Genomic DNA, 72,089 nt, shown 5'->3' on the forward strand with positions numbered 1-72,089 from the left:
TATCCTCCTCTTCTCAGTGTACTATTGACCAACTAAGTGAAGTAGTCAGACTCCTCAACATAGACAGAGCACAGATGGATGTTGATCCAGTCTCCAACAGTGAACTCATGAGCTTTTCACAAGCTATCATGAAGGCAATGCACATCAACAATGCTCAGCGCATGTTCTATGATTCTGCCTTGCTCAAGCTGTACCATCAATCGTTTGGTCAAATCACCGCTTCGCTCACCTGACTCAGCAAATCCCATGAATGCCTCCTTAGCATGATCAGCAGCTCCCTTCGGGTTCCTAGGCATGTTCAGGACGATAGTGTACCAGTCATTGATGGCTTGGGTGAAAGCACTAAGAGGCTTCAGCGCTACTCCCACTATCTCTCATCTGCGGCTCGAAATGAAACCTTCCTCTACAAACCCGATGATGGCAAAACGGGGGAGACAAGTCAAGGCAGAACTCAGACTCAGCCTACAGGTACAATTCAAAGAGGAACTCAGCCTGCAAGTAATGCTTCAGGGAGTAAAGAGAAAGGCAAAGGAATTTCTCAAGCTAATCACTCGGCTCAGAAAAAGAAGAAGTAGAACTAGCTTAGTCAATGTCTAAGACTTAGCTCTATATCCTGTCTTTGAATGTATGTTTTTGAAAAGTCAATATATTATAAGTATTAATTTTCTTCCTGACCTGACTAATAAAATTTGAACAAACAAATCAAAAAGATTAAACACACTCAGTATGCATTAACACCAAAACAACTTATGCAATAAACTGAGAGACAACATACTTCCAAAACTGACTTAAATCCAAATAAGCTCAAAACTAAAACTGAGTCAGTATACACGAATGTCTTAAGTCTAATTCAATTAGATCTTGGAAGGTTTAGAATTAAGTTAAGACAATATGTGCAACCCTTACGGGGGAGTCATTTCAAAAATATCAATCATGGGGTAACTTATAACTGAGTTCCATAATTATGTATTTTGCCAACATCAAAATGGGGGAGTTTGTTGAAACACCTTTTCCACAAGATTTTGATTTGACAAAATCATCCATGATTAAGAGGCAATTAAATTTAGATGCTTTGATTTAATTGTACTAATATGTTTGTTCAATATTGAGTGCAAAAATATATAAAGTAAAGACAGGACAAAAGTCAGCACAAGCAAAGCTGAGTAGAACGGAACTCAGCATGACAGAATGTAAGCGGAGTGGAGTAGAACTCAGAAGCAAAACGAAGCTAACTAAAGTTAAAGATTTCTTCAGAAGCGGTTAAACAGAACGAAGCTGACTAAGAAGCAACTCAGCTCAGAAGATTGAACATCCGAAGATAACAAATAGAATTGAGTAACAGTCAGGACAGCATGAAGGATCCGTTCACTAAAGGACAAAGTCTGCAAATCTTCTGCACCAATAATTGGAACCTCGAAGACACATAAAAGACTAATTCCAAGAGTCATGGGTCATTGGATTATTGGAAAAAGACAACTGGCACAAATAGACAAGCCAGACGCAAGAAGACAAACCTGACACCTGAAGAAAACAGAGAAAGGGAATGGGGGAGCAGTCTGAAGCTGCCCAGAAATTGTTCCTCAAAAGAGCCGTTTTGGTGTTAACGGTAACAACAATTCAAAGGATCCAAATCTGCAATTTCCTTCTATAAACGGACAATGAAGAACCTTGGATCATAACTGAGGCATCAAGAGAAAAATACAAAGAGAGAAAATCTTGAAAGCACTCAAATACAAAAAGATCTTACACCCACCTTTCTATTCTCTGTGTAAATGCTAGATTGATTGTTGTATAATCATCTAAAGTGTTCTTTAGCATAAAAAGAACAAGTTTGTGATCAATAGGAATATTGAGAGTGTTAAGCTGAGTGTTTGGTTGTAAGCATTCAGCGGTAGAGAAATCTAGGTGCTGGGTTGTAGCACTTAGTAGGAGTTGAGTAGACGAATAGAGGAAGGTACTCTTGCATATTCAACTGCCTTGTAATTGGTTTGTGCTCTACCGATTAAAAGAGCTCAGTATTGGATTCAAAAAGCCCGGAGGACTCTAGGGACTGGACGTAGGCAGAGAGGCCGAACCAGGATAAGTGATACTGAGTAATCTCTGAACTCTCTCTTATATTGTATGTGTTGTTTGCTATATTTACTCAGCATATAAATTGTCTAAGCTAACCTTGAGTAAATAAGTGGTGCTGAGTTAGAAGCTGACCTCCAAGAGTGTCAATTCTTAACTCACAAGAAAACAACTTTAGTCAACATCTGACTAAAGCTGTCTTGAAACATATCTCACCAAGCTGACCAAAAGCTGAGTTAATAAACTCTCAAAATAACTTCCAGTCAGCTTAATTAAAACGCGAAAAAGTCATATTAGTTCCTAACCCCCCCCCCCCTTGGAACTAATTATCAGGGACCAACATTCCACACATAATAGAAAAAGGTATGAAGATAAAGGATCTCCCTGTCGTAACCCTCTTTGTGGAGAAAAAGGTCCCACAATCTTATCATTCACTTTGATTGAATATCTTACAGATGTAACACATAACATTATCCATTTTATCCATAATTCAGAGAAGCCCAGTTTTTTCATCATAGCAGCCAGATATTCCCAACTAACTCTGTCATAAGCCTTGCTAATATCAATTTTGAGAGCTACTTCTCCTTTTTTCCTACCCACATTCCGTTTCATACTATGTATAACCTCAAAAGCAATGAGAACATTATCATGAATAGATCTTCCCTTGATAAAGGCTGATTGATTTTCTGACACAAGGTTAGGTAATAAAACCTTTAATCTATTGGCCAATACTTTAGAGATTATTTTATAGATGACATTGCAAAGAGCAATGGGTCTTAGGTCTTTCATAGAGGTGGGTTGCTCACATTTAGGAATTAAGGCAATAATTGAATCATTGAGTTTTGGAGGAAAAATACCCGAAGCGAGCCACGATTTTCCAGCCTGATAAATCTCATCCCCTACTAGAGCCCAGAAACGTTGAAAGAAACCAGGATTGAATCCATCAGGACCAGGAGCCTTGTCAGGATGCATATCAAATAATGCATTCTTGAATTCTTCCACTGTAAAAGGTTCTCCCAGTCTAGCATTATCTGCATCAGTAACTTTAGGGTTAATCAGATCAGTAACAAAGGTCTCAGCACAAGTCCCTGCATCAAACAATTTGACAAAATAATCTTTTGCTACTTCGCATAACCCATCAGGATCAGATACCCAGTTCCCATCATCGCGTTGCAGTTTTGAGATTTTATTTCTTCGACGTCGGCCATTTGCACCAGCATGGAAAACTTTTGTATTTGAGTCACCTTCTCTCAACCATTGAACTTTAGCCCACTGTCTCCAATGATCCTCCATTTTGAGGAGCCTGTCGATTAATTTGAGCCGAACGACTTCGTATTCCTCAGCTACATTTCCCGTCGACAAGTCCCTAAGCTGATCCAAACGGACCGAACACTCCTGAACTTCCTCTCTTTCAGCTCGCAGCAATCCTCGCCCCCATCTGGATAGCGAGTCGGCCAAATCAGAAAACCTGTCAAGCAACGACCTGTGATTTGAACTCATCCAGCTCTGTTGTACAGTCCCTTCCAGTTCTTCTTCTCTCATCCATTTATTTTCAAACATGAACATCTTGCTAGGTTTGCTTTCAGAATCCAGATTTGTTCTTAGTAAAATAGGACTATGATCAGATAAGGGCGCCATTGTGTTACCGAGTGATGCAAAAGGAAACATTTGATGCCATGAAGAATTCGCAAAAGCCCTATCCAGTCTCTCTTGCACTTCATTCTCTTTCCCTCTATGTCTGATCCATGTGAATTGATAGCCCACCATTGGTATATCGAATAGCCCGCAATCGTTTACCGCTTCTCTGAAGCCCTGATAGCACCAATTTGGACGATCATTCATCCCTTTTTTATCTTCAGGGGATAATAAATCATTGAAGTCCCCCAGAATGATCCATGGTAGTGGCGATGAAGCAGCAATAGAGCGAATAAGATCCCAAGATGCTCGTCTGCGATTCCTTTCAGGAAAGCCGTAAAAGCCCGTTACTCTCCACTTTCCTTTATTCACATCAGAAATTTCTAAATCAATATAATTTTTTGAGAAAGAACAAATTTTTATGTATTAATGTACAATTTCTCAAAATTAAGCTAGTTGTCGTTTAAGAGTCCTAACATGTAAAAAAAGGGTAAATAATTATAAAGTCCTTATGTTTTTGCTTAACATACTAGTAGGTCCATCCTATTATTATAACGTCCTTAAGTTTTATTTTAATCAACTCTTTAATCCTTCCATGTGTTTTTGTAGATAAAAGTCCAAATTGCTCCTAATTATTTACATAAAAAAACTTATTTTTTAATTTCAAATTTAATCGAAATAGTTTTAATAAAGTTTATGAAGTATATATATATACCGAAATTTATGTAATTGTATATACTAATCATTAAAAATGTATTTTTATTCCCTTAAATTTTTATTTTTTTAATATAATGTCTTTAAACTAACATTAAATATTGATAAAATTTTTAAAAAATCATATTTTTTTTTTCATTTTCATTCGTTTTTTTAGTCAATAAAATTTAGGCTACTAAATTAAATTTCTATAATTATATGAAATTTAATAAATTAATTACTCAATAGGGTAGAGATTATGCAGGAAAAAAAATATTGTAGAGACTGTGTAGGAAAAGAGGAGAAAAAACATAAAATAAGAAAAACATATGTTTTATTATTAAAATATAGAATAAAGGGTAATTTTGGTATTTTGATATTTTTTTGGTATAGTTTGACCATTGAATCAAACATAAGGACTAAGGAGTTGATGAAACTAAAAACTAAGGGACTATATAATTATTTTTAAAAACAGAGAGACTAACTAGTGTATTAAGTAAAAACTCAGGGACTTTATAATTATTTACCCGTAAAAAAAATTGGATTTAAGGAGGGCTGAATAGGTAAAAAAATTAAAATTTTTGATTTGAGAGGGTTTACCAGGCCAAAAAAATTAATAATTTGGATTTAAAGACGGCCTAACAGACAAAAAATTTAGAAATTTGGATTTAGGGAGACCTAACAAGCAAAAAAAAAATTAGAAATTTGGATTTAGAGAGACCTAACAAGCAAAAAAAAAAATAGAAATTTGGATTTAGAAATGTCTAATAGACCCAAAACATTAGAAATTTGGATTTAGAAAGTACCTAATAGACCTAAAATATTGAAATTTTAAATTTTGGACAAGTCTAATACTTAATGGGCCATCTTGAGTATAACATTCTAGTAATGATGATTAGAATTTTTGCATAAAGTCAACGTGTTGTCCTAAATATGGGGCTGGAAATGGATCAGAAAAGGGTGGAGATGTATTCTTTATTCCGCCTCTAATATTTAAAGAGAGTTTTAGAAAAAAATTAAAAAATTGAGATTTTTTTTACAATAAACCATTTATATGAGCTAAGGTTTCTTTTATTTCATAAGGATGAGATAATATTAACACCACCTACACTAAAGATCTCAATTTTTTAAAAAAGGAGATATTAATTTGTTTCAGTCGAAAATAAAAGAGTCAGTCAAACTCATTAGTTTGACTCATTAAGTTTAGGATGGAAGAAAATAGTGTATTTAATTTAACAATATTTATTTACTTAAAAAAAAAAGTGAAACAATGTCATATTGTTGATATGCTATGTCTGGCACACTATAGTGTGCCAGACACAGCACGTCAACAATATGACATGGTGCGCCTGACGCATTATAAAATTCTCTAATTTGTTTCCGTTTTACCGTGAAACACTTCAACACAACTATTAAAGTAAATGCTTGCTATAGTTTTCACTACATTATTAAATTCCTACATTTATTAGAAGATTCCAAGCATTTAAATATATAAATAATATTAATAAATGAAATTCATTAATATTTATTAATACTGATAAATATGTTTAATTGATTGTGGAGAAGGGGAAGAGATTTGGGTAGAAGCATTTCAAAATTCTTAGATATCCCTAGTAGCTTGGTTAAAACCATTCTCACTACATTGCCAACAATATTTGGTGGTGCAGTAGAGATATAGACAAATGGAGAGGGACCAACAGGTGTGTTGTGAAGATTGAGGATACATCGTAGGTTTCATTGTTTTCGATCAAACGATTAGATCAAAAGCATTGAAGACTTGATCACCGCACTTGGGTGGATTGAATAACTGATATTCTCACTCTAATCAATTGGTAAATTCAGACTAATGGCCAAACCTCTTTTATTTAGCGGCTCGTTCCATAATTTCTAGCAAAAGAACTAGGAGGTTAAAGCAAGGATGTAAATGAGTGAAAAAGGGACATAGATTTGAGTAACTCAAACTCCAAACAATTAGTCCATGTTACATTCAAGTTTACGCTCAATACCTTTATCTTAGAAAGCTCTAAAATGAATATTTTCCTATTAAAAAAAATGAAAATCAGCTTGAAATCAAACTAGTTTGTTTAATTTTCTATGATGCGAGTAAAAAAGCAAGTATAATTAATAAGCTAACCTCAATTTTTTTTTTCTTCCGCCACTCTCTACTAGCTTTTATTGTTCATTTTTTCATGATCACAACCCCATCGCTTTTCCTTTAAAGGCTGCATCTATTTCTCATCCAATCTCATTTATTTGTCAATTTATTCTTTTCATATGTGAAGCTCTTTCTTTGATAAAACTCAAACTCGAGCAAGTTCTATTGCATTCTTTGCGATGTCGTTTCACTATGTTTTCTCCTACTATTTTCAGCAAATTAAATACACAAATCGTAAAATATAGACCGATTAGCCTGATCCACATATGCCTTATTATGGTCAAGCATGTCCATGCTACTTAACTTCACATATTCTATGTTATTGGACATTATATTAATGTTTTCTAATAAATGACATTATACACCTCTAGCTTAAATAATTTGAGGCTTTTAACCATTCAAATCCACTTTAATTAGTTGTAATTTCAATTATATCAAACTAAGTAAATTATTATTTTTAATATATTTTAAGAACTAAAGTTTATAAATTAGGGTCTAAGATTTATTTATTTTAACGTTTATGATTTATAAATTGAAGTCTAAAATTATTAAATTAGAATATAAAATTATATTTATTTATTATGTTTTAAAAAAAATAATAATATTGAAAATTAATTTTAATAATAGGATTCAGTTCTAATTTTAAAATTAAATATGATTTTCAAAGGTAAAAAACCCAAAAGATTATAAGAAGCATTATCGAACCGGGTTTAAGTTTGGGTCAAATACATGAATATCATAATTAACTACAAAATTACAACTAAGTCATATCACCAAACTTAATTCTTAATATATCATTATTCTTTATATATTATAATTTTATATCATAATTTAAAAATTGTAGACTCTAATTCATAAATTATAAACCCTAAAAAATATATTCTAAACTTTTAATTTATAAATTCTAATCTTTAAAGTATATTAAAAGTAATGATTTTACTCGTTTGACAAAATCCAAAAGTATGACTTGACATAGTTGTGAATAGTTTTTAAAGGATGAATTTCTGTTGTAATTTTCCCTTAGGCCCTATAAATGTAAGCCTGGCCCGAATTATGGTCCTGTAAACCTTAAACAAATCGAATTCGGAATTCGAGTTCCACTGAATCTGAAATCTCAAACCCATACGACTATAAAGATTATGAAGAAACAAGTAGCAGAGTGAAAAGAGAATTGCAGAGATGGGTACTAGAGAGGTTTATGAACAGAAATTAAGAAGCGGAAACCTGCATCACGATCCCACCATCAATCCCGGCCTTGGTTGTCCTCGCTGTCCTCGATGTCTCTCTCTCTTGAACCCTAATTCTGTATGAACTTCTGTCTTCTCTCATACACAGTCATCTCCTGTAGGATATTTTCTCAATTTTTAATTATTGGCTCTGTTTTTGTTTTTTTTTTCCAGGAAAAAGGAGAATGGACTATTACTTCCGTCTTACACGATGCCACTGCTGTGGTCAGTTTCAATTGCTAGCTTCTCTTCACTTGATTTTTTCAATTTTGGTTTTTAGTGTCTAGCTTTTAGAATTTGTGGCTGAAGTCGTGTCAAATCAGTTGAATTGATGCTAAATTTGATTGTTATACTATTGTATTTGCCCTACTTTTAATGTGGAAGTCCGGTAATTGTAATTTATGGTGGTTGATGTTTTCTTTTTAATGCTAACAGATTAAGGCTTGATACATAATTACACACTTAACTTTTTGCGGAATTTGTCAATTTTGTGCCTATGGCTAGGGCTGTAATGGCCTGCTCTGACTCTGGCTCGCCAGAAAATTGACGAGCTCGAGCTTAACATTCTGTTTGTGAGCTGTTTGCGAGCTTGTTATTGAGCTGTTTGCGAGCTTCTTATTGAGCTTTTTTATGAGCTTTGCTCATGAACAACTCGTTAATTCAGTTCATGAACTATGGTATCGAACAATTCATTAATTATGTTCATTAGTTATATTAGTTTGAAATTGTTTAACACAAAACTATATAGTTTTGGAACCTATAAAACTAAATTTTACACAAAACTACATTGTTTTAAATTTTCCCCTTTATAAAAATATTATTATTAAAAAAATAATTGAACCAAGTTTGGTCACGAGCGTGTTCATGGACAATATAATCGAGCTAGCTCATGAACATATAATCAAGCCTGCTAAGGAGCTTTTAAGTCGAGCTTTGCCGTGCTCAAGCTCAAGCTCGACTCGTTTATAATTCGAGCCGAACACGACTGAGCTTTTATCAAGCCGAACACCGAGCCACTCATGAGTGACTTAGCTCATTTACAGCCCTACCTATGGCACTGTTATTTGCTGATTTGCTGCACTTCAAATTTGATCAAACATACAACATGGATTTTATTTGTAAGTTTGAGAAATAAGAAACGGTAAATGTTGTTGTCGTGTGACCAAGAGGTCACGGGTTCGAGTCTTAGGAGCGGCCTCTTGCCAATTAAAAATTGGCAGGGGAAGGCTTGCCCCCAGTACACCCTTGTGGTGGGACCCCTCTCCGGACCCTCGCTCAGCGGGGACGCGTAGCGCACTGGGCCGCCTTTTTTTTAGAAATAAGAAAATAAGGGTCTCGGAGTCCAAAATTGATAAGTTGTATGATAGGTCCAAGTATAAGTACATGTGTGCCAAATGGTTTGGACATAATTTCAGATGTGTAATTATGTATAGAACCACAAGTTAATGCTTTAAAACTTCCATTGATCGTCTTCAGTTTGAGTAGTTTGGACATAATTTCTGATTGGTTTTGTTGTTTTATTCTTAATAATAAAAGCAGCAATTGGAAAGTATCTTAAAAAAAAAAAGAATTTGTGGTTGGTTTAAATTTTTTATGATTGTGAAAATGTTTGAATTGGTGTTGCCTGTCATATAATGTGTTTTAACATGAATATAACAGCGATGTTGATGCTTCTCTAATGTGCTTGGTCTTGATCTAATTTCTTACTTCTACTGATAAAAAAAAAAGGCCGGCTCTGGTATTGGTGGATTGCTTAGTGCAGTTAGTGGTTTTAATACGGGTACGAATAGATTACGTTATTTTCTTGAATTTGAATAGAACTTTTTGTTGCGGTTTGCACATTCTTATATTTGGGTTATATTTTAGGGATTCCGTTCCTTCAAAATCGTCTCAAGGGACCAAAGTGGCTGCCTTTTGTTGTTGGGGTATGTGACCTACTCTTATTCCTTCTGATTCTTAGATTGGGTTGAGCTACAAAGGCTTACATTGAGATTTCATGTTTATGACTTTAACGTGGTCTTTGTCGTTACATTTTTGCAGCTTCCTCCCCTGCTAATGGTCTCAGGTGCATGTGCTGCATTTGGAGGTAAGTCTAGAATTCCAAAACTCTGATTCAGTATTTGATTTACTATTCAAACCTTAACCGAGAATGCTTCCAATGACAGCCTCTTTGTAGGAGTCCGAAATACATGCTTTGATATAACTGATTTTTAAAAAAATGATGTAGCATCTTGATTGCAAATACCATTTTAGTTTTCTCCCGGATCTTTTTCGTTTGTATGTATCCAATCGGAACTCATTATTTTTATCGCTAAGTATTGAGTGGGTGTAAGGGGGGTTAGGGTGGACGAGGATGTAGCGACTGACTTAGCTTCTGAGTTATGCAGTGGGAGTGCCAGAAACATGTCTAAGAAATGCATGCCAACTAAAAAAAGAGGCTACAGATTTTAGGCTAATTTTTAAGTTTTCCGGACCAGATTTTTGTTTTCTTCTTTCTTGGTATTAGAGACTTGCCAGTTAAAAGGTAGATGAGACGGAACTATAACCTTGTGTGCATGTAGGGGACTTTAAATTATTGTTACGAGCACTTATCCAAGGGTACGCCATGGTTTTGGGACTTTTGATTGCATTATTTCAGCTTTTATTTTGTAGTAGTGGATATGCTTGAGATGCTATCTAGCTACAAGAAATCTTCATGTAGTTTCTGCAATATTCTGTTTTACTCGAACAAACTATAGGGTCTCGTTAAGGTTTTCAAGTTTAATGGACAAATTGTATATGTTAATTCGATTGGACATTAAAAAGCCTGTAATTTATAATCTATGAAGCACCGATACGGGTACGCATACGGGTGCGGGTACACGTACGGGTACGGCAAACGGCATTTCTAAAAAATATGAGATACGGGTACGGCAAATTTTATATATAATTAATAATATATATGGGATCGACCTGATGAGTGAGAGGGATCGACTGAACAGAAGAACTCGATACGATTAGGGTTCAATCGACAGGAGAGATTTTCAATTTAGTTTAGGGTTCAATTCAATCGCGATAACCCTGTATATACCAGTAATCTTGGATTATTTCATTTTAATCCTTCTATTTACTGAGTTTTTTAAAAAAAAAACCTTATACTTTCTAAGTTTTTTTAAAAAAACCCCTAAAGTATCCCCGACGTGTCCCCGAAGTGTCCCCGGCGTGTCCCCGCGTATCCCCTCATTTAAAAAGAAAAGAAAAAAGGGATACTTCCCAGGCGAATCCCGTACGTATCCCGTCGAATCCCCGCACCCGGCGTATCGGATACGCGTACGGTGACCTCCGGGAAGTATCGGTGCTTCATAGTTTATAATTTATATAATTTTTTTCGGCTCGAATCTGGGCATGCATTTAACTTGGGTACTAAAATTAAATATGTAGGTTATGCACTTCCAGAATTTGCTCAGCTTACAGTGACATCCTATTATGCTGCCTCAAGTGCTTCACATTATGGGGTTTCATTGCTCACCCGACGTATCGAAGAGGCCTATAATCCCCAGGCTCAACAAGAAAGGCGTGGATAATTCTTTGCGGTAACACATACTGTAGATTTAACTTCAGTTTTCAATTTTGTGAGCTCTCTTATATTATATTCATAAACATGAACTCGACCAACGTTGAAATGGCTAATATTATGTGTATATACAGATCACATTGTTTTTCCTCTTCTACTTACTTGATGTTTATTTCACATGCTTATCTTCCCTCTATGTTATTAATTTCTTTTTTCTCCGTTTCTTTAGTTGTCCGTTATAAATTGCGAACTTTACTCTTACTCTTGAAATTCAAAATAGAACATTATGGCGCTGAACTTTGCACTTTAAACATTAATCAAAATGATCACCCCAAGAGAAGATAACTTTTTATTGTAGCAGATATTCTAAGAAACTTTAATTCTTGAACTTTTTGGTTTTGAGGTCATTTAGATCTTATTTAGTTAAGAGAAAGAAAGTGGTTGTTTTAGAGAGTTTGGAAAGTGGCGATTTTGAAAATCGAAAATTTTGGTTCTAAACAACTTTAATTCTTTAACTTTTTTACTTTGAGATCAACATCAGTCATTTTGATTTAGCAGTAAAGGGGCCGTTGTGTTAGTGGTTTAAAGGCTATAATGTTCAATATTAAAGTTGAGAGACCATAATATGAAAGTGATAGTAAAGTAATACTCCTTCCATTCCCTTCTATACGCCATTCTAGCAAATTGGTTTTTTCCTTAAAAAATTTTAAGATTTTTTAGTTTAGTTTTTCGGTTTAAGTATTGAATTTTTTTTATCTTGGTCAAAGTGTTTTTTAAACATTCCAAGGTTTATTTTTCAACCATGAAATGAGAGATTTTTTTAGTTAACAAATGTAAATTCATTAATTTGACTTTATATTAATTGTATTTCTTCATTTTTTTGTGAAATATTTTAAAATGACTTAAGGGAGTAGCAAAGTTCAGAGACAATGGATGTAATTTGCCCATCATAAATTCAAGGAAATTGTTCTGGTCATTCACCTCCTACTTGGGATCCTCTTTTCTACTTTGTTAACTTCAAATCTGCTAGGACATTGCATGTTTTAACATGTAATTAGACTTGGATTTTTCGAGGATCCTCGCATGATATTTTCATGGGCGGTTCGAGGATAGTAATCCCGTCCCTATCCAGAGTTCTAGATATTTCGGTTTCAACCGTTTGGTTTAAGAAGATTTGATACTATGTTATAGAACCGTTTGAGCTAAAAGCTTAATTAAAAGCTTAGCTGATAGTTAAGGAAAAAAAAAAAAAAAAAATTTAACAGATAGCTTGTTTATATTTGTTGATTTGAAAAATACATATAATATATATTTGAATTATAACAATATAAATAGAAAAATATATTGGTATTGTGCTCAACCAATTCTCAAAGAAATTATTACAAATATCTTCCTAATCATAGGAAAAAGAAATCCATCTACTTGAACCTTTTCTTGGCAATATAAAAATAAGGGTAAATTAAAAAAAAAAAGCCTCTACTTTCATGTTTTATCAATCATGTATTTTTTGCAACCGGAAGATGAACGAGGTATTTCACTTTGCTAAAGTAGAAATTTTTCATTATGAGACTGAATCTAAAATAGACTTTCTTTACACCTTCAATTTTGAAAAACTATACAAAATAAAAAACTAACAACGAAAAAAAAACAATAGAACATAAGAAAAACAAAAAAACCCTTCAGAAGGAACTGGAGGCTGTGCTTAGGCAGGAGGAGTTCCTTTGGTTCCAGAAGTCTCGGAAGTCCTGGATTAGAGATGGGGATCGTAATACCAAATACTTCCATCTCTCTACCCTGATCAGAAGGCAGAGAAATAGAATTGAGGCCATTAAGGATTCTAATGGTGATTGGGTTTATGAAGATGAGGTTATTCGGAACTTAGCCCTGGATTTCTACAGAGAGCTGTTCAAAGAGGAACCTGTTCTTTTGGAGAGGGCTCACTCTATTGCTACATTTCCTTTAATCAGTGAGGATTGTAGTCAGGAGGCCTTTCAACCTATTTCCCGAAAAGAGATTGACCAAGCTATCTTCAGCATTGGGGCTTCTAAAGCTCCTGGGATTGATGGTCTTCCGGCGGGCTTTTACCATAAGCATTGGGATGTAGTGAAGGAAGGCATCTATAATTTTGTCTTGGGGGTGTTCAGTGGTTCGAAGGATATTGAGCTGGTTAATAGAACCCTCCTGGTTCTGATTCCTAAGATTGATAAGCCTTCTTCCTTTTTGCATATGAGACCTATCAGTCTTTGTAATGTTCTTTACAAAACTGTTACAAAGATTGTGGCTAATAGAATCCGTGGCATTCTTCCTGGCGATCATTTGTCAGAATCAGGGTAGCTTTGTGCCTGGTAGACAAATGATGGATAATGTGGTGATCGCCCAAGAGATGGTCCACACGATGAAGATTAGGAAGGGGAGGAAAGGCATTGTGGCTCTGAAGCTGGATTTAGAGAAGGTCTATGATCGAATTAATTGGGATTTCTTGATGGAGAGCCTTGAGAGAGCTAGAATCCCGGACAGCTGGAGAAGTTTAATTAAGGTATGTATTTCTTCTCCTGTGTTTCAAGTTATGGTCAATGGGGATATGTCGGAGGAATTTTCCCCGGGCAGAGGAATCCGTCAGGGGGATCCTATGAGCCCTTTCCTTTTTGTTATTGCTATGGAGAGGCTCTCTCACCTGATTCAGGATGCGATTGATAATGGGAGTTTCCACCCTGTGGCGATCAACAGCTTCTGTCCCCAGGTGACTCACTTATTCTTTGCAGATGATGTCCTTATCTTTCTTGAGGGTAATGAGGAGCAGTTGAGAGTCATTATGGATATTCTGGATTGTTTTTGTTCGGCCTCTGGGCAGAAGCTTAATATCCAGAAATCTAGGATGATGTGCTCTAAGAATATGAATCAGAGAGTCTGTAAGAGATTAAGTGATCTCTCAAGTATTCCTCTTACTGATTCTCTTGGGAAGTATCTGGGCGTTCCCCTCCATAGTGAGCGTGTGTCTAAAGGCTCCTTCAAAGAGACTTTGGATAAAGCTAATTCGAAGTGTGCCACTTGGAAAGCCAAGACTCTGTCTCTCGCTGGCCGCCTCACGTTAATTCAATCTGTTAATTGTGCTGCTCCCAATCACATCATGCAGGCTTGTAAGCTTCCGGATCCTGTGCTTAATGATCTTGACAAGATTAACCGTAGGTTCCTGTGGGGGGAAGCTGCGGAGGGCAGGAAGATCCATCTTGTGCCTTGGAGTGAGGTTTGCCAGCCTAAAGATTCTGGGGGTCTGGGTATTAGGAAAGCAAAGGACAATAATAAAGTTTTATTAATGAAACTCCTTTGGCGTATGTGGCAAAACCCCTCCTCTCTTTGGGTTCGCCTCCTTTGTGGTAAGTATCGGAAAGACAAAATCTTCGGGGGCCCGAAAGAGAGAGTTGCTAATTGTTCCTTCCTCTGGAAAGGACTTAGTGCTGTGTTTGATGAGTTCTGCTCGGGAGTTGACCTGGAGGTGGGGAATGGTAAGTCCATTAGTTTCTGGTTTGATAACTGGATTGGGGATAAACCGTTAATTGAGGTGTGTTCTTCCCCCCCGCCTAGTGATATACGCAACTGGAGGATTGCCGATGTGGTTGACTCGGAAGGGGACTGGATCTGGTCAAAGTTTGATACTTTCTTTAGCCTTGAGACTCTCCTTAGAATGCGGGGAGTGAAGGTGAGTAATCAAGAGGAAGACTTGGATAGGCACTGTTGGGCGCTGACTAACAATGGAGTTTATTCTTGCAAATCGGCCTTTGAAGCTTTCTCTCTCTTTAGATCTGATCCTCCCTCGGATGTGTGGAAGTCGATTTGGACCCTTAAAGTTCCTTTCCGTATTAGGAGTTTCCTGTGGCTGGGTGTTAAGGACAGGCTTCTTACTAATTCGGATAGGCACAGAAGGCACTTGACTGATTCTGGAGCTTGCAGTAGATGCAGAGGTCATGTTGAGACTTTGTGCCATGCTCTTAGAGATTGCTCTAATAGTAAAGAGGTTTGGAGGAAAATTCTCCCACACCATATTTTCTCTTCCTTCATGGCACATTCTGAGGTCGACTGGTTCTCTGATGGTGTTAGAGGAAAGTTGCTTCCATACATGGAGCATGGTGACATTTTCTTTGCTATTATCTGTCACCAAGTTTGGAAATGGAGAAACGAGGAGATTTTTGGAGATAAAACTGTTTTTATGACAAACTTAGCTGATTTCTTCTCGAAAAAACTTTTCTCTATTATCGATAGTTTCAAAGGAGAGTCCCTTGTCAGAGCCTCTCAGTGTTGTGATGTCCATCTCGTGGGATGGAGCAGGCCAAGAGAGGGGGTTGTGAAGCTGAATACTGATGGTTCCTGCCTCAGTAACGGTAAGATTGCGGCTGGAGGTGTGCTTAGAGATGTAGGGGGCGTCTGGCTTTCTGGGTTCTCCCAGAATTTAGGGTTGAGTTCTTCCTTTTCTGCGGAGCTCTGGGCTATTCTTACTGGAATCAATCTTGCTAAAAGGCTGGGTGTTAAGAGGCTCTCTGTGGAGTCTGATAATTTGGAAGCAATCAAAATGATTTCTGAGAATCATTCTATGGGTCTTAACAGTCGCAACCTCATCAAAGCTATTATAAGGCTTTGCTCCTCCTTTGAGTTCGTAGAGTTCAGACACATTTTTAGAGAGCAGAATCGTGTTGCTGATCGCTTGGCGGCGGCGGGCCATGAAGGGACGTTAGGCGTTACTACCCTTCCTGTTTCCCCTAGTTTCATCTCGCATCTTCTCTTAGAAGATAGGATTGGGGTTAGCTTCCCTAGGCTAATTCCTGGGTAGTTTGTTGTTATTCGTTTTTCTTTTCCTTTTCTACCAAAAAAAAGAAAAACAAAAAAACCAAATATAAAAAATCACAAAATGAAAAGAAATTCAAACGAAAAGCATAAGAGGGAAAAAGAAACAATTCAACACTACGAAACAAGTCAAAACAAAAACTGTATTTAAGAAAGAAAAAGAAAAAAAACATATGCACCTTAATGAGCAAGTGAATTTGCTCATTCACCGTTAGGATTCTAATAAGTCTATATCTAACGGTGAATGAGCAAATTCTACGTGTTCATTAAGGTGCATGTGATCAAGACTGTATACACCAAAATCTAACCTTTAATTATGAAATTACCTTATTTCCCCTTTAAAGAACCTTCATCAAATCAAAAAATAACTTTATGAGTCAATATTTTGCAAGTTACCCTTGAATTTAAGGGCCATTTGTTTTTTTCCTTATGTACTATTTTTCTTTTAGTCACCTTATCCATCCTCTCTATTATCTACATAATCAAATTAGAGTGGATGAGCTTTATTGAATCAAATTCATAATTTGATATTATAACATTGGGATCTGGTATGGTGGACCCTTTTCACCATAAATATAGAAATTATTTAACAAATATAGTACTATAAAGAGAGCAATAATTTCAATGTTTAGTTAACCCTCAATTACACTAAGGGGGCGTTTGGTTCAAACTTCGGAATCGGAATTGGAATCGGAATCGGAATGTTACGGAATCGAAATCGGAATGCATATTTCTTTCTTTTGTTTGGTTTAATCCGGAATCGGAATCAAAATAAAACGAAATCAAAATTTATTAGATAATAATATATCTAATGCACAAAAAAAATTAGAAAAATCATTCATAATAAATAAACTAAAAAAAATAAAAGCCATCTAATATCAAGAACATTAAAAATTTATAATGAAATTTTTTAATTAAAAACACACTATTTTTTGGTTCAAAAAAAATATCAATTCACCATAAATATAGGAACATCAATTTTTTTTTTTTAAAATAACTAGAAGTTAACGTGGTAGTTAAAAGAGGGAAGAAAAAAAATAAAAATAAAAACAAACCAATAAAGTGTAGTGGGAATCAACTTGATTAACATGGGAGAGAGGGGGAATGATTGATTCCAGGATTTATTGGAATCAATTCCCATTCTATGGTTAAAATTAATAAACCAAACATTACAAATGAGAATTATCTCATTCTCATTCCATGGTGTTTTTAACCCAACCAAACACCTTCTAAGGGGCGTTTGGTTCGGGGTCTTTAGAAATGAGAATGGCAATGGGAGGGTTTCATTCCCTTTGTTCTTGTTTGTTTAAAAAAAAACTCATTCTCTTTATCCATTTTAAATTATGGATTTACCTCACTTTAGGTTAAACCCATTACCCCAAGCCATATAGGGAATTAGATTCCTTTTACCTCATTCCCTTTTCTAAACATATCCAAACACATATGAGAATTAATGTTTATTCATTTCCTTTAATTTCTCTTTCTTGATTCCTTTTTCCTTACCCATTGTGAACCAAACGCCCCCTAAATCTATAATTAAACTCCTTTAACTTTTACTCCTTTAAGAATCCAGCCCTAATTATTTATTGAAAAAAGTACAAAAATAATTGGATAATTTTTAAACATAAATTACGTGGTTTAAAAGTTTAAAAACTGATACTTTGTGGTTCATTCCGTTAGTAAAGGCAGTCCAAACTGATTAACTGTGTTTAAAAAAAAGTCAAAAGTCAAATGATAAAGTGCTACTTTTATCTTTATATTTATTTATAGGCAAAAAGCATCATTAGGCCTTTGATCTTTCATTTTTTGGTTCATTAAGGCTTTAATCTTTTATTTGGATACATTAAGTCTCTGATCATTTATCTTTTGTCTCATTAAGCCATTGATGACCAAAAAAAAGTAATTTTGAACATAATATTTGGTTAAGATATTGTTATTCAGTGCACTTGTATTCGAAATTTGTATATTTTCACCGTCTGAAAAAAGTTTTGGGTGTGTAATGTGGCTATAGGAATACTGTAAAAAACCTTAATTCAAACTATAAAAAATATATTTTTTAATAATTTCAAATGCAAATGAAGTTAATAAAGTATTTTTAATAGAATTAGATGTTAATAACTTACTAATTTGGATATAAAGGGCTTAATGTGACAAAAAATAAATAATCAGAACTTAATGTATCCAAATAAAAGATCAAGAGCTTAATGAACCAAAAAAATGAAAAATCAAAGGCATAATAATGTTTTTTTACCTTATTTATATTATAAATTATAAATTAACCGCTTTATTATATAATTATCACAAGCCCCATAACAAAAAAAACAAATATCAAACTTGTCATCTCTCTTCCCTCTTCCTCTTCAATCCCTCTTTTCATAACCACACATCACCAACATAGACAGAACTAAATCAATAGATACTAAAGATCCCCCATGGACAAAGATACGAGTAGGGTTGTAATCCAGACGAACCGAACTTTGGTCTGCTCAAGCTTGGCTCGCTATAAAATTAACGAGCTCGAGTCCGAGCTGAGCTTTAGCTTGCTTAAGCTTGGCTCAGCTCATTAGAAAATAATCGAGCTCGAGCCGAGCTTCGAACCTAAAATCCTCTTTAAACTTGGTTCGTTAAGAAAATTATTTAATCATGAATTGTTTGTGAATAAATCGTTACTTATATTTATAAAGTTTGTTCGTAAATATATCTTTAGTTATATACATAAACAAGTTTACAAACAAAATTTGTGAATAAATAAACAAGATGTTTAGAAATAGTTCGCATATTGCTCATTTATTATGTTTGTGAATGAACTCATCCAATAGCAAATGGAATAATATTAAGTTTTGATATTTGTGAACTAACACAAAACTATATAGTTTTCTACAAAACTAAAATTTGTTAATAAATGGTCTAATTGAGCCTGCTCGCGAGCTTTCGAGCCGAAATTTTGCCTGTTCAAGCTCGGCTCGTTTACAAACCGAGCCAGTAAATTGTACTCACGAGCGGCTCGTTTACAAATCGAACCGAGTTTTTATCGAATCGACCATCGAACCGCTCATGAACAGCTCGGCTCATTTACAACCCTAGATACGAGATACAATGATTTAATATATTTTCCTCCACTAAACTGAGGTCCTCAATATTGAATTTAATTTTAAGATCCGAAAAATTTCAGTCATCTTCTTACAAAACGAAAAGGTTTAGTCACTTTTTAGATAATAAAAAATTCCCAGAAAGTACATGAGTTTTTTTTAGATTTTATTTTAAATTCAATGCATTTTTTAAATTACAAGACAGTTTTACAATCCATGATTAAAAAACATTTAAAGTTTAAAAGGTGAGCGATATTATGGAGCGAAATAACAGCATTAGATATGATAGTAGATTAGTTCCACGAACTTTACAAGTATTTTATCAGTTCCCTAAACTTGTTTATTTCGTATCACTAGCTTCCTAAACTTATCCATAAAAATTTATTAGCTACCTAAACTTTACAAGTGTCTCACCAGCTCCCTAAACTTACTTATTTTGTAACCACTAAATACAAAAATCATAATACTAACTCTCGATCCTCATTATTTCGATCTCTAAATCCTGCAACACTAACTTTAATAATAGGTTGAAATGTAGGGGGAAGAGAAAAATTACCTCACAAATAGATGAAGATGTATTTTTAGAATTTAGGTTTAATAAGTTTTTGTATTTAGTTGTTACGTAATAAACAAGTTTAGGGAGCTGGTGAGACACTTATAAAGTTCAGGGAGCTAATAAATTTTTATGGACAAATTTAGGAAGCTGGTGATATGAAATAAATAAGTTTCGGGAGTTGATGAAATACTTACAAAATTCAAAGAGCCAATATACTATTATGGTAATGTATTAGTCCTATATAAAAAAACAAAACTTCACCTATGCGTTTTCTGGATAAAATCAAAATACACATGCTAAATTTTAGAATTAATTTTAAATATAAGTCCTGTGTTTCAAGTTTTGGCAAATAAATACATGTGGTTTGATTTCGAGCAAATAAATACTTAGGGTATGCTCCGTTTTTCAAACATGCGGAAACGGTAAAGACACCGTCTATATGTTGACGTGGCCAAGGGTAATTTAGTCAATAAAAATTAATTTCAAATAAATTGTTGTAGTTTGCGTGTTTTTTTTTTTTTTGCAAATAGGTACTTGTGGTTTGCATATTTTTGCAAATAGATATCCGTGGTTTGGATGTTTTTGCAAATAGGTATCCGTGGTATAACAAACTATAAACAAATGCTTAATTTAGGCAAATATTATGGTTTGTTATACCACGAGTACCTATTTGCCTAAATTAAGCGTTTGTTTATGGTTTGTTATACCACGGGTACCTATTTGCAAAAACATCCAAACCATGAGTACCTATTTGTAAAAATATGCAGACCACAGGTACCTATTTGCAAAAAACACGCAAATCACAACAATTTATTTGAAATTAACTCTTATTGACTAAATTACCATCGGCCACGTCAGCATATAGACGGCGTCATCATTCGTTTCCGCGTTTTTGAAAAAAAGAGCATACCACAGATATTTATTTACTCGAAATCAAACCATAAATATTTATTTAAAATATCTGCTAAAACTTGAAACCACTTAAGTTATATTTGAAATTAACCCTAAATTTTATATAGCAATCCTCACACGGAATAAAAACTCCATAAATAGACACGTTTTTTTTTTATCTAAAAGCCGTATAAAAAAACACACGCACAAAATAAAATAAAAGAAAAATAAGATCTGTTGGACAAAATGTCAAAGAAAGAAATATCTCCATCTCCATCTTCATCTCTTCCATTGAAGAGCAGGTTAATGATGGCCATTTTCTCAGTCGCCTCTCGCATTTCTCGCCGTTCTGATTTTACAGTAAATCGAACTTTCATGAATTTCTTCGAAACCAAAGTTCCACCTTCTTCTAAATCCATTAATGGCGTCTCCTCTTTCGATATCCCAGTCGATCCTACTCGCAACCTCTGGTTCCGCCTCTACATTCCTTCAACCACAACCACCACCACCACGACGCTTCCACTTCTAATTTACTTCCACGGTGGAGGATTCTGTTTCTTTTCAGCAGATTCTAAAGAGTACGATCAATATTGCCGCCGACTCGCTCTCGAGATTCCGGCAGCTGTGATTTCCGTCAATTACCGTTTGGCACCGGAGTACAAGTATCCATGTCAGTACGACGACGGATTCGACACGTTGAAATTCATAGATGGAATGTCTTTTAACCATTTCTCAGATCCAAAATTGGATTTCCGCCGGTGCTTTGTAGCCGGTGACTCCGCCGGAGGGAACGTAGCGCACCATGTGGTGCTTAGGGCTATTAATTACAAGTTTTCTCAATTGAATATCATCGGAGTTATAGCAATTCAACCGTTTTTTGGAGGGGAAGAGAGGACGGAATCGGAAATCTTAGTCGACGGAGGTAGTGGTTTGTCGGTGGAACGTGCGGATTGGTATTGGAAAGCATTTTTGCCGGAAGGGGAAGATCGGAATCACCAGGTGGTGAATGTTTTTGGGCCGAATGCGGTGGATATGACGACGGTTGATTTTCCGGCGACATTGATATGTATAGGAGGGTATGATATATTGCAGGATTGGCAAAAGAGGTACTATGAAGGATTGAAGAAAAGTGGGAAAGAAGTTTATTTAGTAGAGTATCCAAAAATGATTCATGGATTCTATGGAATCTCTGAATTGCCTGAATCTTCTTTGTTGATTCATGAAATGAGAGAATTTATTAAAAAAATTAGTGACAATTGAACTTTAGATTAGTTTAATATATGGTGTGGAAATGGTTATCAGAGATGAGAGGTTGTGGGTTCGAATTCTTAGAGTTCGTTTGTTTTAACTACTGTTTACTGTTTGCTGTTACGGTTGCTGTTGGAAAAAACTACTTTTCCAAAAAACATGAATTCTTTGCTTTTGTAGAAGATTATTTTTCAAGGATTTAAAACAAACAGAAGATTACTGACCAAACACCTAAAACTCTCTATTTTCTTTAAAAGGCAAACAAGCGAATGAAAATGAGAAACCACGCACTCCCTTACTCTTAATACAAACTCGTAACATTGAAATGAAATTTATTTTCTATGAGAATATATGTAAGTCTGTTCATTTCAGCTGTTACTGTTTGCTGGTAGTTGTATAGATAGTAAAAATTAGTTGTTTTTTCTATAAAAAAACAGATGTTTCGGAGTTCTACTAAACACTTTCTATTTCCTTTTTTAGTATTGAAAGGCAAAAAACAATTCTGAAAAATGGAAACAAACGGGCACGTAAAGTAAAATTTAAATTATATGTTTTTTAAAATAAATTTGGGTACATTTCAGAAATCAGAAATGAGAGGTAGTGAGTTGGAATTTTTAGAGTCCGTTTGTTTTAACACTGTTTGCTGTTACTGTTGCTGTTGGAAAAAACTACTTTTTTCAAAAAAACAGGAATTCTCTGCTTTTGTAGAAAACTTAATTTTTAGACGTAAAAGACAAATAAAAGAACACTTACCAAACATCTAAAACTCTCCATTTTCTTCAAAAGGCAAACACAAATGAAAAGGAGAAACCAACCCTCCTTTACTTTTAATAAAAACTCCTAACATTGAATTGAAATTTATTTTCTATCAACAATTACTCGATACACTTTTTTTTTTGTAAGTGGTCTGTTTATTTGGCTTCTGATGTAGAAACTAAAGTTTCAAGCTTGCTCACTTAATGTTGTTTCAATGGAGTATAGTTGTATATTGAATGAAGGGTAAAATACACCTATGGCCATTGAATTTTACTCTTTTTAATATTGTGGCCATTGAACTTCAATTTTTAACGGTATGACCAACTTTTTAACACCGGTGGTCACTCAACGTCTCAAAACGACAATTGACAGTCTTAAAATAAAAAAATCGAACAGTTAATGATACTAAGGAACTTTAGTTCTTGAAAAATTTCGTTTTGAGGTCATTTAGATGTTTTTTTTTATTAAAGATTGGTTAGCGAGGAAGGGTAAGCGGCGGACATCCCAGCTATGCTGGCACCCCACCACAGACTCAAAAAAGCTCCGAACAAAATTTATTAAAAGAGTAAATAAATGTCATAATACAAAAAGAATAAAGAATAAAATGAAGCCAAAGAATTAGGAAATGCGATAAACGCAACGTCCTACACGATCATGAAAAAAGACCGATGTAGACACCGAGTCGGAGGACCTGTGACGAAAACCCATAGCAGACGGTTAAAGCGGTTGATTCCGATAATAAAAAAAATAAAAAAAAAGATAATAATAAAAAAAACCACGAAAGGATTCCGAAGAATTGCGTACCGGCGAATAGACGGCTCGCGAGCGCCCGACGGCGTGGGGAGAGCGCCCATCGGCGTTGGGCGAGCGCCCAGCCGCGTCAGGCACACGCCCGACGGTAGTTGGGCGCACGCCCAACAGCCCGGGGCGCGTGCCCAACTTGCGATGGGCGTCCGCCCAGCGCCTGTTGGGCGTCGCCCAACTCAAGGTTGGGGCGTCGCCCAACTTGATGTTGGGCGCACGCCCAACTTTGGGATCCGTGCCTATAAAAGGCATGGATCCTCATGCATTTTTGGGGGGTGGATTTTGGAGACACTCTCTCTCTAAAAATTGAAAATTTCCAAAAAGTTAAATATTTTACAAAAACATCAAAAAACACCAAAAAATCACAATTCGTGGAATCAACCGACTTCGACTGTCAATACCAATCTTGAGGTATTATCTGAGGACTAGATTCGTCTAATTTATTTATTTCGTTTATTTTATTTTTATTTTTAGTTTTGTTTATTTTATCACGTTTATTTATTTTTCCGTATTTATTTAATTCTCGTCTCGTATTAAATAAAGGTTTTGGTTTTAATTAAAAACCTCGTTTTAAGGTCCCAACACGAACCGTGACCCGATTTAAGGGTAGTTCGGGATTAAAACGTTGTAGATATAAGATTTAAAAATGTTTTCCAAATTAACGTTTTGAAAAAAAACATCGTTTTGGGAGATTCCGTTATAGACTATGACCCAATTTGGGTAGTTCGGGGACCAAAATGATAGAATAGATTAGATCCAAAGTATTTTAATAAATCTGGAAAGTTGGGGGACCGATGCTGTAACTTTGCTGTTTCTGTCACTAAAGGCTGTTTACCGACGGATTTTCCATTGGTAAAGCTGCTGGAATTCTAAAAATCCTCTTTTTAAGCCACTTTCTTCAATTTTCTTGACATTTGGCCCTATATATATATATAATGAATTGATTAAAATTATTTTGGGAATATATGGTTAGTAATTATGTATTATATACTCATCTATTTTTTTTTTGGTAAGAATATACTCATCTATTTTATATTCAAACTCAATTTATATCAATTTAGTTTTTGTAAAATAATATATGTATATATATGTGTATAGTTTTTTACTTGTTTTGAGCTTTTGGGATAATTAATTGATAGATGATGTTTGGGGTTATTAAATATTGGTTTAGTGTTTATTATGTAAAAACTATTTTGAACTAAATGTTATTTTCTACATTTATGAACTTTATTCATTGTTTTACATGTTTTTAATTAGAATAAAAGTGTATTATATTTAGTATTTTTCGTTATCATTATTATACATATACTTAGTTATATTATATAGTATCTTTTACTTGTTTTTTAATCTATAGATATATCCTTATTTTTAGATAAAAATGTATATATATATATAGGCATATTCACTCTACTTTTGGACATTTATATGTATATATTTCAAATTCGTTTTATTGGGTTAGTTTTGGGATTTAAATTGGTCATTCTTGTAAATATGTTCAAGTAAGGATTAATTGAGTGAAAAGGGAAAATAAACCACCAAAAAAGAATTCAATTTTGCTTATTTAAACTAAAGATTTCTAGAGTTGCTTAATGTAAATAATAAAGTTTTATTAATGAAACTCCTTTGGCGTATGTGGCAATGCCCCTCCTCTCTCTGGGTTCGCCTTCTTTGTGGTAAGTATCGAAAAGATAAGATCTTTGGGGGCCCGAAAGAGAGAGTTATCAATTGTTCCTTCCTCTGGAAAGGGCTTAGCGCCGTTTTTGCTGAGTTTTGCTCGGGGGTTGGTCTGGATGTGGGTAATGGTAAGTCCATAAGCTTCTGGTTTGATACCTGGATTGGGGATAAACCTTTAGTGGATGTGTGCACTCTCCCCCCCCCCCCCCCCCCCCCCCGCCTAGTGATATCCAAAACTGGAGGTTAGCCGATGTGGTGGACTCTGAAGGGGACTGGGTTTGGCCTAAATTTGATTCTTTCTTTAGCCTTGAGACTCTCCTTAGAATTAGAGGAGTGAAGGTGAGTAATCAAGAGGAAGACATGGATAAGCATTGTTGGGCACTGACTAACAATGGAGTCTATTCTTGCAAATCTGCCTTTGAAGCTTTTTCCCTTAACAGGACTGATAATCCCTCGGATATTTGGAAGACCATTTGGTCCCTTAAAATCCCCTACCGCATGAGGAGCTTCCTGTGGTTGGGCGTTAAAGACAGATTACTTACTAACTCAGATAGATACAGAAGGCATTTGGCGACCTTTGGAGCTTGCGGTAGATGTAGAGGCCATGTTGAATCGTTGTGCCACGCTCTTAGGGATTGCCCTAAGAGTGAAGAGGTTTGGAAGAAAATTCTCCCTCATCATACTTTCTCTTCCTTCATGTCCCATTCTGTGAACGACTGGTTCTCAGATGGTATTAGGGGAAAGTTATTGTCTTATATGGAGAATGGGGACATTTTCTTTGCCATTATCTGTCATCAAGTGTGGAAATGGAGGAACGAGGAGATTTTTGATAATAAAGTTGTGCTTTTGCCTAACTTAGCTGAGTTCTTCTTGAAGAAACTCTCCTCTATTATTGATAGTTTCAAAGGTGAGTCCCTTGCCAGATCTTCCCCGAGTAGTGATGTCCACCTCGTGAGCTGGAGCAGGCCGAGAGAGGGGGTTGTGAAGCTGAATACTGATGGTTCCTACCTCAGTAATGGTAAGATTGCTGCCGGAGGTGTTCTTAGGGATGCGGGAGGCGCCTGGCTTTCTGGGTTTACCCAGAATTTGGGTTTGGGTTCTTCCTTCTCTGCGGAGCTCTGGGGCATTCTCTCTGGGATCCAGCTGGCGATTAGGGTGGGTGTTAAGAGGCTTTCTATGGTGTCAGATAACTTGGAGGCCATCAATATGATTTTGGGTAGTCATGCCATAGGTCTTCATAGCCGCAACCTTATTAAAGCTATTAAGAGGCTTAGCCCCTCATTTGATATCCTTGAGTTCAGCCACATTTTTCGGGAGCAGAACCGTGTTGCGGATCACTTGGCGGCGGCAGGCCATGAGGGGGTGTTAGGTGTTTCTACCCTTACCGTTCCCCCTATCGCTCTTTCTCCTCTTCCTTTAGAGGATAGGATTGGGGTTAGCTTTCCTAGGCTAATCCCGGTGTAGTTGCTTGTTTTGCTTTGCTTTCCTTTCATTTTCTACCAAAAAAAAAATAAAATAAAAAGGTTTTTAGCTCCTTGCCATTTCAAATGACTTTCTAAAATCCCACGTTTTAAAACCTTGATCCGTTCCAACGACGGATTAAGCGAACCTTGTAATTAAAATCGTTTTCCTTGTAAATAATGGAGTTTTGAATCGTTTTCCTAACTAAACGGTTTTGTACAAAAATAAATGGACTTGTATGCTTAATCACGTTTTTGGTTAAAACTCCTTATTTCATGTTTTCAAATGCTCGAATCGTTCCAACGGCGATTCGAGTGAACATGTAAATCCACGGGGTTTTGAAACGTGCCTAAATCGTTCCAACGGCGATTAAGGAACGAACCAAGTAAATAAACTTTCTTTTCGGGGAGTGAGATTAGTTTAGATTGAATGTATGGCTTAAGACACAATTCACGTTGTAAATAAATTAATTCTTCCTTCTATCTCCCTCTTTCTTCCATATACTCTAAATTCATGTAAATGGGTGATTCTTTACTAATATGGCTTTCAATAATATATGCTCAAAACGGTTTTCAAAAAGAGAAAGAAAAGGTTTCAAATGAATTTTAAACTTAAAGAAATATGCGATTAGTCCGTTAGCGCCTAACATGCTAAGTAGGAGGCCGGTGGTTCATAACCGGGCGATGTTGGGGTGCCTAGTAGCCTTTCTCCGGAAAGGAGCTAGCCTTCTCGGCTCGTACCTAAGTTTCCCGAACCCTCACCGGTCTCCCGCAAGGGATCGGTGTTCATTTCCCATTCGTGGGTGGCAACTCTTCCATACTCCGAGCTCCGACCCTGCCGAGCAGCTTGATTCCGCGATTGGTTGCTTTCGGCGCAAATCACAGCATCTGTCATCAACGGTGTCCACCCCCCGGTCCGCCCGGGCGAGGCCGCGGCACCTACAAGTGGCGACTCTACTGGGGAAGCGAGAAATTTGATTCCGAAAGGCGTGTATTAAGCCCATAATGGGAACGGATCGTATTATTTCTTTTCGTATTCATTCATAAGCATTATTGCAAACCTTTTGGGTAATTTCCACGAAACCTCTATGGAGAGTCCATTCGTCGCTCGAAAGAGGCTAGTGTAAGTTCCCCCTTGCAGTAAGGCGCCAAAGGGTCCCCATCCATTCGTTAGGGGCAAATTTGTGCGGTCTTGTGAGGTCCCGCGATCAGCCATGTCAGCATATAGTAGCCTTAGAAGTTGCCATAGGATTACCCGTTACTATTTTTGATGTGATGAATGAATCAATTCGTGTTTTCAAATTGTCATGATACGTGTCTAATCCTAAAATATGTAAAGAAAATGAAACGATACGTTAATATATACTCTTAAACCGATATATAAACTACCCCAAAACACCGAAACGATTTGAACTAAAGATGACTTAATCATCTCGTATGAATGAACTTGTGCGACCCGCCTGGTCCCTTTCCGTGTCCCGAAGAAGGCACATGTTCAGGAAATACGTTGTGACGTAAGTACGTATTAGTACAAGTCGGTTTGGTATTAAAGATAGTTATATCTCGATTCAAAAGACTATATTAACGATAGCCGTTATTCACATTCTTTAAATACGTTGGGATAAAGCGAGATTATGACAAAATGAAAACGAAGAACATTTCTATTTTGAACGAACCTGTTGTAACGTAAAGAGTTTCGTAAACGTGGCCCGTCCCTTCTGAATAAAAAACGAGCTCTTACATCACACCTTGCGTTATTCTAAGGAGAAATAGACGTATCAGCAAAAGTGACTAAAAAAATAAAAGAAAATAAAAATGACCAAAATCATTCCGTATCTACGATATATTTCAATCCCGAGAGTAGTTAAAGAAAATGAACCAATGTCGTTAAATACGTGCCTCGAACTGGTATATACGCCGTTTAAAATCACGAAGCCAAATTAAGCTAAGAAACCGCATGATTGCACCATATGGACGAGACTTTCGGTTTGACTAATGGCTCGATCATTTCGACCATTACCAAAACTACAAGAAATATGGCCCGACCTGCGTGTTTGCTTAGTTCGTGCCTAAATGAAAAGAACGGTAATATCCCTGCTTCGAATAAGCATGCGATTAAACGAAACGTTGATTTTCTATAACCACACTGAGAAGATATATCCCGTAAATTGGAAGAAATAAAAAGTTGTTACTAGCTAAAAGATTATCGCGCGCTCGAATAAGACTCACCGTCTTTTCACGTAGCTAAAACGAGTAAGCGGATTCTTGACGCTAAAAACAAACACGTTACACGATGAGTCCGTTCCCTAAAATAAAAATCCAAAAGTGATATCATCACTAAACAAAAACGTGGTTACGTCTCTCGATAGATCCAAAAAGATCCCGTCATAATCCAAAAATCGAGACACGAACCCACGCGAATAAAAGGGGAACGAATCATTGTCAATAACGAACGATTGAACCAAAAGAATAGCTCGTACCATGTCTAAATCCGAGATGCGCTCAAAGGGTGTCAAAACCCGAACTAATGCGTCTCGTGAAATAACAAAAGACGAGTTATTCAATAGGACAATCCAATTTGGTCGATATCTTAGTCACTGAATGCTGATATGTTAAAACGAATTGTATTGTTTGATGAATGATCTATTTTTCTGCAATAATCGACGGCATCACGCCTCCCCTGGACCGCAATGTGAGCCCAAAACCAAAATCCTAGGAAAGAGACTTGGACCATCGAGTGTATGGAGGAATAAGGATGGAAGAGAGATGTTGTGATACGTGTAATTAGACTAACGTTTGTTCTTCTTATCTTATATATCTGTAAATTAATAAACGCACACACCACGACTCATGCATATAAAATCATGCATACATACTAATGGGTATCGCTCGCGCAAACGTCATCATTAAGCGGTTGTGGTTCCGTGAGAGTAGTCGGCTAGTCAGACAGTTCGACCAGTTGCAGATTGTCAGTTCTGAACCGTCACAGTCGGCAGTTGTGGCTTCTGAATCATCTTCGTCCGAGTCTACTCAGTCTTTGGTCAGTATGTCTGCGACCAACGAAAAGGTGGCCGAATTGGAGAATTCTGTGAACAACATTAATGATCAGTTAGCCGCGATTTTGGCCCAGCTAGCTGAGCTGGCGTTGAAGGATAACAAGAGTGGTAGTAAGCACGCCGAGAATGATGTAAACACTGGTCCCCGCTTTGGGAATGAGGACGACTATCGGGATTACATCCAGAAACAGCTTGAGAAGGAGAAAGCTAAGGAAGAGGAATGGAAGCAACACATCACTCAAGAGGTGCAGGACCTACGTGGAGGAAGCTCCGGGAGTCAGGATTTTTATAACTTGAAGAACTGCTTATCAGCAACTACTTTGCCTTTGACATTCCGGCTCCCTGACATGAAGAAGTTCGATGGAACTGGGGATCCTACCGCTCACATGAATCAGTACGTTGCAGTGATGAAACACACGATCTTGACCGAGGAACAAGTTCTTGGACTATTCAATACTTACCTGGAGGGGGCTGCCCTCGTGTGGTTTCATGCGTTACCGTTGGTGACGAAGAAAGATTGGAAAGAACTGGCGAAGGCATTCATCGTTCAATATAGCTTCAACACTATGCTTGAGGTTACTTTGAAAGAGCTAGAGAGCACTAAGCAACAGACTGGGGAATCCTTGTCCGATTTTGTGAGGAGATGGAGGGCCAAGGCCACAGTTATGAAACAGAAACCGCTCGAGCAAGATCAGATTCGAATGGTAATTGGTAACACTTTGCCGTATATTAAGAATGAGCTGCGGTATATGCCTTTCACCGATTTTAATCAGATGTATAGCTGTGCCTTGATGGTCGAGGGGGATGGAGAGCCGAAGAAAGCTTATACTAAGTGGAAGAAGTCTGGATATAGTGCCGGAGGGCCGAGTGCGAATGCAGAACCTGCCGCTGTGAAAGTGCTTGAACTTAACGCTATCGAGAAGAGGCAGTTCGCCAAGTTTGATCAAACTTACGCAAAAGTTTTCGAACGATTGCAGAAAAAGGGATTGTTGAAAGCCCTCACTCTTTATAACAAAGCACCGCCTACTCCTCAGATGCAAGCTAGGGGGTATTGTGAGTTCCACAACAATCATGGGCACACTATTGAGAACTGCGAGAGGTTGAAGCACGAGATTCATGATTTGATTGAGGAAAAGAAGATAGCTGATCCTTCATCAGCGAACCCGTCCACTAGGCGTAATCCATTGCCTAATCATAGGGTGAGCATGATCGGATTTGGGCTGGAGGAGAGCAAGGTTGTAGAGCCATTTGAGGAGAATGAAGAAGAGTTGTTGGACTCCGAGGAGAAAATGACGATGGGAAGTGGAGTTTATGTGTCTTTTTTGGGGGAAGAACCAGTGGATGAGAGGATGGATGATGAATTGGGCGATGGAGCGCCATATGACGAGGATAACACCGAAGAGACCGGGCAGGGGTCATCTCGGAGGATTATTCCGGAGTTAAAAGTATTCAGTGGAGTGGAAGATCCTGAGCTCCATCTGTACGAGTATATGTGTGCTATGTTTGTTGAACCGTTTGGGATTAACGAGATCGCTCAGTGGTTCCACCATTCGTTGATAGGCGAGCCGTTGAGGTGGTTTCGATCCTTGCCTGACTCCATCGAGAGTGATTGGTCGCAATTGGCAAGTTTATTTTTGGAGAAGTATAAGAAGGTTAAGAAGAGAGCGGTAGAAAGTAGCGCAATGCAAATTGGGCCGATCAAGCGCCCGTTACCAGCAGTTAGTAAGTATAACGGCAACAAAGATCCTATGGAACATTTGCACTTCTACTTGTCGGCAATGGGGCCGTTGGGCTTTAATGAAGAGGAGATCACCAGTTTGTTTTGTAATTCACTAATGGGTGAACCGTTGATGTGGTATATGTCACTCCCGATGTACGTCAAGAGCAATTGGGCTGCAATGACGAAAAGGTTTATCAAAGAATATACGGTATGTATGCTTGCGGAGCAAACTCCGGATTCGCCCTCCTATGAGACCCCTGAAGTAGTAATGGCAATGCCCAAGTATGGTGGATATCGAAATCCAGTTGAGCACGCAACCTCATTCCGCAATCATATGTATAATGTCGGGTTTGTTGGGGTTTAGTGTCCTATAGTCAATTGTTGCGGGATACAAACTTATTGTAAATGAATTGTTCTTTATATCATTTGTTTTAATGAGATATATGTTTTATAACTATATAAAGGCAATCCCTTTTAAGCACTGAATAAAGTCTAATAAAAGGAAATCCGTAAGTTTGTTTAAAGTGATTATAAAGTGTTCATACAAGCATGAAGTGAGACAAAACTTTATAATAAACTAATAAACTTAAAACCACCCCAAGTCAAGTGATATGGTTAGGATTGATATATCACGGTTGAGACTTGTATGTAACATTGTCTTCTGTCCGACAGAAAGCTGATCTCACAAGCTTCATATATATAGATATCTGGACAGTTACATAGATCCGGTGAAACGTTGTTCATTAGGATTGGGGATCCGATTTGAGATAACAGGATGGGTAGATTCATCCTTGTCAACTGTTCATCTCATTGGTATTACTAGGTATAACTAATCCTCAGACTCAAAAGAATGTGAATTGGTCATCCTGAATTACTGAATATGAGACTTTGATCCTGCGGTCCCACGATCCTTAACAGAGATGACTCTGGGGTGTGAACTGCAAAGGTTGGGTGTCACAGGAAGTAATGTCAGGGTAGTTATACATTGGATTGAGCATTTATCACTCCCGATTAATGGGAGATACATCCAAGGATCGCTTGTGGAAGACTCGACTCTAAACCCTTGCAAGGTGATAGCTTAAGAGTAGAAATACAGATTTCACTTAACCTATCTTTTTGAGTTGACTCGGCCAAGAACAAGTAAAATGAACGTCTCGCTATATGTGACTTGACATTACCCATAGTCATAAGATTCAGTTCAAGGATGTAGTTGATAAAGGATCGTATTATACCGTAACTAATACGGAAGGGTTAACGACAGAATCAACCTGTCTTCTTAACGGACTCTGGGGGAATGATTACAGACTTGCCAATAACATACTCAGTACATCATTCCGTTATGCAAGGATTAAATATAATTCTTGAAGAAATTAATTTAATAGTTGCATACGACCAGAAGTAGTAAGAACCTAATGGATCACACATAAGACTTGGAACCAAAAGAGAGATGGATATGATTAATAGATGGAAGCCCAATTGAGCCCAGTAAGGCCCAAATATATGGAGGGGGGGCGAAATTTGTATATAGAGATAAGGAATTGATTTTATTCCATTAATCCTAATTTGATTAGGATTATGAATTAAATTAATTAAGAGATAATTAAATTAGGAGTTTTAATTGGATTAATATACTCCTATTATTATCCAATTAGGTTATTTATTATTATCCTAAATATATTAGATATATAGTGAGATAATAATTAGGAATCCTTTTCCGAATTGGATTCCTATTAAGTAACCTATTCCTATCTAACTAGGGTTTAGATTCAAGCAACTATATATACCCCCTCCCATGTGAATTTCGACCAAGCCTAACCTCCCCCTATAGTGATTTTCGAAATTACTAATTAGAGAGAGAAAAAGAATTCCCATCCCCTAGTTCGTGGAAAAGAATTCATACGGGATTCCATCGATTGATTAATCTTATTCATCCCACTTTCTCTTTGATCTTGTGTTGGTTAATTAGAGGCAATCTATTTTGGTTGCATCTCATAAGGGTTGATTTCATCTTAACCTCTCCGTGTTAAACTTTGTGGTTGGAATCTCGGAGAAGAATTGTGGGCGCTTCTTTAACAACGGTAGATTGTTTATCGAAAGGTATTCCTTCTTATCCCTCTTTATATGAAATAACGATTAACGGATCCTATGGTTAAAAGGAAATAGGCTAAAATTTTTATATTTTCGCTGCTATACCTTAGCCCTAATTTCCTTCAGGGTTCCCCCAAAGTGAGTTACACGTGTTGGATAAATAGGCTAACGTATAGCAGCGGAAATATAAAATTTTAACCTATTTCCATAAACCATAAGATCCGTTAACCGTTATTCCATATAAAGAGGGATAAGAAGAAATACCTTTTAGATGTTCTATCTACCGTTGCAAACGAAGTGCCCACAACTCTTACTTCGAGTTCCCGAGCACAGAACAAAACAAATATAAGATCAAGTTAGAATCAACCGTTGAATAGCAACCAAAATAGATTGCCTCTAATTAATCAACACAAGATCAAGGATAAAGAAAGAAAGATGAAAATCAATTGAACGGAAGGAAGTCGTGGAAAATCTCATCCTCGAACTGGGGGTCGAAATTCTCTCTCTTGCTCTAGGGTGGAATTCGAAATTCTCTAGCCTTGGGATTTCGAAAATCCCTTAGGGGTATTTATAATCTTCCTTGTATCTAATCCTTAGTTAGATAGAATTAGGTTATTGAATAAGAATTCAATTCGGAATAGAACTCTTAATTATTATCTATTAATATATCTAAATATAAAAGATAATAACAATAACCTTATTGGATAATAATGGGAGTAATTTAATCTAATTAAAACTCCTTACTTAGTTATCCTTTAATTAATTTAATTCATAATCCTAATCTAATTAGAATAGATAAAATCAAATTAATTATTTATGCATTTGTTATACATAAATTTCGACCCCTATAGTCACTGGGCCTTATTGGGCTCAGTTGGGCTTCCATCAATTAATTAACATCTGTATCTCTTTTGGGTTCCAAGTCTTATGTGTGACCCATTAGGTTCTTATTGCTTCTAGCCGTATGCAACTATTAAAATTAATTTTCAAAGAATTATATTTAATCTTTGCATAACGGAATGATGTACAGAGTATGTGATTAGCAAGTCTGTAATCAATCCCCTAGAGCTATAAGAAGACAGGTTGATTCTGTCGTTGACCTTTCAGTATTAGTTACGGTATAATTCGATCCTTTATCAACTACATCCTTGAACTGAATCTTATGACTATGGATAATGTCAAGTCATATATAGCGAGACGTTCGTTTTACTTGTACAGGCCGAGTCAACTCAAATTAGATAGGTTAAGTGAAATCTGTATTTCAAGTCTAAAGCTATCACCTTGCAAGGATTTAGAGTCGTGTCTTCCACAAGTGATCCATGGACATATCTCCCATTTATCGGGAGTGATAAATGCTCAATCCAATATATAACGATCCCGCAATCACTTCCTGTGATACCCAACGTCTGCTGTTCACACCCCAGAGTCATCTCTGTTAAGGATCGTGTTACACCAGAGTCAAAGCGTCACATTCTGTAATCCAGAATACCAATTAACATTCCTTTGAGTCTGAGGATTATTTACACCTATTAATACCAATGAGATGAACAGGTGACAAGGATGAATCTACCCATCCTGTTATCTCAAGTCGGGTCCCCAATCCTAATTAACTACTTTTCATCAGATCCATATAACTGTCCAGATATCTGTATATATGAAGCTTGTGAGATCAGCTTTCTGTCAGACAGAAGACATTGTTGCATGCAAGTCTCAACAGTGATATATCAATCCTAAACATATCACTTGACTTGGGGTGGTTTTAAGTTTATTAGTTTATTATAAATTTTTGTCTCACTTCATGCTTGTATGAACACTTTATAATCACTTTAAAACAAACTTACGGATTTCCTTTTATTAGACTTCATTCAGTGCTTAAAAGGGATTGCCTTTATATAGTTATAAAACATATATCTCATTAAAACAAATGATATAAAGAACACTTCATTTACATTAAGTTTGTATCTTAGAACAATTGTCTATAGGACACTAAACCCCAACAACACGAGCATTTTCCAGAAACTCTTACCGGGGACGCTCTGTTGTGGCACCAAGGGTTGTCGGAGGAAGAGATGGGACATTGGATACCTCTTCGGGATGCATTTGTGTCAAGATATGAGATGTATATTCCGTGGACGGGATCCCTAGAAGATCTGGATAGGATCAGGCAATTCCCCGAGGAACCATTCGTGGATTACGCTAGGAGGTGGAGGCACCACTATGAACTGTGTCGAGAAACTGTGAGCGATAAAGTGCAGCTCATGTATATACAGAGAGGCGCTATATATAAAGTGCAGCTCATATATATAAAGTGCAGCTCTGATACACGCTCACCTTTATTGCTAAAGGGTGTCTTTGTCATTTTACCTTTTAACCATGCTTCACATGTGATAACTAGTGGAAAAATCCTTGATCGGAGCCCTTCCCTGTGAGGCGCCGTTGGGATCGGCCGGGGACACTCAGATGCCAAAGTCAGTATAGAGGAACAAGAGAGCAAACTGAATTGACAAAGGTTGTGAGAATGTGTACCTTGATAGCCTAGGGATGTAGGCTATATATAGCTAGGAAGTCGTAACCTTCAGCAACTAGAAGGTCTCCATTAATGCTCCATTAATGGCGGTTACTGGTTACCTTTAAGCTGGCGGTTACTGGTTACCTTTAACCTGGCGGTTAGCTAATTGATAGCTCATTAATGGTCTTTATGGCCGAGTCGGCGGCTAGCCGTTACTGTGATGAATCAGGTGAAAGAGGAGATTCGCCTCATAGGTTCGCCAGCGGATCTCACTGAGCTGAACCGTGGAGATCCGCCATCCGGTTCTTCTTGTGGCGTTCTCAAGGTGAATATCCCTTTTGGTCCTTGGGATAATATTCTTTGATCCGTCAAGGCGTATGTACGCTCTCCTTGAGAGCTATGACGGGTCTCCGCCACTCGCTCTTATCGGGCGTATCTCGTTATGGCGTATCTCGCCATGGTCCACGTGGCGTGGCATAATGCTAGAGACTCCTTCCTTTTCCTCATTATTTGCATATTCTCCCCTGCATTAATTATCATTAATTCCACATTAATCATGCATAAATATCTCTTTTAGAAGGAATAATGGTTTGCCATTATTTCTATTTATTTTCCCTTATTCCTTATTCAAGAATAATTTTAGTTGTTATCAGAAGCCCCCCCTAAAGGTATAAAAAGCTCTTTAGGGCTGTTTAAATGGTGTTTTATTTTTCTATCTTGGAGGAAAGTGGACCCGCCCTAGATGGGGGATCATATATGGAAATGATGCACCTTTTGGGGCTTCCTTATGCGGGATCTTATGAACAAGATCCGCCCTATGTAGGATCATATATGGATATGATGCACTTTTAGGGGTTTTTGCTTCCTTGTGGATAGGTGGCCAACCGTATCCATTGTTAGCCTCTAGGGGCTTCTTGAGAGTTATATTTCCTTTAGAAAGGAATAACCTGCCCTTTATGGGACCATTTGTTCCTACCCCCTAGGATTATGATTCGCCTTTAGGGACTTATTTTCTTCAGTTCTGCCATATTGAGGAGAATGACCCGCCCTTAGGGATCAGTAAGAATGATCAGCCATTTAGGGACTTTTGTGCATTTTGTGGAGGCGAGACTTTGTTATTTCTATGATGAAGATGAGGATTCATTACTTTGATGAAAACGAGACTTCATTGTTTGGATGAAGACGAGGCTTCATTGATTGGATGAAGACGAGGCTTCATTGATTGGATGAAGACGAGGCTTCATTGATTGGATGAAGACGAGGCTTCATTGTTTGGAGATGAAGACGAGGCTTCATTACTTGGAGATGAAGACGAGGCTTCATTATTTGGAGATGAAGACGAGGCTTCATTGATTGGATGAAGACGAGGCTTCATTGTTTGGAGATGGATACGAGGCTTCATTACTTGGAGATGGAGACGAGGCTTCATTACTTGGAGATGAAGACGAGGCTTCATTAGTTGGATGAACCCTTTGCTTTCCAGAACTATTTTTACTAATGCATTATATCTTTTAGCAAGTAATTTTCTAGGATCTGGTTTAGGATTTCTCCGATTGTTTAGGGTAGGTGGCCAGCCGTACCCCAATGTATGAACCTTTGTGAAGGTTTAGAAGCTGTTCTATTCCTTCTAGAGGAAGTAAAGCTGCCTAGGGGATCAACTTGCTACCTATCTTTGAGGTGAAGCGATCCGCCCGTAGGACTTGTGAACCCTTCTTTGGGAAGGGAGTGAGAGAGTGTAAAGTCCTTGCGTCCAAGGAATGTTTTAACTCTTTCTCGAATGGTGATCATCTAAAGATGGATCCGCCCATGAGAATGTTCTCCTATCTTTGAGGAGAAAGTTGAGGGTGTAATGATCTCATGTTTGAGACGATTTTAACCCGCTTTTGATGGTGGTCAATCCTTTTCCTGTCTTTGAGGAGAGAGTTGAGCTCATTTGAAAGCTCCTGAGGGTCTGTGCTTCTTATCTTTGTGGAAAGGGGATCCGCCCGTGATGGGATCAATTGTCCTATCTTTGAGGTAATTGATCCACCTGTGGAACTTTTCATTCGCCAGCCAATGGGCGTATATCAGCACTAAAAGCTAGGCAAATGAATATAAGAAGTATGGCGAGAAAGAATAAATTATAAAATATAGGATACTATAACAGTTTAATGCACATATAAGAATATGTAAAAATACTGATTTTTAGGCCCATGGTTTCGTCTTTTCTAAGCAACTAGAACCGCATCCTCAATGATGTTTAACTTATGAGTAATCACATATGGGCTTACTCCTGTGGGGATCTCATTCTCCTATATAAATACGCTTTCAAACTCAATGAGAACTTTTTTTAACATCCTCTTTGATCTCAAGTTTTAATCCTTTGGCGATCCGCACCCGTTTTCCATCAGCAATAAGGAGCGTTTCTGTGTCGTCCAAAGCTGTAGTGACAAGTTAATATTTCTCACCTTCGTCCTCTTTGGATTGTGGGCGGATTGATAGTGACGCCGAGTATAAGTCTCTTTAGCCACCTTTTGGTTCCCGCTAATCATTACTCCTCCTTTGCTGGTGGGAATGTACATTGTCAGACGACGGATAGAAATTAGGGTTGCAACCTCTGGCCCTTGGTCTGGATAGTGTGACCCGTCACTCCAATGATGTCAACAATGGTTGTTTCTATTTGGATCGGATCAACCTTTAGTTTGGCAAATGCACCTTTGGTGATGACATTGCGAGAACTGCCCGTGTCTTTACTCGCTTTATTTTATCTTCCATCCTTGAATCGCCATTGTTACTACCAATGCATCTGCATGTGGAGAGATTACCGGACCTGTTTCTGCAAAAGGAGCAATGGAGGGATGTTTTATCCAGAGCGGATATTTTTGCTTTTTCCACGGGTGGCTGATACACTGGTCCATCTGCTATGACATTAATGACACTTTTGAATTTATTTTTGGGATCTGTCTTCTGCTTGTCATCTTGTTATTTGTTATTCTGGACAAAGCTATCTAGTTTGCCAGCTCCCAGCAAGCTTCAGTGTGGTGGCCAACCTGTAGTACGCTTTGGCGTTTCTTCCAACGGTTACATGCTCCCCTCCTTTGGGTTCGGGATATGTAATGTCCCGCTTATATTGAATCTTTTCTTTTATATTGTGGCAAGTTGGAAGCTTTAAACATTCTGTCCGCTTCGTACCCCAGGATCCGTGCTGTGAATGGTGATTTCATGTTAACTTGATGGCGTACCTTTCTGCATTGTTCTCTTGTCTATATAGAGCGGTATGCACTCGCCTTTCAATCTCATCATTCGTGTGTTCAATGTTGAATCATGATGGTGAAGCCGGTTCTTGATCTTGATCTCGATCATGTTGAGGTTATGCTTGGAGATATGGTTTAACGCGGATGGATGTTGTCACAACCGTGGGAGCCATTTTATCTAACTTCTGATATCTTGTCTCCGCATCCTTCAACATTTTGCTAACATAATAGATGGAGAACTGCTGACCTTCTTCTTCTTAAATAACCACGGTGCACATATCTTTATCCATGACAGATTGATACAAATGCAGGTCTCCCCTTCAGATTGGTCTACTCATCAAGGGTGGTTCTGCTAGGAATTGTTTTATACCTTGATATGCTTGTTGACAATCTTTCTAGTATGATGATCCGCCCGTTCAACCTCTGGATCTTTCTCACCCATAGTGGGGCTTTCATTTAGGCGCTCTTTTCACCTTTTTCCTCGCATGGCTTTTATTTAGGCTCTCTTTTCACCTTTTTCCTCGCAAGGTTTTTATTTTATCTGGATTTGCTCTAACTCCTTTTTGGCCAATGACCTAGTCAAGGAATTTTTTTGAAGTGACTCTGCATATACACTTCTTTGGATTGAGCTTTATTTTTCATATCAGTGTTTGCACTAGTTGTAGTATTAGCAACTCCCTTGTACCTGTGGGTTAGCAATGAAAGAACTCCAGAAGTGGGGCATGCTATGTCCATTATTAAAAGATTGTGGTAAGTCATAAAAGCTATATTCACTTACCTTGGGGATCAATGGCTTGATCCATGGAACATACTTCATAGCAAAAGAATGTTTGCATTTTCCTTTTTGGCAAATATCATGTATGATGCAATGTCTCTTTATGGAATTTTTAGTTCATATTGGAATCAACTTAATAATTCCTTCACGTTGGTCCCTGACTCTAGAATGAGCTTAGTCAAAAGATAAAACTGAGTAAATATTATATGTCAAACAAATTCATAATAGAATTTTAATCGTGCTTGTTTTAATAATAATATCACGTATAACGGTCATAACCATAAAGATTGCTACTGCACATGAATATCATAATGAATTCTTAATAAATAACCATAATGAGAATGGTTTAAGAATAATGTCCTTTTGTATTTCAATGCGCATTAATATCCAAGATAGCATATTTATTTTAAACGTCATAAAAGTTATGACATTCTATATTGGGTATGATATCTTACATAGTTGCTATTTACTTGCAATTAATATTGTGCATCCATAGATTAATGGCATTCAGAGATCATTAAAGCCTCATTTGAATGCGATGTAATTAAAGAAAGGTAAGTGATGATTTAATAATATAGTTATATATAAAATTACTCTTATATCATTTCATTTGTACGAATAAAATAGAAGAGAAAGGGTAATTTTAGAAGAAAAATACATGTACCATGATTCTCCTCCAATCTTTAAGGAATTCTCATGTATATCCTAAGAATTTTGCATAAATTAATGTTCTGATCCGAAACTGACACTTGCACTATTTTGTAGTTAGCTCAGGACATGAAAGTTTTGTTTATCCAATTTGGTAATTCATCAGCCCATAATGGCCTTAATAGTTAGGGACAATTACAGGATAATTACAAATAGACTCAATATTTTCAAGTCTCTTGTGTTGGTAACAGAAATTCTAACAATATCAAATAAACAGTTTTTATATGAATAGACACATCCTTGTAAAAAAGGGAATGAAATAACTGTTTGACAAAATAATATTAAAAAATATGAATTTTTGATATTAAAAGTACTATATAGGAGAAAAGCCATATATAGATGGTGAATTGTACAAGGAAAAACCAAATATGATTTTTTTGTAATTTCTTCTAATAGTTATATGTATGTTCATCCAAAAGACCGACCAGATCTAAATCATTTGTAATTACATGAGCCCTTTTATGATATTTTAATATCAAATGACAAAATCACATTGAATGGATGAATTTTTTTTTTGTAAATCCCAAGATTACGGGTCTTATACATGTGTTTTGTACTAATTCAAATGATAATATCATATTACACTTGTCATGCATAAAAATATGAGGGCATAGTAAGCATGCAAGATTTAATGAAAGATTTGTGTCCATGACTTCATCTTTCATAGTTTATTAGATTTATCATAATAACATGTAACGATATTCATAGCACTTTATAAGAGTGAGGGATCTCAATTTTCTTTAATTAAAAATGGAATAAGAAAGGGTAGGAAACTTATCTTATTTATCATAAAACTCCAGATTTAATGTAGAAAACTCTTTCCCACCAATATATGGAGAAGCCTATCTTTGGATAGATTTGATGTATTGATTGAGCCAAAGTTTGAGATTGAAATTTCTATTCCATTGACTCCATTATTTTGTTCTTTGTGAAACTCTATACAATCAAGATTTTGTGATCTTCTGTTTGTTAGAGATCCACGATCACCGCACCAATTGATAACTAGTGGAAAAATCCTTGATCGGAGCCCTTCCCTGTGAGGCGCCGTTGGGATCGGCCGGGGACACTCCGATGCCAAAGTCAGTATAGAGGAACAAGAGAGCAAACTGAATTGACAAAGGTTGTGAGAATGTGTACCTTGATAGCCTAGGGATGTAGGCTATATATAGCTAGGAAGTCGTAACCTTCAGCAACTAGAAGGTCTCCATTAATGCTCCATTAATGGCGGTTACTGGTTACCTTTAAGCTGGCGGTTACTAGTTACCTTTAACCTGGCGGTTAGCTAATTGATAGCTCATTAATGGTCTTTATGGCTGAGTCGGCGGCTAGCCGTTACTGTGATGAATCAGGTGAAAGAGGAGATTCGCCTCATAGGTTTGCCAGCGGATCTCATTGAGCTGAACCGTGGAGATCCGCCATCCGGTTCTTCTTGCGGCGTTCTCAAGGTGAATATCCCTTTTGGTCATTGGGATAATATTCTTTGATCCGTCAAGGCGTATGTACGCTCTCCTTGAGAGCTATGGCGGGTCTCCGCCACTCGCTCTTATCGGGCGTATCTCGTTATGGCGTATCTCGCCATGGTCCACGTGGTGTGGCATAATGCTAGAGACTCCTTCCTTTTCCTCATTATTTGCATATTCGCCCCTGCATTAATTATCATTAATTCCACATTAATCATGCATAAATATCTCTTTTAGAAGGAATAATGGTTTGCCAATTGATAACTAGTGGAAAAATCCTTGATCGGAGCCCTTCCCTGTGAGGCGCCGTTGGGATCGGCCGGGGACACTCCGATGCCAAAGTCAGTAAGGAAGATCAAGAGAGCAAACTGAATTGACAAAGGGTAAGTAAAAGTGTACCTTGATAGCCTAGGGGTGTAAGCTATATATAGCTAGGAAGTCGTAACCTTCAGCAACTAGAAGGTCTCCATTAATGCTCCATTAATGGCGGTTACTGCTGGCGGTTACTGGTTACCTTTAACCTGGCGGTTACTGGTTACCTTTAACATGGCGGTTAGCTAATTGATAGCTCATTAATGGTCTTTATGGCCGAGTCGGCGGTTAGCCGTTACTATGATGAATCAGGTGAAAGAGGAGATTCGCCTCATAGGTTCGCCAGCGGATCTCACTGAGCTGAACCGTGGAGATCCGCCATCCGGTTCTTCTTGCGGCGTTCTCAAGGTGAATATCCCTTTTGGTCCTTGGGATAATATTCTGTCAGTAAGATGAATATCCCTTTTCGTATTCTTTGATCCGTCAAGGCGTATGTACGCTCTCCTTGAGAGCTATGGCGGGTCTCCGCTACTCGCTCTCATCGGGCGTATCTTGTTATGGCGTATCTCGCCATAGTCCACGTGGCGTGGCATAATGCTAGAGACTCCTTCCTTTTCCTCATTATTTGCATATTCTCCCCTGCATTAATTATCATTAATTCCACATTAATCATGTATAAATATCTCTTTTAGAAGGAATAATGGTTTGCCATTATTTCTATTTATTTTCCCTTATTCCTTATTCATGAATAATTTGGGTTGTTATCAACATGTTTCCAATGATTCAGAATCAATTGAATCTATACGCCCATCTTGGTGTAGCTTAAGCATGCGTCTTTTGTTTATATGGCCTAAACGACAATGCCACAAGTAAGTTGAATTATCTAGCTTATGTCTTTTGGTATCAATTGCAAAAACAGAAATTTTGTCATCTAACACATAAATCCCATTTTGTGATATTCCTGAAAAATAGAAAATCGAATCTCTATAAAAATCGCAATGTTTCTCTTTTATTGAAATATGAAAACCGTCGTCAACAAGACGGCTAATAGAAATAATGTTACGAGACATTTGCGGAACGTACAAACAGTTCCTTAATTCTATTACAAGCCCAAAGGGCAAATTTAAAACATAATCTCCAATTGCGAGGGTGGCAACTCTTGCTCCATTTCCTACTCGCAAGTTTATGTTTCCTTTCTTCAATTCCTTAGTCTGATTTAGTTCCTGCATATTTGTACAAATATGAGATCCGCATCCGGTATCAAGTACCCAAGATTCAGACTGTGAAATTGTATTTATTTCAATATAAAACATACCAGATGTTGAAGCACCGCCCTTTCCCTTCTTGAGGGTGGCTAGATACTCCTTGCAGTTCCTTCTCCAATGCCTGTCTTTACCACAGAAGTGGCACTCTCCTTTGGGCTTCTTTACTTCCTTTCCCTTGGCTCCAGTGGGCATGACCCTTTTACCTTTCTTGGGATATTTAGGATTGGGAAAATTCCCTTTCCTCTTCTTTGATCCCTCTATGACAAGCGCCGGTATTGCCTTGTCTTTCTTCATATTGGGCTCAACTGACTTGAGCATATTTGCAAGCTCTTCAAGAGAGGTTTGCAAGTCATTCATTTGGTAGTTCATGATGAACTGTGAATAACTCTCTGGGAGGGATTGAAGAATTAAGTCTATGCTTAGTTCGTTATCCATCGCGAATCCAATACTTGAAAGTTTGGTAATGTAGCCAATCATCTTGACACAATGTGTCATGATAGATGTGCCCTCTTGCATCCTGCAACGATATAGCAACTTGGATATCTTGTAGCGTTCGCACCTAGTCTGTTTCCCAAACAGCTCTTTAAGGTGCATGATGATGGAATAGGCATCCATTTCCTCATGTTGCCTTTGTAATTCCGGTGTCATCGATGCAAGTATGATGCATCTGGCATGATCATCATCAGCCTTGTGCTTCTGGTAAGCATCAATTCCCTAAATGGGAGCATCATCAGCAGGGATAGGGGGTATCGTTGTATCAAGTACACACCCTATCTTATCGAACTTCAAAACAATTTTGAGGTTGCGAAACCAGTCGGTGAAGTTTGAACCATTCAATTTGTTATCGGTAAGAATGTTTTGCAGATTGGTTTTAGTCATGATTTTAAGAGTGATTATATAAACCTGAGAGTGAGAAAGAGTAAACGTATGTTATTCATTTGCTTTAAAGTATATCAATCTAAAATTATAGGCCTTTTGTTTATTTTAGATTGCTCCCACTATTTTGCCAAATTAATAGCCCTCCATATTAATTCGAATATTTCACAAATCCTTTAGTGAGCTAGGATCCTAATTCCTGAGATTTCGCCTTGAGTTTACCCAACAAGCTAGTCTCATTCGTTAGGTAGATTCATGTAATCAATCACATCTTAAATGTGATTCCTAGGTTATTGGGTTACTAACCACATTAGTAACTAATATGCTATTCATATTAATCCCAACCGTATTGTCCATTAGTTTATGAAAACATGAGTTTACCCATCCAATTATCATAATCTAATTTAAGTATTACCCCATATTCATGAAAAGTGATTTTCGATAATTCAGGTGTTACCGTAAGACCCCGAGCTTGAGTTTACCCAACAACCCAAAGGCCCCCAGTACTGCCGGCTGAATTATAATATTAGGGAGGGACAACCGATTTTAATAACTTGCTTATTTACTTAACTTTTTAATGAGGGATTTTATTTTAGGTCTCATAATCTAACTTAGTCTTGATTTGCTTTAGCATACATCAGACACATACATTAGCGTTATGGACATATCATCTAAATTATTCCGTCGAGCCAGAGAAGGAATAAAAGGGCAAACCTAAGGAAATACTAACTATTACATATTTCTCTTTAGGTCCTCCGTCTTCTCTATGGCGCTTTGAAATTACATATTAATTTCTATACTACTAAAGAAAACTTCAATTGAATTGAATGGAATTAGATGAGAGGAGAAATTACAATAGATAGTAGAAAGGCAGGACGCGCATACCCTATTTCAAAAATACCAAAAGACTAAAAGAGGGTCCAAATATGTCCATAACTCCAAACATGCATAGACTCAATTAAATAAATTTAATTGGTTGATTACATAACTATTTTATGTAATATTTGTGTTAATCACATTAACTTATCAAATTAACTTTCATCCAATTTTACTTCTAATAGTTTCGTATCTTCTATATTAATCTTTAGATTAATACAACTATACAAAACTTTAATTATGCACGTCCCAATTATTTTGATTTTAATTCATTTAATACTTTTGATTTACAAATAGGTAAAACAAACTTTTAAATAAATTTTCATTCGATAACCAAAATAGAAAACTATCAATTTCTGAAACATATATATTTAATTATATATAAAACTGATTTTAAACAATTTAAAATTTAAGTGGGTCTCGGGCCGGGGCCGAGGTTGGGCTGATGTCGATTGGCAGCAGCCCTAGAGTGGCTGAACCGCCGCTGCCTTGCGGCAGCGGCGGCCAGGCGCCGCGCGACAGTGGCCGGTCGCGCCGCGAGGCGCGACTCGAGCTGCTGTCGCATTTTTTTTAATAATTTTAAATATATATATATCAGTTCTAAAACGGTTTTAAAACGATTTTCAGAAAATAGGAAAACCTACTATAGATTTCCGTTTTATCGTTAGAATTAATAAAACTGATTTTATTAATCTAACTATAAAACCAATAGTTTTTGTTATAATGATTATCAACCAAAATAATTAGGAACATACGCATAATCTATTTTAATTAACAAGTAATTAAAACTTATTTATCTTTAGGATTAATTAATCAAAAACTATTTGTTAATTAACCTAACAATAAATATTTATTCAATCCTATTGAAAAACTTCTAAATTTTCATATATGAAATAACAGATTTAACCTGGCTCTGATACCAATGTTGGATAAATAGGCTAACGTATAGCAGTGGAAATATAAAATTTTAACCTATTTTCATAAACCATAAGATCCGTTAACCTTTATTTCATATAAAGAGGGATAAGAAGAAATACCTTTTAGATGTTCTATCTACCGTTGCAAACGAAGTGCCCACAACTCTTACTTCGAGTTCCCGAACACAGAACAAAACAAATATAAGATCAAGTTAGAATCAACCATTGAATAGCAACCAAAATAGATTGCCTCTAATTAATCAACACAAGATCAAGGATAAAGAAAGAAAGATGAAAATCAATTGAACAGAAGGAAGCTGTGGAAAATCTCGTACTCGAACTGGGGGTCGAAATTCTCTCTCTTGCTCTAGGGTGGAATTCGAAATTCTCTTGCCTTGGGATTTCGAAAATCCCTTAGGGGTATTTATAATCTTCCTTGTATCTAATCCTTAGTTAAATAGAATTAGGTTATTGAATAAGAATTCAATTCGGAATAGAACTCTTAATTATTATCTATTAATATATCTAAATATAAAAGATAATAACAATAACCTTATTGGATAATAATGGGAGTAATTTAATCTAATTAAAACTCCTTACTTAGTTATCCTTTAATTAATTTAATTCATAATCCTAATCTAATTAGAATAGATAAAATCAAATTAATTATTTATGTGTTTGTTATACATAAATTTCGACCCCTACAGTCACTGGGCCTTATTGGACTCAGTTGGGCTTCCGTCAATTAATTAACATCTGTCTCTCTTTTGGGTTCCAAGTCTTATGTGTGACCCATTAGGTTCTTATTGCTTCTAGCCGTATGCAACTATTAAAATTAATTTTCAAAGAATTATATTTAATCTTTGCATAACGGAATGATGTACAGAGTATGTGATTAGTAAGTCCGTAATCATTCCCCTAAAGCTATAAGAAGACAGGTTGATTCTGTTGTTGACCTTTCAGTATTAGTTACGGTATAATTCGATCCTTTATCAACTACATCCTTGAACTGAATCTTATGACTATGGATATTGTCAAGTCACATATAGCGAGACGTTCGTTTTACTTGTACAGGCCGAGTCAACTCAAATTAGATAGGTTAAGTGAAATCTGTATTTCAAGTCTTAAGCTATCACCTTGCAAGGATTTAGAGTCGAGTCTTCCACAAGCGATCCATGGACATATCTCCCATTTATCGGGAGTGATAAATGCTCAATCCAATATATAACGATCACGCAATCACTTCCTGTGATACCCAACGTCTGCTGTTCACACCCCAGAGTCATCTCTGTTAAGGATCGTGTTACACCAGAGTCAAAGCGTCACATTCTGTAATCCAGAATACCAATTAACATTCCTTTGAGTCTGAGGATTATTTACACCTATTAATACCAATTTGATGAACAGGTGACAAGGATGAATCTACCCATCCTGTTATCTCAAGTCGGGTCCCCAATCCTAATTAACTACTTTTCATCGGATCCATGTGACTGTCCAAATATCTGTATATATGAAGCTTGTGAGATCAGCTTTCTATCGGACAAAAGACATTGTTGCATGTAAGTCTCAACAGTGATATATCAATCCTAAACATATCACTTGACTTGGGGTGGTTTTAAGTTTATTAGTTTATTATAAAGTTTTGTCTCACTTCATGCTTGTATGAACACTTTATAATCACTTTAAAACAAACTTACGGATTTCCTTTTATTAGACTTCATTCAGTGCTTAAAAGGGATTGCCTTTATATAGTTATAAAACATATATCTCATTAAAACAAATGATATAAAGAACACTTCATTTACATTAAGTTTGTATCTTAGAACAATTGTCTATAGGATACTAAACCCCAACAACACGAGCATTTTCCGGAAATTCTTATCGGGGACGCTCTGTTGTGGCACCAAGGGTTGTCGGAGGAAGAGATGGGACATTGGATACCTCTTCGGGATGCATTTGTGTCAAGATATAAGATGTATATTCTGTGGATGGGATCCCTAGAAGATCTGTATAGGATCAGGCAATTCCCCGAGGAACCATTCGTGGATTACGCTAGGAGGTGGAGGCACCACTATGAACTGTGTCGAGAAACTGTGAGCGATAAAGTGCAGCTCATGTATATACAAAGAGGCGCTATCCCGATAGTAGGAAGGAGGATGAACAGGGTGTTCCTCAAGAATTTTGACGAGTTGATAGGTTGGGCGTTGTATGGATCGTCAGACCCCTCCTATATTAATTCGAATGTCCCTCATACGATGGACTTAATGGTCGTGGATATTTGGGGAAGTTCCTTGGAGGAGGAGGATGCCGAGCAGGGAATTCCTATCAATATTTGGGATGAATCTGATGATGAACCAAAAATTGCTGTCATGACAAGATCAGGTCGTGTGGCCGAGGGGAAGGCGCCCATGGTTGAGACAGAGGTAGGAGAAGGATCGGCTCCCAAGCCATATGACCAAGTCCTCGAACAGTTGAAAAAGACGCAAGCTAAGTCTACGGTGTGGGAGGTTTTGTGCCATTCCAAGTACCATCTTGAGAATCTGATGAAAGAGCTGCAGAATTTGGTCATTTCTACCGATACTAAGTCGGCAGCATTAGTGGGGGCAATCATGGCCTAGAAGAGGACTGAAATCACCTTCACAGATGAAGATCTCATGGAGGAGGGGAAGGCTCACAACAAACCTTTGTATATCCGAGCCGAAATTAATGGGAAGAAGACTAGCTGTGTGATGGTCGATGATGGATCGGCTATCAATGTATGCCCGCTGAAGCTCTTATCCAAGTTGGGAGTGGAAAGAGGAGATTTGACTGCCTCGAAAATCGTGATCAGGGCCTATGATGACAGCCGTAGGCACATTGAGGGAGTCTTTAAGGCTAAGCTGAAAGTAGGGCCGCATGAGGAAGATACAGAGTTCACCGTGCTGGATATACCAGTGACTTTTGCTGTGCTTCTGGGACGCCCATGGTTCCACAAGCTCGGAGGTGTGCCCTCCACGCTCCACCAGATGATCAAGTTCCCCTACGGGGACGAAATAGTGACGATCAGAGCTGAGAAATTGAGTTCAGTAGCTGCATTGGGAATTGAGCCATAAATTTTCTCCGTATTTCAAGTGTCCGGGATCTACGAGTCTAGCATGACCACCGATGTGATAAAGATGATGAAAGGGGGTTTCATCCCCGGTATGGGCTTGGGTGCACACCATCAGGGGCTGCCAGAATCACCAGATTTCAAGAGTCAGAAAACCCGAAGAGGTTTAGGATATGAGCTAGGAGGCCCGTCCAATGAAGGTCGCGAGGGGAAAGTAGGCCTAAAGAAGTATTTTGTGAATGAGGGCCACGGGAAAGTTTACTCTGGAACTCCAGAATCATGGACTAGCACCGAGGGAAAGATTCTGCCGGGCTTCGAGATCTTCAACGATGTCACCAGCTGGGGCAAAGGAGAGGCAAGCTACTTCATAGAGGAGATCATGATGTCGGATCTGGATGCTGAGGAGCAAGTTATCACCACTGAGGCAACCATGGGAGCAGTGGATGAACCGAGCACCTTCAAGGCTTATGAAAACCCCGATGGTGACGATTGTATTACTGCTTTGTTTGAATCTGATGATGTACTCGCCAAAACTATCAATGAAATGAATTCTGATTTTGCTTACTTGCTTGATGTTGATTCTGATCATTCCATGCATTCTCATTCATATAACATGCCTAGATTTGAAATCAATACAATAGAAATGTCAACTTTCAATCTTGGCACGGATGAAAATCCTAAACTTATACAAATTGCTCAAGAATTAACTATTGAAGAGAGGAATGGATTTGAGAGAATAATTAAAAAATACGAAATAGTGTTTGCTTGGACGTACGAAGACATGCCAGGAATTGATAAATCCATCGTAGCTCACCGCATTTCGACATACCCCGATGCTAAACCAGTAAAGCAAAAGCTCCGATGCATGAGGCCAGAATAGGCGGATAATATCAGAGAAGAGGTGAAGAAACAGTTAGAGGCAAGTTTTATCGAAGTAATCGACTATCCTCCTTGGGTCGCAAATGTAGTGCCAATCGCGAAGAAGGATGGTAAAGTGAGAATGTGCGTCGATTATAGAGATCTCAACAAGGCTTGCCCCAAAGATGAGTTTGCATTGCCTCACATCGATGTGTTGATTGACAGTGCAACATCTAGCGTCTTACACACAAATATGGATGGTTTCATGGGCTACATGCAGGTTCAGATGGCCGAGAAGCACAAAGCAAAGACCTCGTTCACTACTGAGTGGGGGACGTACTGCTATAGAGTAATGCCGTTTGGTTTGAAAAACGTCGAGGCAACTTATCAGCGAATGGCAACGGCACTGTTCCACGATATGATACACAAAGAAGTGGAGGTTTATGTGGATGACATGATGGTCAAGTCGAATATGAGAGAAGGGCATTTCGTGGCACTGGAGAAATTTTTGGCCCGAATCGCAGAATTCAAGCTAAGGTTGAACCCGAAGAAGTGCTTCTTTGGCGTTTCGTCGGGGAAAATCCTAGGCTACATAATCAGTAACAAGGGAATTGAGGTGGATCCCGATAAAGTAAAGGCCATACAGGAAATGCCAGCACCGAAGAATGAGAAAGAAGTGAGAGGGTTCCTGGGGCAAGTTCAGTATATCAGTCGGTTCATAGCACGACTCACCACAATCTGAGAACCAATCTTTAAGCTGCTACGGAAAGATCAACCCACGGTTTGGAATGATAAGTGCCAGCAAGCGTTGGAAAGTGTCCGGACCTATTTGACTAATCCACCGGTTTTGAGACCGCCTAAACTCGGTAAACCACTTCTCCTCTATGTAGCGATCGAGGAGCGATCAATTGGAGCAATGCTGGCCCAGGAAGGGGACACCGGTGTGGAGCATGCGGTGTATTATCTGAGTAAGAAGTTCCTGGAATATGAGCTTAAGTATAACATGATCGAAAATACGTGCGTGGCAGTAGTATGGCTAACAAAGAAGCTGCGGCACTATTTTCAGTCTTACAAAGTGATCATTATTTCCTGGATGGATCCCGTGAAGTATCTGTACCGAACTCCATCCCTAACAGGGAAGCTAGCCCGATGGTTGTTGTTATTGTCAGAATTCGACATCGAATATGTAACGAAAAAGGTTATCAAGGGAAGAGCCGTAGCAGAATTTCTAGCCAATCAGCCTCTAAATACGGAAGAGGAGGAGATAAACTATGATTTCCCCGACGAGCACCTTAACGCAATAGAAGTTATACCGTGGAAAATGTTCTTCGATGGAGCGGTTAAATCGAGTGGAGCTGGGGTAGGAGTGATACTTATCTCACCAGAAGGAGAAAGGATCCCAATGGCAAAGAAGTTGTCATTCCCTCTCACTAATAATATGGCCGAGTATGAAGCGTGCATCTATGGGTTAGAGTCCTTAGCAGCGCTGGGAGCATCGTATATTGAAATCTGGGGCGACTCAAAGCTGATTATCGAACAAGCACAGGGAAATTGGGAAGTAAGGGAAGAAAGGTTGCGCCCATACCTAGACCAGCTGGAGGGGTTGGCGCAGAGGTTCAGCGAGTGCCGCTTTTATCACATTCCTCGGGCACAGAACCAAGCAGCGGATGCTTTGGCCACTTTGGTTTCGGTGTGGAATAATCCACAGAATCTTGCCTCAAAGCCTTTGGTGCTAAGGAGGTCTCACAAACCTTGCTATGAAGATATAATGTTGTTAGGAGTTGATGAGAAGTCTTGGTACTTCGATATCGTGAATTTCATGAAAAACGGGACTTATCCGGCAGAATCAGAACTTAGGGATCAGGAGGTTAGCCCAGCAGTTCGTCATCCACAATGATTTGCTTTACAAAAGGCACGCCAATGGATTACAATTGAGATGTTTAGATGAGGGAGAAGCCCGTGAGGCAATGGAGTCGGTACACTCGGGAATTTGTGGAGCCCATATGGGAGGAGCAGTGTTAGCAAAGAAAATCATAAGGCAAGGCTTCTATTGGCTCATCATGGAAAGAGATTGCAATGAATATGCGAAGAAATGCCATGATTGTCAAATCCACGGAGATTATAATCACCTGCCAGCTATGGAACTGCATGTGTTGGCACCCGTTTGGCCATTCGCAGCTTGGGGCATCGATATCATCGGCGAGGTGAGGCCTAATGCATCAAATGGACACAAGTTCATCGCAGTCGCCATTAATCACTTCACCAAGTGGGTAGAGGTAGAATCGTTTAGTAAATTGGGATCGAAGCAGATGAGGAAGTTTATTGAGAAACATCTAATCACCAGGTTCGGGGTGCCTCACCATATGATCACGGATAATGGGGTCCAGTTTCAAGGAGAAGTGAAAAGTCTTTTCCAGGAGTACGGTATTGAGCATCATAGATCCCCTCCCTACCGTCCGCAAGCTAATGGGTCAGTAGAGGCGGCTAATAAGAACCTTAAGAGGATTCTCGTAAAGACAGTGGAGTCACACAGGAATTGGCACGAGCAGCTTCCGCTTGCTTTGTGGGCCTATCACACGACAGTTAGAAGGTCTACTGGGGCAACGCCATTCACCTTGGTATATGGGGCAGAAGCAGTTCTGCCAATTGAGATCGAGAAGCAATCGCTGAGAGTCGCGGTAGAAACTGAGATTCCTGAGGCGGAATGGGTGAAGAAGCGCTATGAATAGTTGGCATTGGTCGACGAGAAAAGGATGGAGGCCCTTTACCACGTGCATCTATATCAAAGGAGGAGGGCCCGAGCCTTCAACAAGAAGGTTAAGGCTGGTCCTATTAAAGAGGGAGACATGGTGCTGAAACAGATCCGGATGATGCACACTGACCCTAGGGGCAAGTTTATGCCAAACTGGGAAGGACCGTTTCTCGTAAAGAGGATGCTAAGCAACGGGGCGGTGAACCTAACTAGTATGGATGACATTGAGTTCTCCGAACCTACCAATCTGGACAGGCTTAAGAAATACTTTTCGTAAAAAAAAAGAGAAATAAAAATTCCCGATAGGTTGAAAACCCGCAAAGGGCGATCTATGCAACAATAAGGGATATCCCAATGAGTGAAAACCCAAGAAGGCGCTCATTTGAAAATTCCGGGATAATAAAAGGAGAGTTGAAAAATCGTTGGGATCTGAAAACCGAAAAAAGGCGGGTCCTGGTAACAGTAGTTATGTCTTGAGCAATTACAAAAATAATGTATAATTGGCTAAGTATTTCTGTTGTTTGTAAATAAATAAAGGCATGAATATATTTGAAGAGAATGATTGGAATTATTATGATCGAGTGAATGCATGGTATTGTAAGTCATGAGTTATACATTTCTTTTCCCCACCACCAAATAAAAAGCCTACACAAATATTTTTTTCACATATACCCGCTATACATCACGGTAGTACTAATAAAGTTGTAAACCGAAACAATGACGGGACTATCAAGGAGAAGGAATCCTAAAGTCCCAAAAGCCCTCAAACGAATCAAAGCCTCCGAAGTAAGGTGCCCGCTCCTCGACTAAGGCCTCCTCGGCAACCCGACGACCCTCTACCGCAATCCGTAAACTCTCCTCAGCAGCTCATCGGGCCTCTATATCCACACGGCTCCTCTATTCGACTTTCCAGATTCGCTCCTCCCACCTGGAGCGCTCATCTTCCATCTCCCGATAACGGCGTCCGATCCGAGTGTCAGCATCCCGCTATGACTCCTGTACTCTCCGGTCAACAGAATGGAGGCCTCCCTGCAAAGAAAAATAAGATGGAAGCAATGTAAAAAAAAAGGAAGGAAAAAATACATATACATTCATTCATAATCATGTGCATACATATCACTACACTAGGTCATACCATAAAAATACTCACCAGGTGATGGGCGTGACTCAAGTCAAGCCGCACGCAGAAATACTCGGGTAGCTCCACGAAATCCATGCAAGTCTAGGCAGGCTTCGATAGGCAAATTAAAATTCGATCTATGGGCACAGGCCCCGCTACGGACTGCGGTCTACGGCATCATCAATGGGGCACATGCCTCGCTACGGACTCCGATCTACGGCATCATCGACTCCGGTCAAACTCAGACGATCCTGGTAAAAAAGAAGCGACTGCGGTCGAAACCTCTAGGACGAGGTCCCAAGTCCAAACTCTCGAACGAGTGATAAAGCCCAAATATCAAAGAGACTGTGGTCAAAAACTCTCGGACGAGTGATAAAGCCCAAATATCAAAGCGACTGTGGTCAAAAACTCTCGGACGAGTGATAAAGCCCAAATATCAAAGCGACTGCGGTCAAAACCTCTTGGACGAGGTCTCAATTCCAACTCTCGGACGAGTGATAAAGCCCAGCCATCATTAACAAGGAACGCATGCGATCGATGTAGAGATTAGGGTCGAACGGTTGATTTGGAGATATGCCAAAACGAAAGGACGCCTGCGATCGATGTATAGATTAGGGTCGGATGTTTGATTTGGAGATCTGCAATACAAGAAAACGCCTGCGATCGATGTAGAGATTAGGGTCGAATGATGGATTTGGAGATATGCAAACGAAAGGACGCCTGCGATCGATGTGGAGATTAGGGTTGAATGATTGATTTCGAGATATGCAAAACGAAAGAATACCTGCGGTCGAGATAAAGACTAGGGTCGCTAGAAAGAGCTACATACCTGCGGTCGACGTAAAGACTAGGGTCGCTAGAAAGAGCTACATACCTGCGGTCGATGTAAAGACTAGGGTCGCTAGAAAGAGCTACATACCTGCGGTCGACGTAAAGACTAGGGTCGCTAGAAAGAGCTATATACCTGCGATCGATTTAGACTAGGGTCGCTAGAAAGAGCTACATACCTGCGGTCGGTTTTTAGACTAGGGTCGCTAGAAAGAGCTATTTTACCTGCGGTCGATTTAGACTAGGGTCGCTAGAAAGAGCAACCATACATGCGGTCGATGTAGACTAGGGTCGCTAGAAAGAGCTATATACATGCGGTCGATTTAGACTAGGGTCGCTAGAAAGAGCTATTTTACCTGCGGTCGATTTAGACTAGGGTCGCTAGAAAGAGCTACATACCTGCGGTCGATTTTTAGACTAGGGTCGCTAGAAAGAGCTATTTTACATGCGGTCGACTTAGACTAGGGTCGCTAGAAAAAGCTACATACCTGCGGTCGATTTTTAGACTAGGGTCGCTAGAAAGAGCTATATGCCTACGGTCGATTTAGACTAGGGTCGCTAGAAAGAGCTACATACCTGCGGTCGATGTATAGTCTAGGGTTGGATGGTCGACTTGAAGACCGGGAACGAGGAATCACGCAGGGAGATCAACGCTCGCAGCCGATGCAAGGACTGGAGACAAGTTGAAAGCCCACGACGTGGAGGTCAGGTATTTCTCCTCCCACTCTATATGTGTTTTTTACTTTAATATGTTTTCCATTGCATGTGTCGCCTTCGCGAAAAAGTTTTTTTTCAAAAAAGCACACACGTCACTGTCAAAATAGTAAAGTAGGGGCAACTGTAGACACCGAGTCGGAGGACCTGTGACGAAAACCCATAGCAGATAGTTAAAGCGGTTGATTCCAGTAATAAAAAAACAATGAAAGGATCCCGAAGAATTGCGTACCGGCGAATAGACGGCTCGCAAGCGCCCGACGACGTGGGGAGAGCGCCCAGTGGCGTTGGGCGAGCGTCCAGCCGCGTCAGGCACACCCCCGACGGCAGTTGGGCGCACGCCCAACAGCCTGGGACGCGCGCCCACCTTGCGCTGGGCGTCCGCACAGCGCCTGTTGGGCGTCGCCCAACTCAAGGTTGGGCATCCGCCCAGCGCCTGTTGGGCGTCGCCCAACTCAAGGTTGGGCGTCCGCCCAGCGCTTGTTGGGCGTCGCCCAACCGCCCAACGCCTGTTGGGCGTCCGCCTATCACTAGTTGGGCGTCGCCCAACACCCGTTGGGCGCACACCCAACTTTGGGATCCGTGCCTATAAAAGGCACGGATCCCCATGCATTTTTGGGGGGTGGATTTTGGAGACACTCTCTCTCTAAAAAATTATTTTAGAGAGAGAGTAAATTTTTGGGGAAAAACATTTTTTTTCCTAAAAATTGAAAATTTCCAAAAAGTTAAATATTTTACAAAAACATCAAAAAACACCAAAAAATCACAATTCGTGGAATCAACCGACTTCGACTGTCAATACCGATCTTGAGGTATTATCTGAGGACTAGATTCGTCTAATTTATTTATTTCGTTTATTTTATTTTTATTTATTTATTTATTTTATTTATTTTATCACGTTTATTTATTTTTCCGTATTTATTTAATTCCCGTCTCGTATTAAATAAAGGTTTTGGTTTTAATTAAAAACCTCGTTTTAAGGTCCCAACACGAACCGTGACCCGATTTAAGGGTAGTTCGGGATTAAAACGTTGTAGATATAAGATTTAAAAATGTTTTCCAAATTAACGTTTTGAAATAAAACATCGTTTTGGGAGATTCCGTTATAGACTATGACCCGATTTGGGTAGTTCGGGGACCAAAATGATATAATAGATTAGATCCAAAGTACTTTAATAAATCTGGAAAGTTGGGGGACTGATGCTGTAACTTTGCTGTTTCTGTCACTAAAAGCTGTTTACCGACGGATTTTCCGTCGGTAAAGCTGCTGGAATTCTAAAAATCCTCTTTTTAAGCCACTTTCTTCAATTTTCTTGACATTTGGCCCTATATATATATATATATATATGTAATGAATTGATTAAAATTATTTTGGGAATATATGGTTAGTAATTATGTATTATATACTCATCTATTTTATATTCAAACTCAATTTATATCAATTTAGTTTTTGTAAAATAATATATGTATATATATGTGTATAGTTTTTTATTTGTTTTGAGCTTTTGGGATAATTAATTGATAGATGATGTTTGGGGTTATTAAATATTGGTTTAGTGTTTATTATGTAAAAACTATTTTGAACTAAATGTTATTTTCTACATTTATGAACTTTGTTCATTGTTTTACATGTTTTTAATTAGAATAAAAGTGTATTATATTTAGTATTTTTCGTTATCATTATTATACATATACTTAGTTATATTATATAGTATCTTTTACTTGTTTTTTAATCTATAGATATATCCTTATTTTTAGCTAAAAATGTACATATATAGGCATATTCACTCTACTTTTGGACATTTATATGTATATATTTCAAATTCGTTTTATTGGGTTAGTTTTGGGATTTAAATTGATCATTCTTGTAAATATGTTCAAGTAAGGATTAATTGAGTGAAAAGGGAAAATAAACCATCAAAAGAGAATTCAATTTTGCTTATTTAAACTAAAGGTTTCTAGAGTTGCTTAATGTAAATAAAAAGGTTTTTAGCTCCTTGCCATTTCAAATGACTTTCTAAAATCCCACGTTTTAAAACCTTGATCCGTTCCAACGACGGATTAAGCGAACCTTGTAATTAAAATCGTTTTCCTTGTAAATAATGGAGTTTTGAATCGTTTTTCTAACTAAACGGTTTTGTACAAAAATAAATGGACTTGTATGCTTAATCAAGTTTTTGGTTAAAACTCCTTATTTCACGTTTTCAAATGCTCAAATCGTTCCAACGGCGATTCGAGTGAACATCATGTAAATCCACGGGGTTTTGAAACGTGCCTAAATCGTTCCAACGGCGATTAAGGCACGAACCAAGTAAATAAACTTTCTTTTCGGGGAGCGAGATTAGTTTAGATTGAATGTATGGCTTAAGACACAATTCACGTTGTAAATAAATTAATTCTTCCTTCTATCTCCCTCTTTCTTCCATATACTCTAAATTCATGTAAATTGGTGATTCTTTACTAATATGGCTTTCAATAATATATGCTCAAAACGGTTTTCAAAAAGAGAAAGAAAAGGTTTCAAATGAATTTTAAACTTAAAGAAATATGCGATTAGTCCGTTAGCGCCTAACATGCTAAGTAGGAGGCCAGTGGTTCATAATCGGGCGATGTCGGGGTGCCTAGTAGCCTTTCTCCAGAAAGGAGCTAGCCTTCTCAGCTCGTACCTAAGTTTCCCGAACCCTCACCGGTCTCCCGCAAGGGATCAGTGTTCATTTCCCATTCGTGGGTGGCGACCCTTCCATACTCCGAGCTCCGGCCCTGCCGAGCAGCTTGATTCCGCGATTGGTTACTTTCGGCGCCAATCACAGCATCTGTCGTCAATGGTGTCCACCCCCCGGTCCGCCCGGGCGAGGCCGCGGCACCTACAACCGATCCACAAAAATCCGGGACAACATCCCACCAAGTCGAAGCTGTTGCCGTCCGTCCATAATTTGCAAGCGAATCCGCAATATGATTTCCTTCACGAAAAATATAAGACACCACAAAAGCCACAGGATCGATCTGGTATCCATGTCAATGGCGTAAATAGCAGCAGATAGTTCAGCAAGATAAGAAAAGGAACTTTCAATCGGAAAGACAAACGCACCAAGGCACATGCTAGTATGCGAGCGATAAATATCTCCGTAACCCGCAGGACCAGGAGCACCCGTGACAGACGTATCAGTATTGATCTTAATCCAATCCCTCGGAGGTGGTTGCCAAAAAATCGGAGTAAAGTGCAGAGCCTTAGCAAGACGCTTTTCAATCCCGAGCTCACCTAAGATTTGAAGTTCAACTAGCGAATTCCAAACGGAGCCCCGTCCAGTGTGAGCAGATTCACGAACAGCTCCCCAAATTCGTCTCAGCGTGACGGAAGTATCAACCCTCTCATCCTCAAAAATGGACCTATTACGAGCAAGCCATAAAGCCCAAATTGTATTAACAATTGCTGCCGCCCATAAATCAGCGATTTGAGTACTGAAACGTTGAATAGAAGAATGATCAACCAGATTCCTAAGAGTCAAGCCTGTGTTAATTCATCTTCCAAACAATGAGCTAACACCATGCCAAATAAAGATGAGACCTTGGTCAAATACGTAGAAGAGGCAAAAAGGTTACTGACCTACTTGGAGAGCAATGAGATGAAATTGGAGATGATTCATGTGCTCCGGGGATCAAATACGGAAGCGGACCATTTGACTAAGTTAGCTTCCATCAAAGATCAGTGGATGGATCTTGAATGTCCGTTCGAAGTCAAAACCAAGCCAGCATTCGCCCCAGAATTCATAGCTACCATGATATCCGCCACAGGCGATTGGCGGTTACCAATTCAACAATACTTAACAAACGGATCCTTGCCTCAAGACAAGGAAGAAGCTAGGCGGATGGTGAGAAAAGCAGCGTACTTTTCCATGGTAAATGGTCACTTGTACCGTAGATCTTTTAGCCAACCTTGGCTAAAATGTATCACAACAGAAGAAGGTCAGAAGGTCATGAGAGAATTGCATGAAGGTACATGTGGAGCTCATGAAGCATCCGCAGCCATTTTCAAAAAATCCAGGCTATCCGGATTCTATTGGTCTGCCACCGAATCAGACGCCCAGAAACTTGTAGAATCCTGTCATAACTGCCAGGTTCATACAAATGGAACTCATACGGCTAAAGCACTACAAAAGACAATCATCGAAGGTCGGCCATGTTGGTCCCATGTAATTAGTTCCAAGGGGGGGGTTAGGAACTAATATAACTTTTTCGTTTTAGTTATACTGACTTAATATAATTCTTTGAGTTTCACAACTCAGTTTTGGTCAGCACGGCCGAGTGAGGCGTAAGACGGCTTTAGTCAGATACTAACTAGAGCTGTTTTACTTGCGAGTTGGGAAATGACACTTTTGTGGTCAGCTTCCAACTCAGCACTCTGATTTACTCAGTGTCAGCTTAAACAATTTATATACTGAGTAAATATACCAAGCAACACATACAGATATATATTGAGAGAGAGTTAGAAGTTACTCAGCACGACTTATCCTGGTTCGGCCTCTCCGTCTATGTCCAGTCCCAAGAATCCTTCCGGGCTTTTTCAATCCAATACTGAGCTCTTTAAAGGTAGAGCACAAACCGTTTACAAGGCAGTTGAATATGCAAGAGTACCGTCCTCTATTCGTCTACTCAACTCCTACTAAGTGCTATAACCGAACACCTATATTTCTCTACCGCTGAGTACTTAAAACCGTGTACTCAGCACAACTCTCTCAATTTTACAATTGATACAAACTTGTTCTTTTTCAGACAAAGAACACTTTAGATGATTACAAAATCAATCTAGCTTTTACACAGAGATAGAAATTTGGTGTAAGATCTTTTTCTTGTTTTGATGTGCTTTGTATGTTTTCTCTTTTCTTTTCTTGTATTTTCGGCTAAGGATCCAAGAAGTGTACTTGTCCTTTTATAGATGAAATCTGAAGACACAATCATTTGAATTCGGATCTATCCGTTGAATTCAAACGGCTCTTTGCTTGCATCATTGTTCTGGTCAGCTTCAGATTTGCAGGCCAATCCTGTCGTCTGAATTCGGCAGGCACCAAGCTTGTCTTCTTCTCACAGGTTTGTCTTCTAGCACAGATTTCGTCTTTTAGCTAGCAGACAGTTGACCCATGCGTCTCGAAACTGTATCCATGCATATTTCCAAAGCTTTCTGATTTAGCACAGATCACTGTCGGATCTTGTCTTTTAGCAAACGGATCATTGGTGCTGTCCTGAAAAACACACAACTTGACTTTGATAGCCGTTGTTGCTATTTCCGATATTGAGTTGCTTTTTTTACTCAGCTTCCAAGGTCAGCTTCATTCTGCAAGATATAGTTCCGAAGAAGACTTCTCTTCTTTCATGCTGAGTTACTTTCTACTCAGCTTCTGTGATCAGCTTCATTTGTAAGCTTCGATACTGAAGAAGTCTTTTCTTCTTTCGTACTGAGTTATTCTTTACTCAGCCCGTGCTATGTTATCATGCTGACTAAGTTCTGTCTTACTTGATTCCTGTTCTTATAAATATTTTTATACTTAACATTGAACACACCCATTAGTACAATTAAATCAAAGCACTTAAATTTAATTGTCTTTAATCATGGATTAACTTAAATCATTTTGTCAAATCAAAATTATGTGGAAAGGTGTTTCAACAAACTCCTCTATTTTGATGTTGGCAAAATATTTATCTATGGAACTCAGTTTTGAAATTCCCCATGATTGAATTATCTTTTATTCTTCTGAAATTACTCCCCCGTAAGGGTTGCATTCATTATCTTAACTCTAAACCTTCTAAGATTTAATCGAGTAAAAGGTTGGACATGCCTATACTGACTTAGTTCAATTCTAGACTTTCCAAGATCTAATTCAGATGAGCCTAGGTCAGCTTTCAGAAGAGTTTAATTCTTGGAATATGTATTTACTCAGTTTGATACATGGTCAGTTTAGGTATCAGAGAGATTATATATATGGATTCATGTATTAGAGCAAATGTATTCATGTATCAGAGCAAGTGTGTGTTGAGCATTTTTCTCATGCATGTTCCTTTTTAATTTTAGTGTGTTTGTTCTTTTAAGATAGTTCAGCATATAGCACAACAAATAAGCATCACGTGTAGATAAGTCAGTTTGAAAAAGATGCTTTAGGATAGATAGTTAGTCAGCATACAAAAAGATAGAATACGCCAAATAAACATTACAAGCCAAGTTCTATGATTAACTAATCTATTTCCTCCCGTTGACTTGGGCTTGGTTAGCAATGCCTTTTCCTTTGGCATTTCGTTGTTGCTGACTACCGGATGCTTCCCCCAAGTTTCATTGAGTTCCATCAGCTTGGTCTCTCTCCCCCGTTTTGCCAGCATCGGGCTGAGGATGAGCGAAGGTATCATTAAGAACAGCACGAGTCAATCTTACTGAGTACGCCTTAAGTTGTTTCGTGCTTTCCCTGAGACCGTAAAAAACAGGAACGCCATCGTCTATAACAGATCCGGGGACTCGAATGGATGCACTAAGCATACTAAGAATATATTCTTGTGATTTTCCAATCTAGGTGAGCGTGTCAGTCAGCCTGGCATAAGCTTGATGATACATTTTGAGCAAGGCCGAATCATAGAACTGACGTTGAGCATTGGTATAGCGGACGTGTTTGAATGTGGCTTGCGAGTATTGCAGAATTTCATTAGTCTTCACCAGGTCAGTATCCATCTCTTCTTTACTCAAGTTGAGTAGACGGATGGCTTCGCCAATTTGCTCGATGGAACATTGGGAAGAGGAGGAAATTAACTCACTAGTACGGGTCAGCTCAGAGTTCAGCTGAGTGAAGTGTTTATTTAACTCAGCAGAAGTTTCATATTCCGAGTTCACAGCTGAAAGATTGTTGATTTGTCCTTGGAGGGAATCCATGTGGTTTACCATCATTAACTAGAGTTCAGCCAGCTTTATTATTGAGTCTTGCTTGGGTTGTTGAGATTGAAAGGTGGTCATGACACTCACAAGATCTTTGAGACCTTTGATCTCGTTCAAGAGCTGAGTGATAGAAGAAAGTTGTGTTGACTCAACATTAACAGACCCAGCAGCATCGGCATGAGATTGGTTAAGATCCTGGAGTAGGGATTGAGCTGAGTCAATGATTCTGCACCCAGACTCAGTTGCATGTAGATAAGCATAAGTTGTTTCAGGATTTTGCTCAGTGGCCGGAATTGGAATAGTACCGGATGGTAGAGGAGTAGGTTGTTTACCAGAACCAGATGGGCCAGCTTAGTCAACAGCTGGACTTTTGTTTAAGTCAGCACCAGGAGCTGACTATTCAACATTCTGCGATACTAGGTTAGAAGAGGTGGATTGGCAGAGATGTTGACCTGCTCAGTATCAGGCTGAAGTTGAGTTGGTGCAAGAGGAGACACTTCAGAACTTATATGGACAGGTTTTTCCTTTGCTCGCTCACCTTCTTGAGCAGCTTGAACTTCGAGCTCTTGCTCGACAGAAATTGGATTTTCAGGAGTCTTGGCTTGTTCCTCAGTATGAGTAACAGAGGCTTGCTTTTCTGTGAATTGGTCTGGAGTTGGCTCGATGATGGAGGAGAAGAATTCGTACTGAAGTCCAGTTAGGTCAGTGATTGGTTCTCTAAGTGGAGAATCAGCCAATAGGTCTAGGGAGTTGGACTTGTGAGCTTTTCGTTTGAAACACTTTTCAGAACTGACCGTTTTGGTTGGAGGTGAGGGGTCAGCAGCAATTGAGTCAAGAGACTCAGATGAAGAATTGAGCCCTAGGGCAGCATTAAGGCTTCTCACAGCTTGAACTCTCACTGCTTGGTTAGCTTGTAGTTCAGTTGGCTCAGCATCAACTGACTTAGTTTGCTCAACAGCATCCTTATCTTGCTCATCATCAACATTGGCTGTTCGTTCAGCTTCAAACTGTCCTCCAAAATCTCCCAATTCTTCTTCCTGTTCAGAGGGTGTTTTCTTAAGATCAATCTCTTGACTTCTCACAAAGTGTGAATCTTTAGAGATTACACAATCAAGAGGCATGGCATCGATCGTGGTTAGACCAGATACTTTCTTCTTCTTCCTCAGAGGTGTCTCTGGAATTTCTTCACTTTCGACTTCCTCAGGCTCAACTGGCCTTTTCTCTGCTGACTTAGGTACCTGCTGACCTTGCTCAGCATCAACTTTCTTAGCACTGGATATTATTCTCAGCTTCTTCGGAGCTGTGTTGACATCCTTTGCTGACTGGTTAGCCTTTCTCCTTTTATCCTCCTTAGCGCGGTCAGTGCGGGCTTGGTTTACTTTCTTTCCCTTTCTGGTAAGCATGCCCTTTGTCCCTTCAGCCATATTATCTGCTTCCTCTGTTACAGCCCCCTTTCCTTTCTTAGGTTTAATGGGTTGGTCATAGGCCAAACCGAACAGTACGGCCGCAGTAATTTCTGTACCCCAAACATTTATTTCCTCAACTAAGTTCACCCTGTAGTCTTTGAGTATCTTGGTAATTAGTGAACCTAACCTGAGTGTGCCCGTACTTCGTTGGAAAGCACCGATGAGGAACACAGGCATGTTGAGTGGCTGGTAGGTCAGCATGTGCCAAATGAAGCACTGCTCAAAATTAGACGCTGAGGATGTGGAATTGACCTTTGGGAAAATGAAGTTTGTCAGAATATAATGGGCCATCTTCTGATGCTGACCCATAGAAGTGCTAGCGATTTCTCCTTTGTGATCTTTCGGTTTACAAAACTCCACGGGATAGTCAATTTTGGTGTGGTCATTCGTGGTTCTGAGTTTGGCTCCTCCATTGGTCAGTTTGAGGAGTTTAGCGAGATAGGGAGGATTGATGAAGATTTCTTTCCCTCGGACCTTCGTGACCATGTAATCAGTGTCATCATTAGCAGCTTATAAATTGGCGTAGAATTCCCTTACCAATTCGGGATAAGTGGGTTCTCGAAGAGAAAATAGTCCGGCCCAGCCATTTTTCGAAATCCATTCGCAAAAAGGTTTTTCGGCTTCTACAAACCCTTTAGAGAACCAGCGAGAATGGTCGATCTTCCAGCCCCTTACACTGCTGAAGACAGGAGAGTATGTTCTTTCAGTGGGTTTCTTCTCCTTTTTCTTCTATGTCTTTGAGGATGTTGCTTGGTCAGCTTGGGGTTTCTTACTCGGAGTAATGACCTTAGACTGGTCATGCTGACCATGTTCCTAAAACTTGGTGGGAGTCTCGACGTATTCCTGCTGAGCAGGAGAAGGTGGATTTTCATCGGAGCGGTTGTCGTCGTAACCGGCACCGGAGATGTTCTGAGAGTCTGACATAATTTTTCTCAAAGATTTTTGAGGGTATTTGAAAATTTAGGGATTTAGAGAGAGAGAGATGGAAATTAGATGCCAGAGATTTCAAATGTAAAGAGATGTGAGTGGGAATTCGTCCACTATTTATAGGGATGTCGAGTTGATCTGATACATTGGAGTAGCCGTTTTTACCTCGAGATGATCAAACGATAATAATCTGGCATTTATGACATGTTCGACGCATTTGTTTTCTAATTATTGCGCTTACGTCATCCTAGGTGGCTATTTATGGCGCGTGTGCTAGCATTTATTGTGAAATGGATTTTACTCAGTATTTGGAATTCTAAACGTTTGAGATACTGAGTACTCAGTTTTACGTAGAAGAAATTTTCATACAAAAAGTAACTCAGCCTATAGTAATCACACAGCATGTATGTCTAGTCAGCATAGGGTGATTCTATGTTATACAGTTTAGCTCAGTTCGAGTGAGTTACTTAGCATACAATAACTACTCGGCATATAGTGTAATCATTCAACATTTGATCAAGAATTTATTAAACAGGATTACACATACCGATGGCTTCCCTTAATATGCTGAATTGCTCATGAGCCAGAGGCTTAGTGAAGATATCAACAAGCTGTTCATCTGTTGGTACGTAGGTCAGCTTGATCTCACCCTTGAGTACATGGACTCTGATGAAGTGATGCCTTATGCTGACATGCTTCATCCTGCTGTGTTGGATTGGATTTTTGGATAGGTCAATAGCGCTTTTGTTATAGCACTTGACTTCAATTGTTTCTGTTTTGACTCCGTAATCCTCAAGCTATTGCTTAATCCATAGGACTTGGGCCACACAGCTTCCAGCAGCAATGTACTCAGCTTCAGTTGTAGACAGGGCAACTGATGACTGCTTCTTGTTGAACCAAGACACTAGACAGCTTCCAAGGAAATGACATCCTCCAGAGGTACTCTTACGCTCTAGCTTGTCCCGTCCATAGTCAGCATCAGTGTATCTAATGAGTGTGAAGTCATTTGAGTTTAGATACCACAAACATGCATTAACTGAGCTCTGCAAATATCTAAAAATTCTTTTCACAGCTATAAGGTGTGATTCTCTGGGGTCAGCTTGGTATCTAGCGCAATAGCATACTGAGTACTAAATATCAGGTCTACTAGTAGTAAGATAGAGTAGAGAGCCAATCATACCTCGATACAACTTACTGTCTACTAACTTACCTTTCTCATCCATGCACAGGACAGTGTCAGTACCCATTGGGGTTGATATGGGCTTACAATCTTCCATATCGAATTTCTTTAACATTTCTTTGGCGTACTTAGACTGACTAATGAAGATGCCATTCTTCCCTTGCTTGATTTGAAGTCCAAGGAAGAAGTTGAGTTCTCCCATCATAGACATTTCGAACTCAGTTTGCATCTGTTTACTAAATTCTTTGCACATAGATTCATCAGTAGCACCAAATATTATATCATCTACGTAAATTTGTGCCAACAGGGTATTTTTACCCTTCTTCTTAATGAATAAGGTTGTGTCAGCTTTGCCTCTGACATAATTCCTGGTCAGCAGGAAACTGGTCAACCTCTCATACCAAGAACGAGGTTCTTGTTTCAGGCCGTACAAGGCCTTCTTGATTTTATAAACGTGGTTTGGAAACTTTGGTTCTTCAAAACTAGGAGGCTGACTAACATATACCTCTTCGTTTATAAATCCATTAAGAAAAGCACTTTTGACATCCATTTGATATAGTTTGAAGTTCATGAAACTAGCATATGCACACAATATATGTATAGCTTCTAACCTAGCAACGGGAGCAAAGGTCTCACCATAGTCAATGCCCTCTTGCTGACTATAGCCTTGGGCTACAAGTCGGGCTTTGTTTCTGACCACATTGCCTTGCTCATCTAGCTTATTTCTAAAAACCCACTTAGTTCCTATAGTCTTTTGATTCCTAGGTTTTGGTACTAAATCCCATACCTCATTTCTTTTGAACTGATCAAGCTCCTCTTGCATAGCATTGATCCAATGTTCGTCGTGTTCAGCTTCAGCGAAATTTTTTGGCTCATGAACTGAGACGAATGTAACATTGCTGAGATATTTTCTAACTCTGATCTCTTGTCATCAGCTTGTTGTCAGCAGCATCAAGAATGGACTTCTCCGAATGTCCTCTTGGACTCTTTATTTCTTTGGGTAATGTTGAGTTGTCTGGAATAGGTGTTTCTACAATATCTGTTGGAGTAGATTGGTCAGCAAAGGTAATGTCTGTTTCGTGTTTACCTTTGGTCATCCCTTGTACTGATGACTCAACGGCTCTAATTTGGTCAGCGGAAGCTGAGCTTGGTTCATCTTCGGCTGACTGAGTTGTCTTTCCTGCAGGGTCAGTTTCATCGCACTCGATATGGACAGACTCTTCTACAACTTGAGTTCATTTATTATACACCCTATATGCTTTACTGTTAGTTGAGTACCCTAAAAAGATCGCTTCGTCAGCTTTAGCATCAAATTTAGCAAGGTTATCTTTTGTGTTAAGTATAAAACATTTACACCCAAAGGCACGAATGTAGCCAATGTTGGGCTTCCGTCCTTTCCAAAGTCATTGGGAGTTTTCTTGAGTATAGGTCTAACTAAAGCCCTATTTAGTATATAACATGTTGTGTGGACAGCTTCACCCCAGAAATACTTTGGAAGCCTATTTTCGCTCAGCATTGTCCTAGCAATTTCGACTATTGTTCTGTTCTTCCTTTCAACAACCCCATTTTGTTGAGGCGTCCTAGGAGCAGAAAAGTTATGGTCAATGCCACTGACTTCACAGAATTCATCAAACTGTTGGTTTTTGAATTCTCCGCCATTATCACTTCTAATATGCGCTACTCTTAGGTCTTTGCCATTTTCAAGCTTTTTAATCAATGTTGTGAACATCTCAAATGTTTCATCCCTGCTACTCAGCAAGATGATCCAAGTATACCGAGAGAAAGCGTCTACAATGACTAAGGAAAATTTCTTACCTCCCAAGCTGAGTGGCTGGACAGGTCCGAAAAGATCCAAATGTAGTAATTCCAATGGTTGCTTGGTTGAGACAGTGTTTTTACTTTGAAAAGATTTTTTCGTTTGTTTATCTTGCTGACAAGCATTGCATAATTGATCTTTTTCAAACTTCAATTTGGGCAATCCCTCAACTAGTTGCTTTCTAGCTAATTTGGCGAGGAGGTCCATGCTTACATGACCAAGTCTCCTATGCCATAGCCAGGAGTTGTCCTCTTTAGATACTAAGCATATATTTTTCGAAAACTGTTTTTCTAAACTCAACATATATACGTTGTCAACACGAGGGGCAGTTAAAATCAAATTGTTTGTTTTTCCCTCGAATATCCGACACTGAGTGGCATCAAATACAACCTTTCTACCGCTGTCACACAGCTGAGCTACGCTCAATAGGTTATATTTGAGACCTTTAACTAAGGAGACTGACTCAATAGTAGGGTTACCTCCGATAGTACCTGAGCCTACTATCTTACCCTTTTTATTGTCTCCAAAGCTTACGTTTCCACCTCGTTTAAGCTCAAGTGTGATGAACTGAGTTTCATCACCAGTCATGTGCCTCGAGCATGCGCTATCAATGTACCACAGTTTTGATTTTTCCACGCATCTCAGGCTCACCTGCATTTTAAACTATTCATCTTTAGGTACCCAATTCTTTTTGGGTCCTCGTTGGTTAGCATAAACAGGTGCTATATCACTTTTTATCTTGTGACGGCATACATTTATGGTGTGGCCTTGTTTACCACAAAAGTCACAATGAGTTACCCTTTTTGGGTGACTTTGTCTTTGGTCAGCACCATTGTGCTGAGCATGCCAACATACCTTAGTGGTATGACCTTTCTTTCCGCAGAAGTCACATTGGACAATCCGCTGATTATACCAACACACATCTATTGTGTGTCCTCTTTTCCCACAATAGTCACACTAAGTGAACTGTCTACACTGACCAGTACCTGAGTACTCAGCATGGGATTTATTTGGTTATGTAGGGTTGTGACATCCTTTCTCAGTTTTTTTGAATCTGATTGGACTTCCGAGACAAACTTGTGCATAATTTCCATGTTGTCATGCAAAGTTGAGTTGTCTTGGAGAAGATATCGAAGGTCGCTGAGTTTGACCTCTTCAATCTCATCACACCGCCTGCTGAGTGCTTTTATTTTCTTGTTACACTTTTTAGTCAGTGTATATAGATCACTCAGGGCGTTAACCATTTCATTCCTAAGCAAAGAGTAGAGATGTTACCTCATTGGAGTGTTCCTCTTGGTCAGTATCATCCGAGAGGTCAGCTTGCTCAGATTGGCATTGGTCAGCAGTGTCATCGGCCATGAAGCATATATTTGCTATCTCATTTGTGTCAGCTTCTGATGAGGTTGACTCATCACTATCACTCCATGTAGCCACCATTGCCTTTTTGCTTCCCTTCTTTTCTTTCTTTAAGTTAGGGCAGCTTGACTTAATGTGCCCAGTTTGATGGCACTCAAAGCATGTGACAGGCTTAGAGTTGTCCTTTTTGTATCTACCATTGCTGGGCCCAGCTCTGTATTTGTCGCTTCTTCTGAATGACCTCTTGCTGTTCTTTTCATTCTTTCTGAACAACTTCTTCATCTTCCTTGTGAATATGGCCATTTCCTCATCGTTTGATGAGTCAGCTTCGGTTGAGTCAGCTTTCATGACAAGTGATTTTTGTTTCTTGTCCTCTAACTTTTCTTTTGCTTCGAAGTTTTTCATGGAGATCTCATGAGTCAGCAGAGATCCGATGAGCTCATCGTATTTGTACGTGGTCAAGTCCTGAGCTTCTTCCACAGCTGTCTTCTTAGCTTGCCAACTTTTGGGAAGACTTCTCAATATTTTCTTCACCTGTTCCTCTTCGGTGAAGTTCTTTCCAGCCTCTTGAGCTCATTTATAATATTGGTGAACCTTGAGTTCATTTCTGAGATGTCTTCGTTTTCGTTCATTTCGAACAGCTCATACAGTCTCATATGTTGGTTCATTTTGGACTCCTTGACTTTGCTTGTGCCTTCATAGGTTACTTCGAACTTTTTCCATATCTCCTGCGCTGACTCACAACCTGAAATTTTGTTGTACTCTGCAGCATCTAGCACACAGTGAAGCATATTGATAGCCGAAGCATTATTTTGTAATTTTTTAAGTTCATCTTCTGACCACTCAGTTTCACTCTTGACAACCTTTTCGTTGTCAACAGTTTTGTACGGCACATATGGGCCTTGAACTATTGCAAGCCACGCACTCATGTTTGTAGCTTGAATAAAGTTCTTCATCCTGTTTTTCCAAAATGTATAGTTTGATCCGAAAAACAAGGGAGGCCGACTAATTGATAATCCCTCAGGGAGTATCTGTGTTGTTTGGTTCCCTGGAAGGAAACGAGTGCTGTTCTCAGCCATTTATTGGGATCAGCCCAAGATAGTTATATCTTTGAGTAGTGAGCTATTTGGCTCTGATACCACTTGTTGGTCCCGTGTAATTAGTTCCAAGAGGGGGGGTTAGGAACTAATATAACTTTTTCGTTTTAATTATGCTGACTTAATATAATTCTTTGAGTTTCACAACTCAGTTTTGGTCAGCACGGCCGAGTGAGGCGTAAGACGTCTTTAGTCAGATACTGACTAGAGCTGTTTTACTTGCGAGTTGGGAATTGACACTTTTGTGGTCAGCTTCCAACTCAGCACTCTGATTTACTCAGTGTCAGCTTAAACAATTTATATACTGAGTAAATATACCAAGCAACACATACAGATATATATTGAGAGAGAGTTAGAAGTTACTCAGCACGACTTATCCTGGTTCGGCCTCTCCGCCTACGTCCAATCCCCAGAATCCTTCCGGGCTTTTTCAATCCAATACTGAGCTCTTTAAAGGTAGAGCACAAACCGTTTACAAGGCAGTTGAATATGCAAGAGTACCATCCTCTATTCGTCTACTCAACTCCTACTAAGTGCTATAACCGAACACCTATATTTCTCTACCGCTGAGTACTTAAAACCGTGTACTCAGCACAACTCTCTCAATTTTACAATTGATACAAACTTGTTCTTTTTCAGACAAAGAACACTTTAGATGATTACAAAATCAATCTAGCTTTTACACAGAGATAGAAATTTGGTGTAAGATCTTTTTCTTGTTTTGATGTGCTTTGTATGTTTTCTCTTTTCTTTTCTTGTATTTTCGGCTAAGGATCCAAGAAGTGTACTTGTCCTTTTATAGATGAAATCTGAAGACACAATCATTTGAATTCGGATCTATCCGTTGAATTCAAACGGCTCTTTGCTTGCATCATTGTTCTGGTCAGCTTCAGATTTGCAGGCCAATCCTGTCGTCTGAATTCGGCAGGCACCAAGCTTGTCTTCTTCTCACAGGTTTGTCTTCTAGCACAGATTTCGTCTTTTAGCTAGCAGACAGTTGACCCATGCGTCTCGAAACTGTATCCATGCATATTTCCAAAGCTTTCTGATTTAGCACAGATCACTGTCGGATCTTGTCTTTTAGCAAACGGATCATTGGTGCTGTCCTGAAAAACACACAACTTGACTTTGATAGCCGTTGTTGCTATTTCCGATATTGAGTTGCTTTTTTTACTCAGCTTCCAAGGTCAGCTTCATTCTGCAAGATATAGTTCCGAAGAAGACTTCTCTTCTTTCATGCTGAGTTACTTTCTACTCAGCTTCTGTGATCAGCTTCATTTGTAAGCTTCGATACTGAAGAAGTCTTTTCTTCTTTCGTACTGAGTTATTCTTTACTCAGCCCGTGCTATGTTATCATGCTGACTAAGTTCTGTCTTACTTGATTCCTGTTCTTATAAATATTTTTATACTTAACATTGAACACACCCATTAGTACAATTAAATCAAAGCACTTAAATTTAATTGTCTTTAATCATGGATTAACTTAAATCATTTTATCAAATCAAAATTATGTGGAAAGGTGTTTCAACAGGTCAT

The 72,089-nt window shown here is 38.6% G+C and overlaps 2 protein-coding genes across 2 annotated transcripts; both read left to right on the top strand.

Moving 5' to 3' along the window:
- Nucleotides 1-7,630: 7,630 nt before the first annotated feature.
- Nucleotides 7,631-11,509, top strand: LOC136201387 (uncharacterized). The gene is made up of 6 exons (XM_065992049.1): nucleotides 7,631-7,858; nucleotides 7,954-8,004; nucleotides 9,508-9,559; nucleotides 9,646-9,704; nucleotides 9,820-9,865; nucleotides 11,200-11,509. Exons 1-6 carry the CDS (start codon nucleotides 7,733-7,735, stop codon nucleotides 11,340-11,342), a joined length of 477 nt encoding a protein of 158 aa, XP_065848121.1. The 5' UTR covers nucleotides 7,631-7,732; the 3' UTR covers nucleotides 11,343-11,509.
- A 9,395-nt stretch (nucleotides 11,510-20,904) lies between these two features.
- LOC136234729 (probable carboxylesterase 18) lies at nucleotides 20,905-22,182 on the top strand. The gene has a single exon (XM_066024207.1). It carries the CDS (start codon nucleotides 20,951-20,953, stop codon nucleotides 21,962-21,964), a length of 1,014 nt encoding a protein of 337 aa, XP_065880279.1. The 5' UTR covers nucleotides 20,905-20,950; the 3' UTR covers nucleotides 21,965-22,182.
- Nucleotides 22,183-72,089: the final 49,907 nt, after the last annotated feature.

Source organism: Euphorbia lathyris, chromosome 7 (assembly GCF_963576675.1).
Source record: "Euphorbia lathyris chromosome 7, ddEupLath1.1, whole genome shotgun sequence".
NCBI classification, from domain to species: domain Eukaryota; kingdom Viridiplantae; phylum Streptophyta; class Magnoliopsida; order Malpighiales; family Euphorbiaceae; genus Euphorbia; species Euphorbia lathyris.

Bases quoted from the DNA above. Each gene is read 5' to 3' on its own strand.
- LOC136201387 (XM_065992049.1), top strand. From the start codon at position 7,733: ATGGGTACTAGAGAGGTTTATGAACAGAAATTAAGAAGCGGAAACCTG. The intron at 7,859-7,953 runs GTATGAACTTCT...TTTTTTTTCCAG, and splicing joins CTCTCTTGAACCCTAATTCT to GAAAAAGGAGAATGGACTAT. The intron at 8,005-9,507 runs GTCAGTTTCAAT...TAAAAAAAAAAG, and splicing joins TACACGATGCCACTGCTGTG to GCCGGCTCTGGTATTGGTGG.
- LOC136234729 (XM_066024207.1), top strand. From the start codon at position 20,951: ATGTCAAAGAAAGAAATATCTCCATCTCCATCTTCATCTCTTCCATTG.